The sequence below is a fragment of the Nipponia nippon genome, unplaced genomic scaffold (assembly GCF_047370975.1).
Source record: "Nipponia nippon isolate SJK-2023a ecotype South Korea unplaced genomic scaffold, ASM4737097v1 scaffold_17, whole genome shotgun sequence".
Taxonomy (NCBI): domain Eukaryota; kingdom Metazoa; phylum Chordata; class Aves; order Pelecaniformes; family Threskiornithidae; genus Nipponia; species Nipponia nippon.
The window spans coordinates 12,702,656-12,757,616 of NW_028262333.1; the positions used below are offsets into that span (position 1 = coordinate 12,702,656).

Genomic DNA, 54,961 nt, shown 5'->3' on the forward strand with positions numbered 1-54,961 from the left:
TTGTTCACCTCTTCTGTAACCCCAGACACAAGAGCTTTCACAAGCCATGACAGCTCTGTACCTGCTCTCTCTCAGGATGGGGTGATGGTTCAGCTCACCCATCATGTATGAGCCATGCAGAAGGATGTATCTTTTACTACAAAGAATTTAGAAGTCAAAAAAGCCTCTACTGTACAACCGCATACAGATATTTCAAAAGAGTATAGCTTCACCAAATTTGGTGATTTAAACAAAGCAAAAGGTACCATAGCTCAGCCACAAAGACAACTCTCTACCACAAGTTTCACATCCCTCTGTCAGTGCACGGGGCCAACAGGACCTCAAAACACCTGTAAGCGTTGGTAAGACAGACCAAGTAGCACTCCCCTCATCCTCCCAGGCACAGTCCCCAGCTCCTGCCGTGGATGTGTGCACGAAGAAGGGAGATGACAGGGGTGCTAAGAGTTTTTAAACTGCTCACAGCAAATATTTCTGGCTCCAGGTATAAAGTCAGAAAGGTTATAGGACATTCGCCTTCATTTTGTGGGACACGTGGTTGTGTGTCACAAGCAAGGTTTGGCCCAACTGAAGCCTTACTCCACAGCACAAAAAGGTATTTTTGTTTTAAGGCTAACGAATGAAAATTTAAGCTCAGAGTATGGTAAACTTAACATTGTATTGAAAAAGGGACTAATTTCTGCTCTCATCTGATTGTCTTTACCAGTAGGAGTCCCGAACTCAGGACAACGGCATGCCATGCGACACAGCAGCTCCTGAGACGCATGGAAACTCTCATGGGCAGGCAAAAGATTAACAGGAAGGGCTCTCTTTTGATTGACGAATCTGTGACCTTGAGCAACAAGAGCATTTGCATGAAGTATATCTGCCATGCGAGACAGACAAAATGAAAGAGGCTCATATTACACTCTCAGATCTCATTAAGCACCCAGACCAGGAACACCGATACTGGCACTGGCCATCTGCTCCAGTGTTTGCCTGGTTACAGGTCTGATAACACTTACAGGGAGCAAGAGTTAATCATGCATACAGATGCGCAACAGCACTTCTGCACAGGAAATTCAGTGGAGCATAACAGTTTCTAAAAAAAAACCCCACATATCTGTTTTTACTTCATTCTGTCGTTTCAACCCACACAGGCGAGCTGGCAGTTCAAAGGAAAATTGTTGACATAAAAGGCCATAACAGGCCATAACTTCGGACTCTTCCAATATGGTTGGTTTTTTTTATAAATAACCTGTAAACTTCTCAGAAAGTTAATTAATTTGAAATCTGCCAAATTGCTGGGATCTCCTGTTAGTTTATATAATGAGCAATAACACAGAATTATTTTTTAATTACTTTTAAATTATTTCCTCTAATGCTCTTTTTGTTTATCTCAGTTATTTGAGAATTCCTAGTATTTTCTGCCACTTGCTCTCCACTTTCAGCAATGAAGGCCCTCACCAGTAGACCTTTCCAAGTCTACTGCAATATTACCCCAGCATCCATCCCCAAGGAGTGAAGTTTCCCTGCAAGCATTTTTCAAGAGACTTATGATCAGCTGAATTTTCTTTGCTGAGCAGCAATTCCTGGAAAATCCTGCAACGTATTCAAAGACTTTCCTACTGCTTTTGGAGAATTAGCTCTGGGCAAAATGATATAGTCTACTGAGGCCATATCTGACCTAGAAAGTATTAACTGAAGAATGTGCGGGACAGCTGGTTATCGGAAAGAAAAGAGACGCAGCACAGGAGAATGACATGTAGAGCTACTCAAGTTAGTTCTGAATGACTGTCAGCTCTCCAGAGCCAGCCAAGCCCGGGAAGCCGATACGGCACTTCTGCCAGAGCCTGCCCCGCATCCCGTAACGGAGCTAGCTCAGATATCTCTAGCACAGGACTGCGCCATGCGGCGAGGAGATAGTTTATCATCCGAGAGCATTTCAGATACGTGATACGATAAGGCTGAACAGAAATCTTAAGTATAGCAGGATTATTTGATGCAAAGTGCCAAAGGGCTCAGCCTTTCAATGCAGGACATTCTGCAATCAGGTTTGGTATGCAGTGTGCCAGAGTCATCTTTTTCAAAGCCTTCCTCTTGATGGTCGGTGGTGGTGTTCCTCAGAAGCACAACCAGGTACCGTCCTCCTTTAAATTGTGTTAAAGAGAATGCCTTGTTGCGTAACAGTGTGAGCGCTATTCATTTCCAGCCACGTATCCAGTTATACCTGAACAGATAAGACTTAAATTCTTTTTTAGCTTTCCCATTCAGACATAGGGTTGTGTATCTGGGATAATGTTTTTTTCTTTACTATTCCTGTCGATGAGGTGGTGTGTACCAAGCACACATTTGCTGCTGCATCACCAATGCTTGAACATCTTAACTCTATGAAAATAGAGGAAATCCTTCATTTGGAAGTCATTATTTATGATTTTGGCCGGTACTGCACCACAGATAGCACATCCCCACCATCACTTCACGTAGCATCTCTCATCTTACTGTAAAGTCTTGTTGCACAGGGGCAGTAATAACACCACTTAACAAGAACACCCTTTATTTTTCCAAATACCTTGGTACACATCCATTAATCGGTTCAAGGGAGAAAATGATGTGAGCCATAACCCGAGTTTCACAAAGGTGCTGATGGCAATTCTGGTGGCCGTTTCATGGTAAACACTGTTCATGCAAATGTCACGGCAAAGGATCTGGGGCACTGTTTTGCTATTAAAGCCACAAACATATAAAAGATACCCTCTTTCCTAAAAAGCGTTCAGCACATCATCCACATTTTGTCTGAGCACATCTACTGCAAGTTTGAGTTTCCGATTCGGACGTTTGCAGGAGAATTTAAAAGTTCTTTTTCAAACAAGTGACTGTTGTCATTAGGCTTCTTGGACTCCTACTAGAGGCCGTTTCCCTGCGATATACCATTTACACTGGTTTGTGTTTTACGACAGAGCTGACGCGTTACTTTCACCTACTTCTCTGCCTCCTCCTCCCCTCCTCGCCCGCGCCCCCCCGGTTCCTAACCCAAACCACCCCTCCAAACGCCTTCCCCCACCGCTTATCATCCCCACGCCCGCCCGCCCCTTCCCCAGCTCCGCCGCAGCCCCCCCGCCCCTCCGGCCCCCCACCCGCGGCCACCCCCGGGCTCGCCCCGGCCTCCTGCCCCCCAGCCCCGCGTCGCCCTCTGCGGCCGCCGAGCGTGCGCGAAGTGCGGGCGGCCCGGGCAGGCGGGGCGAGGGAGAGCAGCAGGAGGAGGAGGAGGAGGAGGAGGAGGAGGAGGAGGAGGAGGGCCGGCCCGCCCGCAGCCGCCGCCGCCACCAGCGCCGCCATGATGCTTGTTTGCTTTCAATGAGTGTGAGGAGGAGGCGGGGGGGAGCTGCTCTCCCGTCCGGCCCGCGGCAGGAAACAAAGAGCCAGGCAGGCGGCGGAGCGAGGGCGGCGGGGGGACGGGGATGCTGCAGCCACAGGTAGGGGCGGCCCTCGCCGCGCCGCGCCTCGCCTGGAGGGGGGGCTCTCGCTCGGGGGAGCAGTGCTGCGGGGGGGCCCTGCTGCGGGGGGGGGGGGCGGCGTTATTGCGGGGGGGGCTCCCGCGGAGTTTGGCGGGGGGTCCCCCCGCGCTGCGTCCTTGGGGGCGTCACGGAGGGGGGGGGGCGAGGCCCCCCTGGGCGTGAGGGGATGGGGGGGGGGGGGCGGCGCTGGAGGAAGCGCTGGGCCCCGGGCGGTCGTTGCTTCGGGGACGCCCGGGGGAGGCTCCGTGCCCCGGGAAGCGGTGGGGAACGGCTGGTTATCGAGGCGGGGAGCGGCGGGGAAGGGGGGCTCCGCCGCCGGGAACTTGCCCGGCCACGCACCCCCGGCCGCAGGCCAGTAAACACCCACCCGGCGTGCGGGAGGGAGCCGGGCGGGCGGCGCCTCGCAGGGAGCCCGGGTTTATTTGCATCGGGAAGGCAATTAAGAGAAATTAGTATAATGGCATCTGGAAGCCTGAAGTTTTTTGTTTGTTGGTCTGGCTTTTTCCTCACCGTGCATTTGAGTTTAAAATAATTAAACAAAGGCAGAGGGAAATGACATCAGTCTGGTAATTGCCCGTCCACCCTCAGCGCACGGCTTCCCCGCGCCTCTGCCTCCCCGGAGGCCCATTCGCCCCGCTGGGAGCACACGGGGGACCGGCAGCGCTGCCTGTCAGTGGAGCGACTCTCCCGCCCCGGAAGGAGCTGCCGGCAGCCGCCCGCCCCGCCGGCAGCGGAGCCGAGGCCTCGCTGGCGCCGGGGCCCGGAGCGGCCCTCGCTGGTTCCGGCGGAGAGAAACGGCAAGGCAGGCGCGGAGCGTGATTGCCAGCCCCGGCGGCCAATGGGGGCGCGCGGGAGGCGGGCCGAGCGCTGGCACGTGAGGCCGCGGGACAGACGCATGCAGGGATAAACAGAGGGGAATTGGGGCGGGCGGCCGGGAGGGGCACCCGGGGCGGGGGCTCTGCGCGTCCCGGCCTCTGAACGGCAGTTACTCCTTAATTGAGCTAATTAGGAGGGGATTTTTATTGCGGTTGTTCGGCTCGGACAGGTGTGCAGGGGCTGAAAACCTGAGCTGGGTGCAAGCCTTCTGCATGGCGCGGAGGAGCGGGGTAGCAGCTCCTGGGCTCCGTGGTCTGCCATCGTGATCACAGGGCAGCTTTTCTCATTTACCATTTCACAGAGAATTTTAAGCCTGGGATCAGGCAAGGCTTTAGAAGAGTGTGTATCGATACACCTGCCTCTATCTTGATATACATGTATATTGTGAACAATATTTTATCAGCGATTTTCCCACAAACATTAAAAATTCCTGTGAAACCTACTTTGCTTTGTGTAATACAAGAAATATATTCAGAACAAATACAGTAAAACGGGGTTTGTTGGTGTTTGTTTTTTTTTTTAATACAGATACCTCTATTTCCACAAATGCATAGAAAGTTGTATTACTGAAAAGATAACTTCACAGACGGGTATTTGCTTTGTAACTAGAGTTGCAGGTCTTCTGGCTTTTCATTTGATTTCTGGGTCTTGTTTTCTTAATCTAGATTTTGCCACAACGGGTAACTAATTCAAAATTCAAGGGATTAAGAAATACCTGTGATATTTGTCTGGCTTAAGTACAAAGATGTGCAAGTGTTGACTGGTAATTTTATTGTATCTCGCATTTTTTTTCACTCTAGAGCAGGTCTCGTAATCGGGAATTTATCAGCATTTCCACTGGGGTAATTTTATAGGATTATCTGCCCTCTGTTCTTCCTGCTGGTTCATCTGAACTCTGTGGAGTTTGCTGCTAGCGATGAAGCCTTCTGTGGGGGTTTATTCATGCTATTACTGAAATGGAGCCCTTCGCATTTGGATTAACAGTTTATTCACTTTTCACCCGAATTGCTTGCATCAGTCCATTTATAAAAAGGATACTACCATGCATCTCTTTTCTGTTTGCATTTTGAAGTTGAACTCTGAATAGTCTTGATGTGTTCAGGCTGTTTACTTTGCTTGAATTTTAGAGGAAGAACTGAAATATAAAGATAGATGAGACTGTAATACTGCATGGGCAGGTAAATACTTCTGATGTTTTATGTATGAAGACTTGAAAACGTTTTACAAAGGGTCACAAATTGAATGAGCATGGTACCTTTCAAGGTTAAAAATCATTAAGATCAGGCTGTACTAGACGTTAGGAAGACATTCTTCTAAGCAAGTGCAATGTTCATGATGGAAACCAGTGTCTTCAAAATGGAGTCGAATGCTCCCAAGATTGAGCAAACTATAAATTCTTTCCCAACGGATGAACAAAAACATCTTTTTTTTTTTTTTTTTTTCAAAGCATAGCAGTGTAAACAGAAATGGTCCTGTTAATCTGTCACCAAAAAGCTAAGTGTTTTTGTTTGTAGTGCAGTCTGTCTTATTATTTGGATTACCACTGTGCCTAGGAAGCCAGGTGGTGAATCAGAATTCCTCCTGAAGGTTGTGCAGCACCTGCTCCAACAGGCAGTCCCTGCTGCAGAGGCCCTTGTTCTGTTTGCTAACAGAATATTGAGGTTTAAATGTTCTCTGGTTTTGTCATGTAATTTTGGCTGCACACGTGTGCGCGCAGTTTGTAACACTACACCCCTGGCCCAAGTGGAGGCACGTTAAGTGAAGATTATACAGAGATGGTATCTTTATGAATGAAGATGCCTTTCAGTCTTCAGAATTGAAAGACTATACTAAAATTGTCACTTATTCCCATACGGGTTTTTTTTGCTAGGAGAAATGTATAGTAGTCAAAGGTTACAGTTGTGTATGATGAGCTTGAAAAAACTACCGCTGACCTCAAAACCTCACAAGAGCAATCTCAACAGACCCTACCCTTAGATTTTAGTCCTAGTTGTGCAAGACAGAGGTTGACCCTAGCCCTGTTGCATACAATGTATCTATTTTCTTTAATTTGTATGTTGAGATTTTACACTGGTTTCAGTGTCAAAATACTGACATTACTGAATCCAGTCTAAATTTAGACTTCTTCATGGTGTAATTTTGAAAGCTTTATACATGAATTGATCAAACCGAGTCACTGCAGGGTTTCGTCTGTTTTGTATTCCCCCTTCAGTGTTGGTGCTTCACACTTGGAAGTGTGATTATTGTACAATATCCTGCAAGATTATTAGCATTGTATTAAGTGACATAATTTATGTTTCTACATTGAAATTGGGTTGTAGAAGTCCACTCAACAGGGAAGCTTGACATAAGCTTGGGGACCTGCACTCAGGATTTCTACATTGAGCGATTTCTGCAGTTGAAGTCTTAAAGAGTTTACAAGTGCTTAGGCAGGTCCCATAGAAAAAGCTATTTAAATGCTTAACATGTACTTTTGAGCTACTCATTACACTTCCAAGATAGTGCTTATTTAAAAAAAATAAATAAAATTGGCAACAACTCAATTTTCTCTTTTGTAAGACTCAACATGAATCCTTTTGTTAATGCCTCAGAGGGCTTTTTTTTAATCGAGGGACTAGGAGCAGAAAATATATACACAGTTGTTTAGAACTAAAATACTTGCTGTTAGTATTCTGATTTATGCTATAATGAAGCTCTGCAGGAAGAGATTTTTTTGTTTTGTTTTTTTAGACAGGGAAAGCTGTTACGTGTGTTACGGAGACTGCCATCTAGGTGCTGCAATCACAGCCTGTGTATTTTGATGGCTCTCTTGTGTGTCTTAGTTCGTGTTCCTGATATGCAACCCTTATTTTGCAAGTTAAGCAGTTTCCTACATTAAGCCTCTCCTAAAGATGCTGTACTGTTTTATAATACCAGTATCTCCGAGGCCCCCTTCAGCTCTTTGAACTCTCCCCCTGTCCTTAGCAAGGCAGCAGTTTCAGTCTGAAGACTGGGGGTTTCTAGAATGTGCTGAAGCAATCTGAGTGATAGCTCATGTCATTAGGGTACAGCATCTTGCCTTAGTTAGGAGACCATGAAGTATACCATAATTTAGTATACTGCATATTACAAATAATCTGTGCAGCTTTACTGTTTGAGCTATTTTGGAGTATATTTAATGAGTGAGGTGTGGATCTTGCAAGTTGATCTGACTTAAATGGTACTCCACAAAAGTATCTCTCTGCATAGATCAGTTTGCAGAGTCAGGGATCAGAAAAAAACTTCAAGCACTGGCTGCGCTTCAGAGACAGATCCTTTCATGTGCTTTTTTTGGAACAAAACACGCATTGAACCCACACCTACTAAGACAGGAAGGCTTGAAACTAAACTAAAACACAACTAGGTTTGAGCGTGCACCGTGTGATCTATGTCACCTGTCAGAACAAGGAGACAGCATCGTAATGGCTAAATAAAAAAAAAAGAATTAAGATGTTTTATGCCAAACTCTGACCATTAACACTTCTTAATATTCTTTTAAAGAAGTTTTAGCAGTTGTCCGTGCAACAGAAGAGCTTTGCCTGACAAAGCAAAGGTCCTGTGGACTAAGAGGAGTTTCAGTGCTTCCTTAATCACAATTCATCTGTAAATAGGGTACTTTCAGGAGCAAGAGTTTTTAGGAACAAGTGATCTGTGGGAAGAATAATTAAAACTAGGAAGGAATCCTTGCTTTGCTGAGGAACATCATGAAAGATCTTCCTCTGGAGATTTGAGAACTGATCGTACAGTAATTGTCAGTCATGGCATAGGTGCTTTCTGCGTAGGGAGCAATGGGCTAGATCACCCCATGGTTTCTTCTGGTATAGTATGTCACGACTTTCCTCCAGTGGCAGGACTTGGAAAGCTGCTACTTTGGTTGCTTGTTAACTCCACATAATCTACGTTGGTACAACCGTCATCAGAGTAATGCTGAAAACCAGTGATGTGACTGGAGTGGTGACACTTTTTTGTTTTTTTTTTTTTAAACCACTAACAATAAACCCCACTTTTTTACCTGGGTATCATTGTTGGTTTTCAGCATTGTCTTACAAACAGCTGCAACAATACAATGGAGGGAGGCGATGAAGTGGAACATGGGGACAGGAAAGAAATCTCAAGTTGGCTTTGCTGCGCAAGAGTGTGGTTGTGGAACAACATTCTTGGGCTTGTTGGTTCAATTTGAAGTAAAAACAATCTATGAATAGTCTGGTTGCTTCTATCAGGATGTGGCTAGATGGGTAGAGCATCTGTACAGAACAAGTTCTGTAATATCCTGAACTTCAGTTAATTTAGCACCTCTAATATTAACAAGCATTTAAATATCTAGAAATTGTTTTTTATGAAGGCAAAGATTTTTGGATTTAGATACTGACATCTCTTGTCAAGCTCTCATTCAGATCTGTAGCAGGAATGCTGAAAATGAGCTCATGTCCAAACTTCATTTAAAATAGCTAGGTTATCTCTTACTTCTAAGTTCTGTTGCAAGGCTAAGAAAGAGAATTATGTTTTGTGTGGTGACTTTATGTTTTCACCGATAAAAAATGTGGTAAGTATTCTGCAGATGCATAAAGGAAAATGTGGTAAGGAACGTTGTGGTATACGTGCCAGTATTTAGAATAGCTTACTGAATTGGACCAAGATAAGAAATTGTGCAGTAGTTACTCTAAACGAATTAATGTTCCATATATCATGAAGAATCATAAGTAAATTGTCAAATCTGATTGTCTGGACACAACCAGTGGAGTGAGAGTTGGTATTATATTAACGTTTTGGAGTGTAAGACCATTCTCATTAGCTTTCTGAAGACGTTTGTAGGTGAAACTTCTAAGCCTTGGTCTTGCTGCCTGTCTGCATTTTTAAAACTTGAAGCGAAATGTTTTATGACAGAACTCTTCCTTTTGAAGTTGATCTTTTAGGTTCCAGCTTATTCGTATAGTATAAATTATGTAATGCAAGTAAATTCTTAAAGTAAGTGAACCTGACTGATCTTTTAATGTATTGGCATTTCAGAATACACTAAAATAGAAAATGCAAAAATCTGAATGTTGTATAGTACTCATTCATTAGCTAGCCAAAGTGTTTCTAGGGATACCAGTAAAAGGTCAGCCTTTGCTTTGCAGTTTGGTTTTGCATTCATGTTTGTTTTGTATACAGCAGCCTTTTACTATAGGCATAATTACATACAATTGCTGATAATTAAGAACTGTTCTAATCATCTGGACTATGTCTATGCTACACTGAGAGCATTAGGACATAGTATTTCTAATCATTAGATGTTGTGTAGCATAAGGGGTGGGAATTTGAGTTCTTTATCATGAATCAGATAAAATAGATCTATCTCGTAGGTCTGTCTAGAAGATGGAGCGGTCAAGGACCTCTGCACTGAATTGCGCCTTTTGTATTCTGACCATTTTAGAGTTCTCTTTTGAACCCAAACTGGTCTTTATAGCAACTGAACATGGAAGTGAAAATTGCTTCTATGCACTAGTGAAACTATGGTAAATAAGTTTTTCTCGCCTTCCAAGGTTTAGGGGGTTACACGTAGACCATTGAAATATTGGGCTGCAGGTTGCTCATCTGGTAGGAAATTGTGATTGCAAGTGGAATTGAGGGGTGGCAGGTTGGGCAGGAGGACAAGTAGAGGTTTGGAAAATGGCAGCCTCCCTCCCCCTGCCACACATGTTGTAACCAGCCAGTTTGCATTTCTATAAACAAGTAGTTAAGAAGGACAAAGAAACCTTAATTAAATTTGAAATACCTGCAGGTCAAAACTTTAATAATATGGTCTTCTTAAAAATATGAATTGACTGATTTTTGGACTTAACAAAATGTAAAGCCTGATCTACTTGGTACTATATGGCTCTATAGTCTAATCAAATCTTCCTGATTTGAAAACAGCAAATATATCTTTGACATTTATGGCCCAGTTGATCTGAACCAGGATGCTTTGCTTTTCTTAGGTTTCAGGAGGGTTATGTCTCATTTTAGTCAGCTTCGGCTAGATTAAGGGTTTTGCAGAACTTTTACAGCTTTATAGACTTTTTTTAAAAAATATTAAAGCATTTGTCAACTTTGAGTTTTCTGTAGTAGAACTTGTATATACAAAATCAAATAACTCATCTGATTAGTCGTATTCCAGATATACTCACATGAACTAATGTGTATTGACTTAATCAGTATCTTGTGTTTATTATTACCTAGCTGTAATCCATGTTCACATCCCACTGCATTATTTAAGTCTGAAAAAGAGGAAGGGTAACCTGTGGTTTTGTATTGGCAGTCATGTAAAATTCTAGTTTTAGAAGTCCTCAAAATATGATGAAGCAGCATTACTTCCCTGATGAAGCCATTAAATCTTAATATGCTAACAGCCACTAAAATGTGATCCTACCAGGTGAAAAAGCACTTGGAATGAATCAATTGACTTTATGTTGACTCAACAGCATTTTTATTTTTTTTTAATTTAGATTATTCCAACATTAAGCTAGAAATTGGGTTAAAGGGATCTTGACACTTTCCCACACGTTATAGTTGGGTCTCTTGGGGGCGGGGTGTGTTTCAGGAGTCACTCTTGTGCTGCTCCAGTTCTGCCTGTGCACACAGCTGTTACGTGCCATCCCTCCCCACACTAGGTAAAAGGAAATTTTTAATTCACAGCATGTATTCTGAAAAATTCAGGTGTTACCCTTCAGCTAATTTCCCAATTGGATTTTTCCTAGTCTTATTTTTTTCAATACTATATACTTACTGTAAAAAAAAAAAAATAAAATATTTGAACAGCCTTTTTAAAATGAAATGCCAAGAGTGTTTGCACTAGTCAACAAATAATAGGTGTTTACACAACAGACTTGATATTTACCTAAAAATAGGAAAAAAAAATAATCTGTGTTTTCTTACAACACTGATGTTTTCTTTTGTGTGTATTTCAATAGAGCAATCTTGTTCACTCCTACAAAGTTAAATGTAAGGTTGTATTTCAATAGATAGGCAAGTCCTCAAATATCTGTCTATTCAGCATCAAAATATTTGTAAATTTGGTTCTAATGTGCTTTAGTATGGATTCTTCTAATTTGAGGATGCTTTAATTCTTTCAATTTTTTTTTTTCTTTTAGATGGTGGCTTACACCTGCATTTCTGAACTTTGGTTTATCTACTTGCACACTTGTGTATTGTAGCAAAATATAACCAGAAGCTATATTTCATAGCAGGATGCAAGTATTCTTCCATATTATGGTGTATACCTGCTAGTAGTTGGGAAATCCAAAACTGTAGGTGTATGTTAAGATTTATTTTTAAAAAAAACAAAGTTTCAACTTAGTATGCTCTGAATAAGACATTAATAGAAATAAGACTGACATGAAATTTCGAGGGTTTTGTTGGAACACTATCAGGCACACGGAAAAAACATTTAATTCTCTAGTTCTTTATGTCTTGGTGTGGGATGGTCCCAAATAATTTTAAATAAGAGTTTAGCTGAAGTACATTACATTTACTTCACGTGACACTTGAGGTTTAGCTGCGATGTGCTGGGTACTTGCTTGCTTCCTTTCCTCATCGTGGTATCTTGCCTATGAGTATTTTTTCCATCATTTTTCAGTATTAAGATCACTGTCCAGTTTGTTGCCCATGCATGGTATAGACTGAGGATAAATAACAGTCGTTGACTCAACTCATCAATTCAAGTGTGTAAATTCTGTAGGGACTGACCTTTATCATAAGCCTGTTCAAGCTTCTGTGAGAAGACAGATGTTGCACCTTGTCATCCTAGGCAGGGACAGTGTCTGCTTATGCAATGTTGTTGCTTCATTTGCCTGTACTTTAAGCTGAAATGTAATTAAGTTCCCACAGAAATTTGTAACTTGCTAAGTAAAGTGCCACCAGTGACAGAAAAGTGAAACAGTAAGCTTGATTCATTTTGGAAAAGCGCTTGTTTAAAGAATGGGTGGTGGGTCTTTGAGTGGGAATGAGCAAATCTTAAGTTTTATGGTAAAAACTGGAATACAACACTATGGAATTACCTTAAAGAACACTTTCCAAAGCATAGTAGTTATCTTTTAGATGTGCTTCTGTTCCCTTTGAAGAGGGTCACTGTTTGGAGTTTAAAGCAGTAATTTCTGTTCATTCTAATAAAGCTCAACAGTAGAGATTAACCCTTGAAATACAGGTTAGCATTTCTGATTAGCCCATATATTGCTAGAACTGCTACAACTTTAAGTTATCTTTAAAGCAGTGTACTTTGCCTTCAGTTAGGATTTCGGACTTTGTTCAGCGTTACTATTTAACTGATGCATGGGTGAGGGTAGTTGGAAGGAAGATTTTGCTTCCTGCTGTGTGAGAAGAGATTTCGGGTAGGTGGGGTCAGAGCAGCAATTATGTTGTCCTGATTTCAATCCCATAAACAGCTGTGCTGCAAATCCATACGTACATTACTGCTATACAGGAATAATAATACAGGAATCTAGGCTCCCTCAATTTTTTTTTCCCTCCTTAGCTTTTGGGCAGTTTAATTCTCTTAACCAGCTCCTTTTGTTATCAGACAAAAGTCAGTGCTGATGCAAGAGTTAAGTGGAAAAATATGGTCCTGGCGAGGAAGGAACTGCAGCAGAACCAGCATAGTTCTGCTTCGTGCGTTGTAAAACCACAATGCAAGTGGCTGGTGTGTGGGGGTGAGGAGGATCCTAAATTAACTTTGAATTCAAGACATATCAGTCAATTTAAGCAACACTTACATTTATGGGGAAAGTCATTAGAACCCGTTTTCAAATGAAATGTTGGATTGCATGGAAGAGAGGTTCAAGGTTAAAGGCACAAGGCTACAAATGAATGGTCTGTGATGAGCTTCCAGTATTAGGGTTTGGAGAAAGAAAGAAAACTCTCCCATAAGTGCTATCATTTTCTTATGAAATCTTTGAGTAACTTAATGGCTTATAATTACTAGGAAGTACTGTAGATTGCATTCTATCCTGCTATTTTTCAGCAGTACAAAAGTCATTTATTTAGTGAGTAATACTGTACTTCATCAATAAATGGAAATTATTTATCTTGGTACTTTAACTTAGATCTAGATTTGTATAGTTTATTCACTGTTTTTAATTAAAGTAGCAAGAAGATTGAGCAATTCTGCACTTGACCAAGTGTGGTGCTACTTTGTTTACTTCCCCCTCCTGGCTGTCTTCTGATCTACATCAGCTTATTAATGATAAGGAATATCGGGGGGGGGTGTGTGTCAAAAGAAGTCATCAACATGTGTCAAGAAGTTTCAGAGAGAGTTGTAATGCTTCAGCACAGTGATCCTGAGGGAGGTATTTCTAAAGGTACTCACATATTTGTAAATGGGATTTGTAGATGCTGCTTAGTAAGTATTGAAATAGTTATTTCAGAATAGTTTATTAGATCAGATAAAGTTGTATCTGAACGTTAACCCATGCTGCTCTCACTTACTCCTTGTTTTCTATGAAGTTTTAGAATTCAAGTTTTCTTTGCCTAAATTAAATTTTGATACGGAAGAAGCTGACGTTTCTAGGAGAGTTTTTGTAGCAATCTTGATATCTGCATTTATAGTAAAGCTAATACTATAAAGGATTGATGGTACTTGGCCTACAGGAGTTGTCTAATACACTTAGTTTTGAAATAGAGTTAGTTTATCTGTGGTATTATAGAAAGCATTTCAGGAAATGGAGAACTGCTGTAGCGTTTTCTCTTGGCTTTTTTTTTTTTTTTAAAAACCCTTTCTGCTTACTCTCAAAAAAACTGCTTACCCATCTATGTTGATTAAATCCTTCTCCCCACCGTTTTCCAATTTCATAAAAATGGCAGAAGGGAAAGGCAGGAAAGAAGTCACTCTCTTTCCTGCCCTGTCATTCAAAGCAGATTCCCTGGGCTATTACCTCTCCATTTTAGAGGCATTATTTATTGGTAGTTTATGTAGTCATCTGGAGCATTAACTGCTTCATAGTCCAGCTTCCACCTTACACAAACGCATAACCTAGGAGACTTACCATTTCAAAAGTCTTGCTGGGCAATGGTCTGAACTCTCTTCCTTCTACAGCTAGCAGCGCAGCTAAAACAGCTTGGCCTTCAGGCAGCTCCTTCTTTTCTAGGCCACCAGCTCCTCCTGACACCATACCTTAATGGCACTGGTGTTGCGGCTGTAAGTGCGCCTGAGGAGCGGAGCCGCAGCTGTTCCATAGCACAGCACACCCGCTCACATGGCTGCTAGTAATCACACCACCTCTTGTCCACGACAGCTCTCTAAAGCAACGCCTTGCCTGGCTGTTCATCACCTGACTGCACTCATTGCTTTAATCTGGAGAGACAGGCAGCAAGTGGTACAGGTGTGCCTCAGCCTGTGAACATTTGGCTTTGTCTCCAGTGGTCTGTTCCTGAGTCAAGCCACAGCCAGTGCTCCATCATCTACTTGTTATATTGGCCAACTTTGTCCGCTCTTCTTCTAACAGGTTGCCCTCCCTTGACTTTACAACCTTCATTTTTTTTCTTCTCTTTCTGATCTTCATCATCCTTGCCTTGCACCTTTCCCTGAAGGGTCTTGTCTGCCGCTGCTCTCCCTTGCCCTGTCCTACTGCCTTTCTCTCAGTAGCTCTGTGCAAACAAGGGCTTAAAACTGTGTCTGTACTGAGACTTGAGATCTAATTCCCTGTGTCAGACCCTTTGCATTGTTGACCTCATTGGCCTCGTTTAGCTCAGTTTCTTTAGGGTAAGGGTTGTTAATTCTGTGTTGGGACTAAGTGACCTGGGGTGGAAATGGGCAGCCACGCTCCTCTTGAACTCTCAAGCTCTTCTGTTTTTACAACTATTTAAATAACAATTTTAATAACCTGGTACAAGATAGTAAACTATTTCATTTGCATTCAAACATATTTAAATGTACTCTTCATTAAATTTATATAGTCTGGGGTGTGTTCCAGGCATCCATGTCATATCTGTGTTTGTAAAGATTTTCTCCTTCACAAACTTAACTTGCTATATGTGATAATGGCCTAATGTTCAGTGGTGCTTTCCACCATCTGTGTTGGTACAACTGAAAATTACAGGTGGTGTAAGCTCTTTTGAAAATGATTGTCATGATAGTTTAAAGCTGCAGTTATCAATGGCTCTAAGGTTGTTCAACACCATTTTATGACTCTTACTAAAAATTGCTTTAGACTGACAAAACTGTATCACTTAATCTGATGTTTACCTCAGCTATTACATTTAACTGTAGCAGCTCAGCAGGCTCTAAATGTGGATTTCGGGAGGTGGAGAAAGGAGGAGAGACAGTGATTTGTAAAAGAGACTGATTTTCTTGAACTACTCCATGCTGTGAAGTGTTGAAATGCAATTCAAGGTATTGCGCTTGCGTTTTATGATGGCCTATGAAATGTGACACAAATTTAGCCTTGCTGTCAGGTCCTGAGAAATCTTGAACTCTACGTGATGGATAAAGATGCGCTAACACTTGATGTGACAGTATCCGTGGTATTCTGCTGAGGCCAATGTCAGTGATGGTGTCGGTCACCAGCAGATCCTTCAGCCAGGAGTCTCAAGAGCATTTGCTGCTTTTTGTGATCCTGGTAATCCTAAACAGCAGAAAATTGTCCACTGTGAAATGCAACAGTGAGAAAGGGAAAACCACGAAGAACAAGAACTTTAATGAGAGGGAGAGTAGCACCACGGATGGACCGGGAGCATAGGGTCACCAGGATCCAGTGTTAAAACCTCAAATTCTTAAATCTAATTGTTTTAGCACACATGAACAAAATGCGCTGAAAAAGTATGTCATCCTCTTCTGGTAGTGAGGAGCGATATGCTGCTGGTACCAGCAAGGTTGTTAATTAGTGTGTGTGATTGAACATGCTCTGGGGAATGTTCGTGTTTCTGTACTGAATGAGATTTCTGTCTCTAGTATACCTGCTTCATTTCTTGAAAAATTGGAACATATTTATTAATTCAGGGAGCTGCAGGAAGAGAAAGCAGCAAATGACCGAGGAAGGTAAATGATTCCTGACAAACTGGAGCATTCCTACGTGGTATTGGTCTTTGTGAATTATATATAATTACATATAGCAATTTCAGAAGAGATGCTCTGTACGTTACTTTGCCATTATGTTATTGCACTAGTTGCATAGTTAGGGCAGGGGGAAGTTATGCTTTTACCTTTCTGGTGGTTATAATCCAGTCTTACCTCCTTTCATTAGCTTAGTTTGAAGAAGTGGTGTTACACTTGGTTGTAGTACCCTGGGTACTCAAGTGTCTTCATTCTTTAAGGAGCTCTACCCAGCTGCTATTTATAATCTCATCCTCTTACCCACAATTCACTTTTTAAAGGGGAATTTCTTTTCACTGCATAAATCTGGTTTTGACCACTAGTGGGAGTGGGAAAGGGAAGGAGGAGTGTGAATTAGTAAAAGAAGTGTTGTATTAAAGTAAGCGTGTGGTGCTAAAAGCTTTATTTTAATTAAAGTTCATAATTAGCTGGAAGTTTTGGGGGGGTTCTGTTGTTTACTTAATGTACGGAGTAAACATTTTCCAGTAAATTGAATAAACAGATAATAAGTTTGGTTTATAGTTTAATTTACTAATAGTTATTCCTTGTTTATTCTCTATATAGTTACAATAGTTTTCTGATATATTCATTCTGTCCAGGGATATGAAAAAATTAGAAAGCATTAAAAGACCTGGTAGGTAGGTGTGCTCATGATTTTGACCACCATAGTTGTTTCTTTATTGAGTGTTTTTGGGTCGTATTATAATGCTTGTAATGTATTTTGCTTAATAATTGTGTAATATTGCTTGTAATGTGTTTGTAAATGTGATTTGAGCCAGCATTGTTTCATTTCTCTATTTCATATAAGTGATTTTATAGCTTGTTGCTTGTGCCTTTCTGTATGTATTTGGATGTGGCAGCTTAAGATGGTGAAATCTTTGCCATAAAAGCTCTTAGATATATGTAGGGTAATGCAAAAGCATTACTCTTATTTGTGAGAAATCCGATTTGTATTGGAAGTCCTATGTAACTGGAAAACACAGAGCTGATTTGCAAATTGATATAATATTGATTTATTTATTTAAAATCTATGTAAGCTGGTTTTCCTCTTAAACTGACAAAAACCCAGATGTATTTCTCCTGGGACAGAGGAGAGCTAGTTCATGGTACACGGAGGGTTATGGACAGGGCTTTAGTACGGAGCCAGGAATGCCTTTTTTTCTTTTGTTCTTTTCCTCTTCTCTTTGCAGTGAAACAGTACAAGTATGCTGATGTACAGGAAAGCTGGAAGGAGGGTTTTTTTGGGAGGAAAGAGGGTTTTTTTGAGAGGAATTTTTGCCACTTCTCTCTCATGGTCCGTGATTGAGTGTGGTAAAAAGAGATAAGAAATTTAAAAAATGTTCTTTGTAAAGTTATCAGAAATGATGCAAAAGAGAGTGAGAGAAATGGAGTTAAATTTCAGTGTTAAACACTTGGCTGAAGAAAGTGTTAGAAATGCTTACCTCAGGTACAATATTTTCAGATTGAAAAGAGGAGGATGAGGGATGGATTAAAAGTGATCATTTTGCAGACTTAAAGAATTGGGGATCTTTTTGAAACCTTAATTCTTTTCTTGGGTGCTGAATTGTGTGAAAAGTTGAGAATTGCAGTAAACTTGGAACTGATAGATAGTAAAGGTTATTAGCAAATGTTTTCTTTATAGTTTGTATGAGGGAGAGTCCAGTGGTGGTGATCATCACTTCTTGAAGTTGCATTGTTGAAGAACCAAGAGCCTGCAGTAGGATGGATTGATTTTCAAGGACACAGTGATGTACCCATGAAAGGTGGCAGGACATAATGTTTGTGTTGGTTTACAGATTTTGTTAAATTATTGGGTGGAGGGTTAGGCTGTCGTCTGCCATTCTAGGAGCATCAGGAATCTGTGTTCTATTTTATAGCAGTCTCTCCTACTCAGTGAAGTTTGTAAATGGACACAGGTTGTCTTTATATGAAGTTTTGAAAAGTATTTGGAGCGAACGTCCAATATGAAATTTAACTGAAATGGAAATTACCTTTTAAAGAATTCTCAGTGTATAATATCTTAATTAATTATTTGTCTTTTTGTCTCAACAGGAATGCCCAAGGAAAAGTACGATCCACCTGATCCACGGAGGATGTACACAATTATGTCCTCAGAGGAAGCAGCCAACGGAAAGAAATCACACTGGGCAGAGTTGGAAATAAGTGGTAAGAAACCAAGGAATGGTCCCGAGTTATGAACTCATTGCAAGTTAAGAGTAGCCTACGCAGTATAGGCTCGGACAAGAAGTCTGGAGTGGAGTTACCTACCTTGAAGTGAGCCAGCACACCAACATAGCATCTGCCAGCCTTTGGATCTGTAAAGCGAAGAGGTTGGGTTGGGACAATGTAGGGAGCTGTAGGAGTGGTAAGTTGAGGCAGGTGGGGAATCATAATGTGTAGGAAAGTTGGAAAGATGAGGATAGGGCTGTGAGCTCTTTGTGTTTTAAGAATACAGGGTGGGTGAGAGAGTGGATTTAAGATCTAGTTTGTGAAAGACAAGAGGGTGAAGTTGTGAATGATATATAGACATATGCTGTTACTTTAAGTAATGCAACAACAATGTTGTATTAGTCCACGACAGTATAGTTTCTATTGAAGCAGCAGTTTTCAGTTTAAAAGCAGTTGTAAATCTTTGCCCTGTTCTTGAGATTTAAATAAATAAATAAATAAAAATTTAAAAAGATCTTCCAAGAACTGTGCTAGCTTTGAGATACTGTTTGACTTTTGGATCTTTTATTGAAAATAAGATAATGCTTAGAATTCATAAACATTAATTCCTACTGGTGTAGGACACCAGTGTCTCTTGATTTGTAGAGTAAATTCTGATTTTGCTACATAAAGTGTGTTTACAAGGAAATTCAAGCAAATATTTTCAGGATTTAAAAAGTATTTTGTGATGTTGTAAATTTAGGCTGAAACTTTGCTTAAATATGGAGGTTCTTTAAGAGACTGCAAAAATTGCCATGTGGTATTTCTAAATGACTGTCCAATGGAGAAATTTAGGGAAGGAGGAATCCAGATAGAATTCTTTGAATTGTGAAGAGTCTTTTCATCCAGATCATTGAATCTGTGTCTTGCTTCAAGTGCCACGTGCCTTAACATGTGAACAGCATTCTTTACTTGAAGGTTACAGATGCAGAAACCTAGTTAAATGCTGCTCCAGGAATCAGCATTATATGTCAGCATTAGGCTTGCATATCCACTTGGACATCTGCTGCTCTGCATAAGGAAATTCATTAAGCGATGGCTCTTTCCTTTCATGCCTGGTAATCTCACTATAGACTGAGTCCAGCCAAAAGAGGTGCAGGTAGTGAGGAGGATGGATCAGTGATGTTGATTGGAAATCCTTTCAGCTACAAGGGTTTCTTTGATCACAGTCACCTGTGATGGGGGGGCGGGGAAGAGGTGTTAATTCAATTTTAAAAAGGCAAAGAGCTATTGTATTTAAAACCTTTCAAAAGTTTTCTTAATGAGCATTGCAGTAGCATGAATCCTTTAAGAACTGTATGCATTTGCCTTGCAAAATAAAATGTGACAGTGTTTTTGTTTTATTAATGTTCACACTGTCCTTTCCTTGCAAAATACTTGGTTATCTAATACAGAAAGCCACAAATGTTTTAACTGCTCTTATTTAAATCACTGAGCTTTTTCATTGTACACTTTTTTATGCCACTCTCTTTCTCATAGCTCACTGGAAATGATACCTGTATTAAACCTTTTGTTACCAGGGACTGAGTCCCAGATAGACGTGTTATCAGTGTAGCTTTCCCCAGGCACTAAATATTACTTCTTTTATTTTGAAGAAAATCATTTAAGGAAAGGAATTCTAATGTGTGTATGCTTGTGTAATTTTAACCAGACTGTTCTTAATATTGGTGAGTCATGGTGGGGTTTTTAAAGGCTCTCACAAGTAACTTTTTACTGTGGACATACTGGCATTGGTACTCTTCTTCTAACGCTTTTGGTTCAGTGAGATGACTTCTGTAAATGAAAAACGATCCACTCCTGGGGGGAAAAAAAATTTTGGAGAGAAGAAATGTTTTGAGACCTGATGATGACATCTCACATTCCTTGCATGCGACAATGTAAAAATCTTGATTCTGTCACACAAATCCATGTTTCCACCCTTCAGTTTATATAAAAATCATATCCTTTTTTTTAAATATCTGGCAATAGTTTATGCAGCTTTTAGTTGAATGCCAGATGGAAATCCATGTTCTCAACTAAGCATTTTAGTCACCCTAAATATAGTGCTTCTATCTGTTCTGGGCTGGATTAATGCCATAGAATATAGATTTTTGGTTTGAAAGACATTGCACAGAAATAGAGGCAAACCGAAGAAGCATCTTTCATCCCAAATATAAACTGTAATTGAAAAAAAAATAAATCTGTTTCTTACGCGTATGTTAATTATTGAATTCATGGTCAGTTAGTAAATACATCTTGTTTTGTATGGAACTTGAGAAAGACAGGTGTTTAAACCTTAAGTATGGATTGGAGAAAAACAATCTAAGCATCCCTGGCAACACCTTACATTCTCTTATGCATTGCTGAATTTTTTTGATCTATAGAATCAGCGATTAGTGGAATTTTCATTGAACAAAGCAATAATAATAAAAACCACAACAAAAAACCAAACAAACCTCCCCCTCGAGCCCCCCCGCCCCATACATACTTACAAAAGGTGTAATTATTGCTAAACCTATATATTTTAAATGTTCTATTTTCTTTTGTACCTTCCTTCCACAGGGAAAGTGAGAAGCTTGAGTTCATCATTGTGGACACTGACCCATTTGACAGCTTTGCATCTCAGTGACAATTCCTTATCCCGTATTCCTTCAGACATTGCCAAGCTTCACAATCTGGTATATCTGGACCTGTCCTCTAATAAAATTCGCAGTTTACCAGCAGAGCTCGGAAACATGGTGTCACTCAGGTGTGTAAATTTTAACAGGAGTTAAAATTGTTCTCTTACTATCTTTGTAGCAACAGTCTAAATTTCAGCATAGTTTTTACGTTCTAGTAAACAAAAAGCATAGGTAAATTCCCCTTTCCTCACTTCTTTTAATAGGTCTCCCTGAATACTCGGTATGGTCTGTGCAGCTATAGCAATGTTGGCTTTTCTGTTATCTCCTGTTGTGATGTATGACAGTATGGAATGAGCTTCAGAAGTGCTCAGTTTGATAGTAATCACCCATTTTATATTTTTCCAAGTCAGGTTTCCTCTCTTATACATCTCTTTGCAGACTCTCTTACAAATCTTGATGTGGCATTTTTCTCTAAGAAATACTGATGCACAAACCCAATTGCTTTTAACTCATAGTAGGGTAGGAAAAAGGTCAGATTAAACATTCATAATCATGCTGACTACAATTTTTTCCTCTTTATTCGTCTTCAGTAATTATTTTTAACAATAGTTCTTATTCTGTGTATTTTATGACAACTGCAACTTGCTTAATATCATCTCCTTCCCACCTTTGCTACCATGTAGCTGCATTCCTGTGCAAACTGGGGAGGAGAAAAAAAAGTTCTAAATGCGCCTTTTTTCCCTCAATTTTACAGTGCCAAGATGTGCAAAGTTTGCATGGACTGATACCTCCTTTTGGTAGTGAAACATAAATAGTGATGCCTATTTAGATTATAATTAAGGCTGCAGCATTTCACTTTGTAAAAACACTGTTATTTAAATATATAAATGATTTATATATGAGTAAATATTTACAGGCAACATTCTTTTGCTCTTGACCCAAAGGAGGAGCCTTATTTTAGGTTTATTAGACAGTCACCAGTAATTGCCTTCATTGCTTTTAATTTTGAAGACATTTATGGACAGCTTTCTCAAATCCAGAAAACACTGAGTCTAAAAGTAACGAGAATGTTATTAGAAGTAAAGATGATGACGACAACAGAGAGATGGACTGCCAGCACAGCTTTAATGAAACTGGAAGCAAAGCAAGTTTGCACATAGAAGTATCAGTCATCGCATTTTCTTCTGCTTTAGAAAAGTCCACTCTGTTGGGGAGGATTAAACTAGCTGATTAAACTGGTACTAAAAGCTCAAAATTCCAGAGCAGTTAAAGTCTCAACCTTGGAGGCTGAGCAAAGTGAATTGGCAGCCCTGTTTTGTAGTGTGTTGTATAGTTGTTTTCAGCTGTGAAGCAGTCTGTTCTGAAGCAAGCTTTACATTTACTATTTCAATTAAAAGCAGTTATTATTAACAGGTTTCTTCCCTCCCTTATCCACTCCTTGGGTATTGTGAGCTAGCAACCCTAAATTTACTGGAATATTCTCAAACTCATCTTTGTACTTCATTAGCATCCTTTTATTTTCATCAGTCCTTTTCCTTTTAAAATATTGCTGTAAACATAATGCTCGTGACATGGAGTTAGCTTTGCACTGTATAGTCATCAGTAGTGTCAAAAGATACTATGCCTTCTTCCCAACACTTTTCCCAGTTTATTCTGGCTGATTCTATGAAGCTTCAGCTCTTCCAAATCCTAAGTCTCTTCTGAGTAGAGAAGGCTAAATCTTGTGAATGTGAAATGTGTAGCTAAGGTCTAGGATCACACTAGTTTTCTGTTTGTGACCTAAACATAATACTTGAATCTCTAGACGTGAAAAGCTAGTGCATTAATCCACTGCGCTCTCTGTCCTCCATAGTTGCAGCTGATCCGTGATTTCTTTTCACTGGGGTGAAAGTAAAGAAAAACCCATAAGTGCATCCTACACGATGACACTCTGCAGGTCTCAGCTGTGCTGGAGTTTTATGTTTCAGGCTGGCTCTTACTGCAGACACTTCCCATAGCTTCTGGGAAGTTGTTCAAACGGTAATTCAGCGCTGGGCATTGCTGATATCCTGAGCCACAGAAATCATTTGTGCTCTCGCACTTGAGAATTGATAACAGGTCTTTCCACTCCCACATCTGGAGCTCTGGGTTTGGTCTGTACGGCAAAGCTTGCCTAAGGCTCCTTGCATCTCCCTTTTTACTGCAGGTCCTTGAAGAAAGGTGTCAGGGAGAGCAGTAAGATTTCTGGTCTTTGTGGAAAGAGGAGAAAAAATAAACACTGTAAGATGTTATCTTGGAAAGCTTAGCTGTAAAACAGATTCTCTTGATATGCTTGAAAGAACTAGTTGGATTTGCTGTGATCCCCTTTGCTGTGTAGAGGGAGCAGTTACCAAGGAGGCAAGGATCATTAGAGAAAATCCAAGAGAGAAAGCATAATGGTACCTACTGCTGTGCCATTCTTCCAGCTTGGTGTTTTTCCTCTAGAAGAATTTAGTATAGTTTTTTGTAATTCATACGTAACTTTTTTTAGACTTCAACAGTGTTTTGAAAAACTCTTGGAGGGAAAAGGAGCTTCCTAAAGAATAAACTAGTAGCTTTATAATGTCATACAGAATATCATCCCTAAAAATAATAGCCATTTACACCTCAAATGCCTATGCAAATGCTGAGAACTAGTGGAGATGTTGATTTTTTTAAAAATTTTTTTTTTTAAACCACCCCATGCTCTTTTCTACCTGCCATGTGCCTCATTCATACTTAGAAACCCTAGAATGACACAGTGGGCTTCTGAGTTTCTCTCTAAAATATGTGCTTTTGTCTATGGGATTTTATATTGAAAAAACCCCCAAACCCCCTGTGGTTGGCTAGGTGTGTTATAGTTTGGCAATCAGTTGAGTAATGACTTGACGTTTCTAGATAACCCAGTGAAATAAAAAGAAAGTCCCCTCCTGTATCTTCTTCCACTGTTCCACACCCCAGACTGTCTCTAAAACAAGCCACTTTACTTTTACCAAGGTTTCTAAGTATGCAGTGAAACGGAGAGAATTTCTCAGAGGCCCTTGTTAGGGAAGGACCAGGCAGAGGTTACTCTTGAAATGCAAGGCTAGAAGAAGAGTTGTGTTTCTTTTCTTCAAATGCTGTCTTGCAGAAATCTAAAAGAGCTAAGGTAACTCTTGGCATCCAGGTTTCCTTTTTTTTTTTTTTTCCCTTTCCTTTTTTTACTTTTTCCCTTTTTTGTTGCCCCAAAATATTTTTCAAGTCTCTAGGCACCAAGTTGTAAACGCTTTGAAGTAGCAACTTCATATTGAATATGGTGAGGAAAGTCTTTACTGCTTAGATGGGAATGCATTTAAGACAGTGAAAAGCTCCTAACAAGTCCATTTTCACTGCCCAGTTAGTTGGGATATCAGAGTTCAGGACATGAATTCTGTTCCTGTCTGCATATTGGTTTTGTAAGTTTAAAAGCATGTATTTTGTCTTAACACTGAAATTATGGAGGAAAAAAAAAACCCAGAAAATTACTATTGTAAATGACTATTACATGGTAATGTTATAGCTCTAATTGTACTGCTATGATCCTGGATTTTTTTGCTTATTTGTTTTCTGGGATACAATTTCCCTTTATTTGGCCTTTAATCATAGCCGAACTGTTTCACGGTCTGGTTTGTCAGAGCTGTTACTGCTTCATCACTTGTAGTTATTAAGTATTTAATTATTGCTAATGTTTACAAAAATTCTGACTTTTTAAGATGACCTAGCCAAACAGCTACTTTCCTCTGTACTTCATAATATGTGTTTTGTCTATGTGTGTGTGTTTGAGTACAGAAGGGTTTCCCTAACTATTGCTGTTTAGTCTTGGAGTTTTTCAATATAGTGGTTTGCTAGTGTATTGTTTCTCTTATAGTTAAACTTCTTGTGCTATACTGCTGAAGACGTTTTCAGCCTTATATGATTCTTGCTCTGTCTACAGGGAACTACATTTAAATAACAACCTGTTACGAGTTTTACCTTTTGAGCTGGGAAAACTGTTCCAGTTACAGACTTTGGGTCTGAAAGGTATTACTACTTTTTCTTGGTATCTGTGCTATGTTTAATGATATTGTTTCTGAGATGTAATGGCTGTAGTTCATAAAATGTTACTGAACAGCAATGCCAGATGTAGCTACTTAGTCCACATTTATAAATATTGTTACTTAAGGATTATTTAAAAAAAAAAAAAAAAAAAAAGAGTTTGTCAAAGCATTCCACATAAAGAGGTTTGCTTGTCTTTCTGCAGAGTGAGTGGAAGCTTTCTGTTGCTTGCATAGGGGTTGAATACAGTGCTGCTTTAACTAAGAAGTAGTCTGCAGTTAACTGTAGGTATTGAACTCCAACCAAAAAGGGAACGTGCTTTCTACTGCTGTAGGGTACCGTGCTATTTATGCAAGCAGCAATTTAAATCTGTTTCCAATTGTTTTTTTTTCCTCTGAACCGTATGGATTGTAGCTATAAAATTGCTGAACTCAGGGGAACTTGTATCACAAAATCAGAAGCACTGAGTGATGCAATACCTCTAAACACTGTTAAGCCTCAAAAGTCTGTTTTTTCTCCCCCTTAAACTGGATAATTGCAATGTGCATTGTCCGTGAAAACTTTTACAATCTGCTTATGCATTTGGCAGATGGTAGACTCTCTGCTCAGATATGACTGGCAAATAAACTGATGGTGGATGCGTCGAGCAAAGCGAGCAGAGGTGGCTCCTGTGTTTGGCCTCATCAACTCTGCCTGCATGTTGTACCATGCCAGTTCTTCACTACTCAGATCCAACGACCGCCCTTGGGGTGGTCAGTCAGAAGACGGATGCAGAAGGGCATGTGGTTAGCTTCACTAGAGCTATTCACACATCTAGTGTTTTGTGGGATTGAAGACCTGAGATTTGAAACCTTTAAGTAGTTCATAGCAGATGCAGTATCTTTTCTCAGAGATGACAGCTTTAAACACTGATACATAAGTTCATAATGTTTTTGTCGATATTATTCAATATTTCTGTAAATGTGTTTGCAGGAAATCCACTTACACAGGATATTCTGAACCTTTATCAGGAACCAGATGGGACACGAAGGCTACTGAACTATTTGCTTGATAATTTGGCAGGTACTGCAAAAAGAAGTAAGTGATCATTCTTAAAACATTTATTTCTGCTGTGTAAAATAAATGGGATTGTCATTTGTTGTATCTCTAAAATGTTTCCCTAGTTTCAACAGAACAACCGCCTCCAAGATCTTGGATTATGTTGCAAGAACCAGACCGTACAAGACCAACAGGTAGTGTAACGCTTCTCTCTTTTCTTTTTTTTTTTTTTTTTCTTTTATAAAAGCTGTGGATCTTTACTGTCTGTTTAAAAATTTTTGATGCTTAAATTAACCAGTCATCTGTGCAGTGCTGGCCAGCCAGCTGAAGTAGTTCTATCTCAATTGGAACACCTGTTCCAGATTTACCCATCTTTTACTATAAAGTAATTTCTTTTTAATTAACATCTTTGTCAGAGGAATTGAAACTGTTGTCCACAATTAGTTAAATAGTTGAATTACAACAGGCTTAATTGAACATTTGGTGAAGAATAAAAAAAATGGAAGAACATGAGCATAATTTCCCCAAAATGTAGAATTTTTTAAGTAACCGATGTATCATCTGTGACTCAGCACTTTTCTTGCTGTTGGGATTCAGGTCATGTTTAGTTGTTTGCTAATTTTTTCTGCATGAATTGTCTAAAATACAGCCTTTTCTATTTACCTGTACACCAAAAATCTTAGTGTATTTCTCAGTCATTGCAGTGTCCTCTCTTTCAGGGCTGATGTACATTACTTTCCCCTGTTAATTTTATTAAGGCAGTTGCTTCAAAGATCATGATGTTAATGCAGCCTGTCTTTTGCTGTCACCTATTTATTTTCGAAATGCTAGGCTTTGACACCCCCCCAGTCAGCCCGAGATTACTGCCTCAATTTGCTAAATCTTCAAACTGTGTTGTTTCTTTTTCCCAAGTTGTACTCCACGTTCAAGAGGAGCTCCCAATAAGCTTCCAAGTATGTCATTATTGTACTGCAAATTAGTTAGTGCTTTTTAAAAACAAACAAGAAACCCCAACAAAACAAAACCAAAAATCCATGCTGCTGGATTACCTGTCAAGGTGCCTGAAACTGTCTCATTATCACTCCTGTTCCAAGTGAATACAGAGAGTAGATGTTTCTTGTCTTTACACCTGAATTGTAAGCTTTTTGAGGTGGAAACATTTGGGGGTCTATTTTGCCCATACTTTTTCATTGTGCAAAGGGATCCTTACCGTGCCTATGGATCTGTTACAGTTTGTGGTGGTAATAATTAAGGTAGATTTTAAATAATCTATTTGAAGAGTTTGCAAATCTATTTGTAGCTAGCAAATGCGAGTGTTCAAATACACTTACCTTGTTTTAGGCTTTTCACAGTAGAGCACCACTTAGCATAAAGTACATTTGTGTGCTATTTACTGCATTAACCATATAAAGAGGGGGTTTGGTTTTTGTTTTCTAATTAAATGCTAGAAGACAGCTGCCATAAGTCCAAACTTATAATTTATCTTCTTAGAAGGACTAACATTTTTTTTTTTTAGTATAGATACAAGTGCTGTGTTTTAGTTGAAGCAAATGAAGCATGAATTGATAAATTTGCAGAAGACAAAAGTGAAGAACATAATTGTGTATATATATATATATATATTTATTTTTTTAAGTGTATCAGTGTGTAAGTAAAACTATCGTTCTGCAGCCTTGTTTTCTGTCATGTGTTACAACGTACTCTGTGATAAATATGCTACCCGGCAACTGTATGGCTATTGTCCATCTTGGGCATTGAACTGGGAGTACAGAAAAAAAGCCATTATGCAGGAAATCCTGAGCTGCAATGCTGACATCATAAGTCTTCAGGTAAAAGATGTACTATTATTTCTTTTCCTTTTCTATTCCCATGTGCTGGTTTTTCTATATTAAATGTATTTACAGTAAACAGTCTGTTTTCAAAACCTTCTGAAAACAAAAGAAAAAAGAAGTGGTGTTTAGAACAGTATTTGTTGCTTGACATCAAAAGAATGCTTTTCAGCCCACACAGTTGGAATGTGAACCAGCAGCTGCTGATCAAAGAAATGTACGTGGGGGTGTCTTTGTGCCTGCATTCGTATGTGGGGCTATAATTGACACATTTTCAAATAAAAGGCTTGAGATAATCATAACTCTGGGGATTACAGAAATTCATTTATATTTTCTTAAAATAGGGATATTGCTCTCAAATTTGCATTCTCTGATGTACTTAATTCTTACAATTTTTTTCCCTTAAATCTAATTTAAAAGTGATTTACACTTCTGAAGAGTCTAAATAATATCAGTCTTTTGTATTTTGATAATAGTACATTCATGCTGTGCTGTCTCCTAACTTTGTAGGAGGTTGAAACAGAACAGTACTACAGTTTTTTCCTGGTAGAGTTGAAAGAACGTGGCTACAATGGATTCTTCAGTCCAAAATCTAGAGCTAGGACAATGTCAGAACAGGAAAGAAAACATGTTGATGGTTGTGCAATATTTTTCAAAACAGAAAAGTAAGTGATGTGCTTTGCAAAGCCTTCCGTTGTGTCTTGCTCTCTTTCACATAATTTCTCACGTCGGTCTACAGCTCAAACAGTTTGGCATTAGTTGCCCTCTTTGTAGCTCTTCAGTGTTTCTTACAGAGCATTCCTATCATTAGAAAGAGTGGTCTGTACGAGAGAAATCATTCTGTGTGTAACTAGCAATAGAGAATTTTACCCTGAAGTTTTTGTTTAAGTTGAAATTTCATTCTGTTAGAGCAATGCAGGTTAGTAGTTCACTAAACTATACTTCAATTGTTGAGTGTGTGTGTCCCAACCATTAGTCGTTAATAATGAAAAATGAAGTAAATGTCTTATTTTCTTGCTTTTTTTGAGTAAAAGAATTGATAATCCCCCAAATTGCTGAAATAAGATCTCAGATGCCATTGACTTTTTGATACATCAGCCTTCTGATAAAGCAAAAGACAAGCCCCCCCCCTCCCCCCCCCCCAACTAAGTTAGTGTAAAATATCTAAAAATTGCTAGGAAAACTATCCTTTGAGTTCAGTTTAGGATTTTATGAAATTATGTGACTGGCTGAGATCTTCGCATCATAAATGTGTTTGAGCTTTAATTAAAAGGAAAATTATCTATAACATTTACTTTTCTATCTGGCTGCTGAGAAAACCATATATGATGTTTCTCTTTCAGATTTACTTTGGTTCAGAAACATACTGTTGAGTTCAATCAGCTAGCTATGGCAAACTCAGAAGGTTCGGAAGCTATGCTGAACAGAGTTATGACAAAAGATAACATTGGAGTTGCTGTATTGTTAGAATTGCGAAAGGAATTGATAGAAATGTCATGTAAGTCCTGTTTAATTTTTTAATAGATTGTATTTTGTAAATGAAAAAATTGACTTTTGTTGTAGTAAACCAGAGAAACTAGGTTCTAAAGATGGGTATAACTTTGCACATTGTATGCTCAAATTTATTTCCAAAGAGGATTTGGGGAAAAGTTGTATTGCTTAAATGATGATGATTTTTTCCCGCTTATACATTTTTACTTAAAAGATAAAGATTTGCGTTTGAGTGATTTTTTTTTTTTTTTTTTTTTTTTCTTCCCTTGGAGTTATGTGCAGGTGTCAAAGAGTCGGTGTTATTTGCGTATTTCTGGGTCATGTATCTGCATCGGTTTAGCTTGTTATTTTCTTCACTGTCACGCTTATACAACCTGCTTCTTCTGCCCTGTCATTCTTAATTTAGTAAATGTAAATTGGCTTTATAAGTATCGCAGTGGGTACCTACTCAACCTGTGTTACGTTTATCCAAATGGTATTTTATTAATTCAGATTCTAACAAACAAGCCTCTTAAGCACTTCTAGGAAGAGAGGTAACTTACAATGTGGATAACTTAAAATTCAGAGCTCATTGCCTAGTAAGATATGAGCAGTGCCTGTTTACCTTCACAACCTGAGGAAAACTTCTAATTTTTTAGAACTACACTACTTGTCTGTCATTAGGATTATCTGTTATTTATGGTAATTCACGGTATTCTTAAATATGTAAGCGTTACCTGTAACAGGATAGTCTGTCTGGTAATGGTCTTGAATGTGAAACACAATTATTCCTAATGCTTTATATCAATTAAAACACTTTAGATGTAAGAGGAGTTGTATGACCCTCTTAAACTAAATGGTATTAACCCTTTTTAAGTTATACTGGGTTTGGTTTTTTGGTTTTTTTTTTTTTCCTTCCCCTCAAACATCTTGTTTAAAATTCAATAATAGTTTTTTTTGTTGCTGATCATGTAAGGTAAATAACTGATTTTAAATTTTAGCTGGAAAGCCACATCTTGGCATGGAAAAGCAGCTAGTTCTTGTAGCTAATGCACATATGCATTGGGACCCAGATTATTCTGATGTGAAGCTGGTTCAGACTATGATGTTCCTGTCCGAGGTAAAGAACATTATTGATAAAGCTTCTCGTAGTCTCAAACCTGGTGTTTCGGGAGAACTTGGAACCATTCCACTTGTACTGTGTGCAGATCTCAATTCTCTACCAGACTCTGGTAAGAGTTCTATTTCTTATTTTTTTTAGACTGTTTCAAGTGTGTAACAAATTAAAATTTAAGGTCTCACTTTTTTAAAGGTGTTTTCAACTTAGATAATACGTTGTTTGATATCATAAGCTCTAAATGTACTAAGAAAATAGAAGGAAGAGAGAAAAGAGAGATCTGTTTCTTCTGTGAGTGACCTTATTGCCTATGCAGTAGTATAGCTATGTCTGGCCTTCCAGAAATGTTTTCATTGTTCTCTTACAGTACAGGAATGGAAAGGAAGAAAACACTGTTCAAAAATAACTTGTCAATTTGGCTTTGCAGCCTCTTTAAAGATAACTTTATCTGAAGTAGTGTTACAAAAGTTGGCTTTTTTGAACATTGTAGCCAAAGAATGGTGAAAGCCAAGGCTTGAGCATAGAGAGGAGGAGAGGAGGAAGCTGCCTACCTAGCACCTATAGAATTTTACTTCCACTTTGTTCATCTGCCCCCTCCATCAGTCTGTTCCTAATTAACCTTCTGGCTTTTTTCTAATCAAAGCATGTCTCTGTTTGTCCTAGGTGACATTTGCTCTTGACATACATATACATTGTCTTGAAATATTTTATAAGAACTACTGCTGACTATATTGTATTCAGGTTTTGCTTTTATAATGCATAAGGTTGGATGTATGACTTGAAGTAATCTACACACACTTACTTGTTGAATGCTTCTTATACCTTCTTGTGTCTATGTGTCTCCTAATAGGTGTTGTTGAGTACTTGAGCACTGGTGGAGTGGAAACAAACCACAAAGATTTTAAGGAATTGAGATACAATGAAAGTCTTACTAACTTCAGCTGTAATGGGAAAAATGGAACAACAAATGGAAGAATTACACATGGTTTCAAGTTGAAGAGTGCCTATGAGAATGGTCTAATGCCTTATACAAATTACACGTTTGACTTCAAGGTAAGGACTTAGCTGATATTTTGGAAAAGTTTTCCATTTTGAAGTTTAACTGATGTGATTTGCTGTACGAAATTGTTTAACAAAGAAGTTAATCCGTTTGGGTAGCTAACAGTAAATTCACCAAGTCTATATTTAAAACATAGCAAACTAGAGTGCCCAACACTTCAGTCTCCTAGAAACCAAATTTTCCTTTTTCTTGTTAGTAACTTGTAATAGGTTTGCAAGAGTTGGGGTGCTGTTAACCTTCCCTGTAAATAGGAAGATTTTTGTATTTTAATACTCCAAGCTAAATGAAATAGTACAACAGGGGTGCTTAAGCTGTCAACTGCAAGGAATAATCCATGTTGCTACTGGAAAGCTCTCAGTGCTCCATTGCCCAGGGGAAGCAAAGATGGCTCTTTTCAAAATCAGAGGAATGCGATTTGAAGCTTTGTAGGAGGTTGGAAATGACAACCCACAAAAGCAGAGCAGAAGTGTTTTGTTTTCCTAATCTGTATTGAGCAACCCATGGGATATGACAGAATTCTCCTAAGCCGATGATGTGCTGTCAAGAAGGAATGGTAGTTACTTGTAATACTGAGCTCACCTTTTGTTTGGAACAATACCTTGACTCAAGAATATACACTACTAATAGATTTTATTTCTTTTCTTGTTTTAGGGTATTATTGACTACATCTTCTACTCTAAACCTCAGCTAAACATACTTGGCATTCTTGGACCTTTGGATCATCATTGGTTAATAGAGAACAATATAAGTGGTTGTCCACATCCACTCATCCCTTCTGACCACTTCTCACTTTTTGCACAACTGGAGCTTTTGCTGCCTTTCCTGCCTCCTGTAAATGGAATCCATCTCCCTGGCAGGAGGTAGTCAAGTACATTTTAGAGGGCAACCTCAATCTAACTTGTACAATTGTAAAATCTGAATATAGAGGAGTGAGGTATGGCCAACAGGGATTTTTTTTTTTTCTTAATAATCTTAAATCTAATTATTTGCTAAAGACATAGTAAAAGCCAGGTGCTATCAACAGACACAATTCTGAGCCCAATATACTTTGTATACTGTTTGACAGTGATTGGTGTATTTGCACCTTTCTTTAATGCATTACAATTAACCTTCCTGTTTCTTTTATCCAACATGACATTTTCATGCCTTGAAATAGGGAATTGTTATACAGTATATTCTCTTTGCACAGTTATCTGTAGCACTACTTTTTGAGGCCAGTAGGAACATCCACAGAACATTCTTCCATACTTCACTCCCTCCTTTTTCAGACTTGTTTGTAAAATATAGAATTTGAATTTAGCCTTTATTGATTGTATATGAACAACAGAAAACCTGATTTATGAGATTTTGTACTTTAAAAAAAAGAAAAATCAGATTTGGAAAATGATTGTATTGTAAACTAAGGCTAAATTTTTATCTGTTTTCATGTGTTACAAAGGCCAGCTTGTAAAAGAGGTTGTCACAGGTTTTCTCTGCTAATGATTTGCACTGTTAGGGTTTTGTTAGCCCTTTTGTACTACTTTTTATTTTCAATTGAGAACGTTGCTTTTAAAATCCAAACCTATAAAATCTTAATATCTTACAGAGATAACTAAATACATTCTGTCTATTTCTGATTAAAAAAAAAAAGAAAAGCATAAGCGTTCTCGCAGAACACATAAGCTAAGCAGTGAATATAAGTAGACCTGTATGGATTGAAAGTTATTGCTGATGTGTATACACTCAGATATTTTTCTCATCTCTAACTTTTGAAGTAAAATGTAGGGATACTTGTGTACCGCTTCTTCATTTCTGTTTTAAATACTTGTCCTATCTCCACTGTGCCTGCTTAAATTTGTTCTCAACTAGCACTGCCTGTGCATGCAGAGAGATCCTGTGCATCCTCTTTTATTTTTTTAAATAATGTTAACACTTGTGAAAATTTTATGAAGATACTTTTGTATAAGCTGTGGCATCTTTTTTTCCTTTGTGAAGCATTGAATATCACACTTTTCGAACATGTTCAGGTTATGGGTACACAGTTTCTAGCTTCTAATACCCATGCACTGCTTCTTTCAGTGTCATTGCACAGTGCCGTTTTTCCCACTAAGAATTACTATCATGTGAATTCTCTCTCGTTTAAGTGTGTTCCTCAGTTTCGGAAGGTATAACTCCTTGAAGAAAAAACCCCAACCCTACATTTTCTATTGATGAAGCAGTGTAAAATAAATGCATTTTCAATACAGGTCCCAAAGACAATTCTTCAGATCATTTTTTTTTTTTAAAGTGACCAAGTCTAATTTTAAAGTGTCAAGCAAGACTAAAGTTACGGTGTACCCTCAGTGCCATTTGTGTCATGAAGCCAAGTATATAACAGCTTACAAATTGAACTTGTCTATTTGTATCGTAAAGGGGAGAATTTATCATCTCCTTAAACTAATACAACTTGAATAATCAATGTAAAAAAAAAAAAAAGGAGATAGAGAGCTTGGTCTTAAACAGCTTTTGTTTCAGCTGCGGGCAGGGAAGCAAAAGGACACTGAGCATTAAGAGAAAACTTTCTAAATATTGTGAATTTTTATATATAAGAGAGTGGATTGGTAATAATGATTCAAAATTTTATTGAAAAGTAGTCAGCACATCAGTGTGCTCAAACCGTTCTGTTTTAAGCTGAAAGTAAAAATTACAAACAGTTCGGATATGTAAAATGTACATTTTAAAATTCCAATAGGAGAAATTTTGATCTTGAATCCTTGTCTGGGACCTGATCTCTTGGGGTTATTTTGCTCTGGTTTTAGTTGTGAAAACATCAAACATGTCCAGTTTATAATCAGTACATTGAAATGCTGGTAGTATTGCTGTAGTAGACTTAATGCGTAGGATTATTTTTTTTCTGGTTTTTTTGTTTGTTTGTTGTTTTTGTTTTTGTTTTTTTTTTGTAAAGTGTGAATAAAAGGTGTTTTACTCATGTTTCCTTAATGATGTCTTGGTAATGTACATCATGACAATTTTCAGTGATGATGAGCCAATTTAGCTTGTCAAACTGAGCAAACTATATTTTTCTTTTCTGATTATCTGGATTGTGTAATGAGTCCAGAAAGCTTTACAGAAGGGGAAGGGAAGCACTTACTCATTTTGTATTTCTTAGAGGGGGATAATTTACTTTAATAGATGCTGGAGCTTGAGTGCACTTGTTAGATTCTAAAGGTTTGAGCTTTATCCAATATGTGTTCTCCTGTATTGCTTAGTCTTAAAAAATATTTGAATTTATGACAGCATGTTAAAATATGGCCCCTTGTGCTTTTGGAGACACAACTGTTCTTGCTTAGTCACCTTACAGTCTAAGGGTCCATTTAAATAACCATTTCTGCCAGCTTTTATACTAGTCCCTCAGGTCCCAATCAAAAACCCACTGAATACATTGAAGACACTCCTTTGACTTCACTGGGTTTTAACTGGACTGCAGCTATGACTCGAGGGCTGAAGGAAGGAGAAATATTTTGAATATAGGGAAAGACCAGATGGCACCAAAACAGAGCTGAGATAAACTTTGTCAAACAATCTTTCAAAGAAAATATATTCCTGTGTCAAACAAATCTAACTCAAAAGTCTCAATTTCCAGCTATAACATAGAATAAGGCAATAAACTGTGTCTTCACAAAATCAGAATGTTTGCTTCATAGTTTTTAACATAAAATGGTTATTTGCAGTATTTTTGTTCGAGGTGGTTTTGGGTGTTGCCATAATGTACCTTCACTGTTCTTGTTGTAAAAGCACATATAGCAAAAGTCACAGAACATTCTTGGGGTTGAAAGGATTTATTTAGGTTAGACCAGGCTTTTTTCCACTTAAAGTACAGTCAGCCATATCTTACCTAGTTTTATTTACATTTACCAAGAATTCTGGGTGTCAAAGTGTAAATTGAAATATACCTTTATCTAAAAGAATTGATTAGAGTACAAGACTAATACCACAAGTTACTGCTTTTAACATAACACAAGTAGGGGGGGAAAAGAGCATATAAGTTGGTGTGTGTTGTAATTATTTTGTCCTTTTAGCAGCTTCAAAAAAAAAAAAGCTAAACTTGGCTAGCGTTTGACAGAACTGACTTTAAGTATATATGCATCTTTGATGTAACTTTAGCAAATCTTTAAAGTTTTGGGTTTCTTTTTTTTAGAGCAGACTTAGAAAATAGCCTACGGTTTGCTTTTTCAACCACACAAAACCTGTATGAAAGACAAAATAATTATGACACCATTGGGGGGAAAAAAACTAATTACACTGTAAACTTAAAAAAATTCAGTTAACCGCTTAAGTAGCAAGCCTTTTTCATCCAGACGGACACAGTATTTTTTAGTATGTTAATTGCTATTCTTTTCTTTTGGTTGCATAAATTTGTAATACTTAAGTGTCTTGGTATGTTTAAGTAGTGTCTAAAATAGAATCTCTTAGTCTTTATTCACAGTTCTTCTGTATAATGTGTAATGCACTGGACTAACTCTTGTTTACCATTCATGTAACAAAAACCAGCACATTATCTGCACTAAGCTCAAAGAATGTTGCATTTGTCTATAGGCAGCTCTTCAATAAGATAAATGGGAAACTGAATATGGTCTGATGGTAAACAAGGGCTTTTACTGTTCTCTTCAGTGGAACTTTCTTCTTGGTCAAATTTTAACTAGTTAGTATTATATTTATATACAGGGTCTTCTTTTTCTTTACCAATGTATTTTCCTACTCATAGCTGACCAATAAATCCAATATCTGTTTCAAACCTTCTTGAAGTCTAATTTATATTTTAACTTAATTCCTAAAGCTTTTCCTGAAGAGTTGCACATACAGCCAAAGTGAGCGAAGTGCGTTAAGAGTAAAGTGGAAGCATGTAAGAAACTTGACAATCCCAGAAAGACTTTCCTGTACTTTCTGTAACTGTCTAGATCTGCAGACCAGAAAAGCTACTTGAGTCAGTTGGGTTTGGATTGCAAAGTGAAGACCTGGTTAGTAACGCCTCCGGCATTTGTGGAAAACCTGCCTCCAAACCTACTCAGATCTCAACGCCATGTCTTCATATCTGGCCATCGTCTGACCTTCCCAAGTCAGTCAGTCAGGTCAGTTGTGCAGTGTAGGGTCTAGTGGTTTTGTCTGTGTCCAGTAGACCCCACTCTTTCCGTCTTCTTCCCTCCCCACCCCAGAAAGCCCAAAGTAGACTTGGAGCCTGGCAGCAGGCAGGGATTCAAGGATTCCGTTCATTTACCACAGAAGGGGAACAAAGTGAAGATTTCTTGCATCTTTTTTTTCAGGAATGAGATTCAGCTAACTCTTGTCCTTAGTTCATATTAATAGCACGTTCTTCCTGGGGGGGTTTCTCTGTATGAGAGTGTATGCGTAACAATGCAGACTCTCATGTTTTATATGATGTTCCCATCATGAGCAGCAGAAAACATAAAACATCTGAGCATGCGTTCTGTGCGAACCACTGAAGCACACAAGACATCTCACTGGCACCCTTGTGTCTCTTCAGAACTCACGTTCAGTTTGTTGGCACTGCTTTGCTTTGAAATAAATGATCTAGTTCAGTGTTTCCCTGAATACCACACACCCCAGAGCGTTCAGTTTGTTTGTAGTTTTAAAATTTGCTGTCTTGAAGCAGCTGTCAGTCCCCAGCAGAGTGATGAGTCCATTCCAGACCTCAGCAATGATTTCTTTTTGGTTTTGTCTCAGGTGGGATTTTAGTTCCCACCATCACATTTGCAGTCTTGCCACTAGATGGTGCGTGTTACACAGGCTTCGTGTGCACAGGGTGCTAGAGTGAACGTATTTCAGAGTGCCATCCAGAAAGCGCGGCTTGTAAAATTGTTCTGAAGAGCATTTGCGGGAATTCTAAGCCCAGGAATAAACCTTCTCCAGTGGCAGCAGTTGGCTTGGTAACATCCATGCCAATTAAATATTGGCTTTATAAATTCAGCTATCGTGATGGGAATGAAAATTACCTACTTGGTCCTCAATGGTAAAATCATTCTAAGGCCTTTGCTTGCCGCTTTTTGTCTACTTAATGTTATGTTTTAAGATGAGTACAGTTGTTATGTGGTTCCAAATTGGAGGTTTTGAGCTCTTAAATAATATCTGCTAACCTGGCATGTAAGTATTGGGATATCTATCTGTAGGGAAACTCTGTGCCCAAATTCATGGAGAGCCTGGTGTCTTGTCCTGAGAGAATATATGGAAAACATCATCTCTCACTCAAAGATGTGAGTTGAGCTTGTGTCCTGTGGTCCTAAGCCAGGTAGGATAAAATTTGTCTTTCCTTAACTTGCAGTAAAATAACTATAGCTATTTCAATACGATTGAATACAATCTGACTCCTAGTTACTGTTCCTTCATACCCCACGTCCACTGGGTCTTTGGTGAGAGTACAAAGTTGGGTTTGTGGGTGGGAATGTCCCAAATTGATGCAGGTGGCTGCATGGCATTTCTTTTCTACTGACACAGATAGAGCAGAGGAGCCTTAAAACATCTGGAACTGAGTCCGAAGAGAGAGAGGGAAGGAGGAGACACTGAGAAGAAGGTAAGTGGAAAGGGCAAGAATGTGCAAGGTATATGGGGTGACCTTTTGGGAGAAGCCGGACTTCATTAGAGGTGAGTGTTCTGGTTACTTTCTTGCTTTTCATCTTCCCCTACTGACCCAGAGGCACTAATTGTTCTCTCTCTAAATGTTCACTTACCCCGTTTGCATGGAAAGTAGTAAAGCTAATTAAGCTATGGGGACCTTTGGTGCATTTGAATATTTTGTTATTCCAAAATAAGTACTGTCACAGGTTGTCAATTTTTGAAAGATAGGAAGGTATGCTCTGGTTAAATCTTCCTGGTGTGCGAGTGGGCAGTATTCATTTCTTTTAAAAATGCTGAATGTTTATTGTAAAAAATATACATTACAGAAAACAAAACCTATATACACTCCTACTGGGTTTTAATGACCGCAAAGATTCAAGCTTCAGCTAATTGTTCATAGCACACTTTTTTTTTTCTAGTTAATTAGTTTAGTTTTTCTAGGGTTTTTCTATTTTTTTCTAGTTCAAGGCACAGACTGCTCCCTTTGGGTGCCAACAGTGAATTAATGGCAGTTTCTCCACTGTGGCTAATGGTATTGATAGCTCTTCAGAGGCTGGATTTATTTGATTTTATTTCCCTTCTTCCTTTTCAAATAACAGCATACCAGTTAATAGTCTGGTTTTTGGCCAAGAAGGCTAAGGCCTGTTTTATCTGAAGACCTGAACTACGCTATGTGCTGGTTTTGCTGACCCTGGCAGCAAGATACAAATTAGATGGGGGAAAGCCTAGAGATGCACAAGGGTCTCATTTAACCATCTCCTCCCCTACCACCCCTCCCAGATAAAGCAGTGGGAGAGGAGAGTGTCAGGAATTGCATACCAGTTGTGCACGGGGTGAAGGGGAGCATCCTGCCTGACATTGTGTCTGGCACTGTGGTATCCCCCGGGACAGGGCTGTTGCTTCTTACATATCAGTCACTTGATGAGGCTACACCTTTTTTTCTTGTTTAGTTGTTTTCTGCAGTTTTCTGGGCTCTGTGGGGACATGAGCCAGGCTCCAGTGGCACGTGAGAGTGCTTCACAGTCAGCCTGGTTGTGTGGTGCTGGGATGCTGCAAACCTACTTCTTGTTAGTCAGGCTTGTGGACTCACACAGGTCGTAGGGCATATGCTGCCATCCACGGAAGAGCTGACATCCCAGAAATATGCATTACAGGTTACCATGCAAAGGAAGCGAATGGAGATATTTAATATCTGTTGTGGTTCACACCTCTGAAGATTGAGCTTCCTTTGTCTCAGTATGGTCATGAGTTTTCCAGTGAATAACAGCAACTATATTCAGTAAGAAGCCTAGGTGCACTGCCCAGTGAAAGAGGAGCAAGCCAAACATGCTTATCCTTCAAAGTCCATTTTGATTGTCGGTCTCTCAGTTCATGAGTATTTTCATTCCCTTTGCAGTGTTTTAAGACAGCATGTAAAACAGCTGAAGGTCTATACTTCCTTAGCTGCTCTCTGAGAAGCTGTACCTCTGTATTAGTGTGGGCTATTCCTGCAAACACTTGCATGTATTAAACTAGAAGTATTTCTGGTGTAAGTTTAGGTAATAGACTACAGGAAGGACTGGGATTACTCTGGGTAACATTTTCTCCCTCAGGTGGAATCCTTCATCCAGGGACCAGTGAGGGAGGACGGAGATGAACAAAAGGTAGAAATTTGGGTCTTGGCCCAAGACAGCCAACAGGAAATTTTCCATTAACTCCACTGGGCTTTCACTGGGAAAGCAGATATTCCAGGAGTACAAAAAATGAAGTTACTACATGTGCGTGTAGAATAGCGTGTCTTCCCTGAGATCTGTCTTACCTCACTGAAACATCACAGGCGGGGAGGGCGAGTGTCTGACCTGCAGCACCAAACACAGGAATTCACATTCCACTGAACGGGGTTTACTTCTTTTGCTGGGTCCAGTCCTGAGTCTTCGGTATGGCTGTACAATTTAATTAAGCTTTCACATTTGACAGTGTGAAAACTGCAGTTTCATCTACTTACATCATCTTCAGTAGGTAGCCAGCCTTGTTGTTACATTTGTCGTTGTATTACTCATGTCCTACAGGAACTATTGAAATGAATAAAGAGAAAGAACCCACCCAGCGCTGCAGCACATGCTCGTCTTCTACCACTGCAATTCTTTGCTGGCTATGAAAAATCTGTTTCTGTATAATTATTTCTTCTTATAGGTTTGGCTGATCTTACAAATCCTCCTTCTTCCCCCAAGTAAGAATTATTCCCATTCTACAGAATGCATTCTGCAGAATGCAAAAATAATCAAAAAGCCAGTAACTTGCTGAAGGTCCTGGGTATCTGGTCTGCAGAGCAGATGACACCTGCGGTCCTCAGCTCAGGCTCCTCGGTGGTTTCTGCTCCCTCGTGTGCTGCAGGTGAGCATCACCTCCCATGAGCCGAATCATTCGGAGGGAGCATCACAAGGGGGCCATTGCTCTGCATTCAGGTAGATCAAAAGGTATGAGGGGAGTACAGAGCTGTGACCATGTCCTGCCTGCAGTACCTCTCACAGCAGGCTGAGCAACGTGCCTTCGGTCTGTCAGGGGGGTTGGTTCCCTCCTCTGTCCCCAGTGGGAGAAATGTGTGCAGTGCAGCACTTTGTTTTCATAGTGACTTTAAAAATACTCTAAGATTCTGAAAGCAGTGGCTCCTTAAATATGTCTGCAAAGGCCCTGATCCATAAAGATATCAGACAACAAATCCGCGTTGTCTGTTGAAGTACAACGGAGCTGAAATAACTTGGGAGCTACTGCCGATCAGGATGTAAGTGCTTGTACCAGGAGCAGTAAAATCTTATATGTTTTATTATGATCCAAGCAAGAAACACTTCTCTAGAAAAAAAAAAAAAGATACATGTGACAAACTGCTGTGTAAATGCAGCCCTTGATACTGTTAACGAGAAAAAAAAGAATTCCAATAAATGCTAATTAGAGCGTTCTGTCTGATAGCTGGGTCCTCGCGGCCCTGCCGTGTCTCAGAGTCTGACAAAGTTGTGACAGATCGTATTAAGCGTTGCTATTCCTGGAAGAGCAGGCAGTAAGGAAAACAGAAAACACAGTACAACTTTGCAAAAGAGTTTGAACTTCATTTTGAAATGAAATCACTAGAATTCACCAAATGGCATTGGATGCAACAGAATATGGTGGGGAGGTTTGAGGAGGGTTTGTTTCCTTGGCAATTTTGGCAGCAGTTGTTTTCATCCTTAGTTTCAAATACCAAAATTTCAAAGGCAATGGGCATCCCAAATTTCTGCCAAACCTAATGGGATGGTATTTAAATGTTGACATGTTTTCCTTTCTATCCTGTATCGTTTGCAATGGACTGTAGGAAAAAGGTTTTGTCTCTGGGCACAGAATCCAAAGATTTCCACTGCTGGACTGAGATTACCAGGTAATTTTCTGTTGCCAGCATTAGGCTTAGCGAGACTTTTTTCTCAGAATCCTTTTGTTGATGACAGTGAAGTTTAATCAAGTGAGCTGATGACCTTGGAGGGACTTTTACTACCCTTGCTGTCACACACAGTGCTCCATGCCTTCTGGCATATTGCACGATTTTTATGGTGTCAGAAAAATGTGCAAAGACTATAGATTTTTGTCAGCATCTTTCTAATGAAAAAGGAAATTTTGGAAAAGATTATACTGGGTGCCCCAGCTGCCAGCCACTACCACCATGGTAGCTAACTCCAGGTGCTAGCTCTATGGTGCAGCTAGCGTGTATTTGCCTACCTGAAGAGTGAAGTCCATGTTTCACTGGGGTTTCTGCTTTGGTCTTTTATTGTACAGCTTGTTCTCTCCTTGATAAACAATTTGACCTGAAGCATAGAGGCAGCAGAGAAGTTAAAACTTCCATTTCCTATCTTTAAAATTACAAGGGGAGGGTTTCACCACACACCATGGCATGGACCAGTCATCACTGTGGCTCTCAGGGACCTCCTAGAGCAGGTGGTGCTTTATTATTCTAAGGAAAGAGAAGAGACTGCAATAGATCCTGCTATTTGCTTGTTTCTATAAAAAGATTGGGAAGGGGAGGTGGGGAGGAATGTGTTTTAAATCCAGCTGGTACCAGCTCAGCCCTTCAGGGAAGCACAACGCTTAATTTCTCTTGTATTTCTTTGACCCAGTTAGCATTGCACAACTGTTCTCATCACAGGACTGTCTAATCCTCTCTTGAGTCCTGCTAAATTTTATCTTGTTGATACCCTGCAGCAATTAATTCCAGGAGCTGACCCTGCACAGCAAGAAGGCCTAATGCTTTCTCTCTGACTCGTCTACTTTTCATTTTCCATCCCTGTACCCTTGTTCCAATGAACTGGTTTTGAGCAGAGGCAGTGTTGAGCGTGTATGCAGCACCCAGCGCCCAAGCCCAGAGAGGCAGGTGGTGCTGCTGTCCCTCGAGGGCTGGGGGGGTGCCTTGCACCCAGCCGCACAGGGAGGAAAGCTGGCACCGCTACTGAGCAGCTCGAATGTCACGGCGCCTTGGCCATGCTGCGTGTCACCTCGTAGCACCTCGCGGAGGTGGCACTACAGATGTTTCAGGGAGTGCTGGGGCCGAACTGGGCCTGGGAACAGCAGCAGAGCCCCAGCTGCAGCTTCTCCAGCTCATCTGTACCTGCTCTTCCGGGGCAGGAGTGGAAACTTGTTTTGCCATCGCTACCAAATTGCTGCTAACTGCAGTGTCAGCTGCTCAGACATCCATCTGTCCTTAAATTGGGCCCTGAGTAGGACCTGGATGTTTCTGGATTCAAAACTGGACATGATCAAGCCTGTGCTTATATTTGCTTGCCCTAAAGACCAGGAATATTTTTGACTAACAGCACTGGCTCTGCTGTGAGCAAGGACCATGCACAGGTTCCTTTGCTCTTTGTGCAAATCAGCCTTATTCTGAAGCACCCAGCTAATCTCACTAATGAGGTCTGAATGGCTCATAGGCTCAGCAAGTCGGGGACGGCTGCTCTCCGTGCATTCATACAGCACCCAGCTGAACAGGACCAGGTGGGTAGCTGGCATTACTAACCCATGAAAGCCATCTGTGAGCAAATGTCACAGCTTTTTTCTGTGCAGTTTGATGCTTCTATAGCATGAGCTGAGGGGAAATGTGAAGAGCATATTGAGCAAAGTTGGTATTTCTCATGTAATTGCTTTGGAGTCTGGACACTCAGGATGTGGCATCTCCCTTTTCTGAAGCTGAGCCACGAGCCAGGTTAGCTCCACCTGATGCTCCATCAAGTGAGTTGGAAAGATATAAAACTGGCCGCCCAGCACCACTGGTATAAACCAGAAGCCATTTTCTCTCCTACATACTTGTAACCAAGGGAAAAATAACAAAACATTCAGCTAAACTCAACTGACTTGTACATGTCATATTCCACCACCAGATGAGATGTGGCAGCCTCCCTGCTGGCTAGTTCTGCTTTCACCTTGGGTGACCACCCCACTTTGCAGAACAGAGACTTGCTGATGACAGAGGGGAAAAGTCACTGCAAGTTGTGTGAAGTGCAGGCAGATAAAACGTTGTGGTTAACACACAGTTTTTGCTAAGCTCACAGCAGGCTGATGGGCTTTCAGCTAGATTAATTTAAAAGCAAAAACAAGAAATGGTTGACAAAATGCTAATACACACAAATAAATAAACTAATAATTTGATTTCCCTCATCAGCTGCTATTAGAAATCTGTGCTTTAAATGCAGCAGAACATTATTCCCATTACAAGCCCATTCCAAAGCACTTAGGGGCTCCCTTTGATTTTAAATGGCATTTGGTTAAACATTATGTAGCAACTAGATGGTATTCCAAAAATGCCCACTTTTTCTACAGCTCCTCACAACAGTCCTCGGAAGTGTTGCTTCCAGGAGCATTAATTCCAGGAAGGCTGCGATTGCCAGGAACATTATATCTGTATTTACACAACATGTATTTTGCAGCAGCTCTAGCTTGTGCCAGGCAAATTGAGTTATACTTGAGAACCCCAGAGCATGGGAAAAGGCCATGAGCCCAAGGCGTGGTGCTTCAGGAGTCATCACTGCTGTCAACTGTGGCCCACATAAGTGATGCCAGCCACAAAAGCAGACGTGGGCTCTGGTGAGCAAGGCAGAGAGCTGGGCTTGAATGATCTGACTCTTCAAATACAAGCAGAAAAGCTTTCAGCCATCATTTCGCATCGCTCTTCTGCCTGTGGTTACAGCTGCAAATGCAAAACACTTTGCCATTAATCACATTGCTGATGGGACATATGAGGTTTTCATTCAAAGCTAAGGGATTCCTCCTTAGTCACTAAATGCAGTTTAGCTTCATTGTACACCATTTATCATTACTCTCCACTTAGGAAGGCTCAAAGTTAATTAAAATATGCCCTCACTGAGCAATCCAATTGCAGACACTTCAGGGCATGGGGAAAGCCTGATGCACTATCCACAAGGCCTGTGCTTTAAGTGGAGGGACTCTGCCTTCTGCCTTGGGCTTGGGTCTGATCCCCTTAAATTAGGCCTTTAGGAGCTTTAAGATTTGGATGTTTTTCTTAAAAACAAAAATAGCTGCTTTTATCCTAACTTCAGAGCTCACATTTAAAGACCTTTTTAGAAACTGGTTTTGCTAACCTCACTTATGCACCTCCTACATCTACCGGTTTGTGTGCGGCCCTTAAATCTGCTCCAGCTTGTCTCTGGTCATTACGTTCCCTCGCTGAGAGAGACCCATTCGTGACCTATCCCTGTCTGTAATCATGTTGCACTGGCTCATGTTTTATTTTCTGGTCAACATCTGTCTTCCTGGCTGGCTGTGTCAGCAAGGCAAGGCCCCTCCTGCGGTAGATGAGGGTCTCTGTGTGCTGTGGCTGTTGGAAGAGTTTCTGAGCTGCTTCTGCATTATACAAGGCTAATCATCAGATCTCATTAGTGAGGCTCATGGAGCCATTGCTTCCTCACCTTTGATTTGAGCTAATCTGTATCTTTTTCATTTAAAAGACAAGCATTTGAGGAAAGAGTGAGACAGTTTTGTTTCTACCTCGCCATCTCTGGTTTGTAAATTCTGGTCGTGATTTTCTGTGTTCGAACGCATTTACTATTTGCAGCAGTAAAAGGCTGCATGATCATGCAAGCAAAATTGTACGTTAGCCTGTAGATTGCTTGTGAACCAGTTGCGAAGGCTGAGACTGAAAACTGCCAGTGGGATTTGGATACCAATTCCCCATTCAAATTAATCCAAATCCCTTCGGCAGTTCTGATGATCTCAATAAATGAGGTTTTTCTGCCAGTGACTTCAAATGCAGAGGCTGCCATGAGATTGGCCAAGGAAGCAGCATGGCTTTTATCTCACTCCGTGACCTAAATTCCTATATAAGGTTTTCTTTCTTGTCTGGGAGCACTTCTGAACAGGCTGTGACTTCTGCAGGTTTATCCCGACTGGTGATTCCTCAACCACTCTTTCGTATAGAGGAAAAGAGGGAGAGCATTTCCCAGTGGCCCCAGGTGTACATCTATGGGGCAGTACAGTCACCAAAGAGGGGAACAGGGAGAAAAGTGCTGTATAACTGCATGCCATGTCACCCCATCCAAATGCATCTCATTTATTTTCCTCTGGTAGGACTGCAGGCTCCCTCGGCAGCTCTCAGTCGCTTTCTGGAGAGCCCTCAGTGGCAGGGGAGCAGCAGGGCTGTTGCAGCAGCCGATGCCAGCAGCAATGGGGCAAAGGGGCTGCCACAAACCCCCTTACAGTGCTTGTCCCAGAGGAACCTGCTGGTGCAGGTTGTCTGGTTTTAAGAGAAGCAATTGCCTGGGTCCTAGGCACAGGAGTCCTGACCCTGACAAGGCAGAAAAGCTTTGCAAGGCATTGAATGTGCAGGGAAAGAGCCCGGGAGCTGGCTCCCAGTGACCTGGTGAGAGGGTGTTTGGGTGGCAAGTCACAAGCTCATGTGCTGTGGACCAGCCCTGCACTGAAAATAATCATCCGTGCTTCTGCAGTAATGGAAACAGCAGCTCGATGTAAAGGTTTTATTTGTTTTCTCTGTCAAAAGCAGTGATACATGCAGTTGGCACAAGCCTTGCTAGGCATTAGTGTCATAAATATTCACATGGAGAGAAATTAAAATGTCAGCATGGCAATGGGGACAAGCATCACTTAAATCCCAGCATTAACCTGAGACGGAAGGGAAAGATGTGGAGGAGGCAGAGCGGGCTGGCACCTTCCTTGATCCAACTCTCTCCATCAGCTCTAATAAAAGCTGGAGCCATCTTCACTTCTGTTCTTGCTGTGTGGTTAGTTCGAAAATGAAGATAAGAAGCAGTTCAGCTCCATAGCGCTAATGAGTTTCAACAGCAGAAAAAATATTTGAGGTAAGAGATGTGAGAATGAGAAGCTCAAATATGCTCACCTTTTGATCCTTGAGCGTATTTACACTCATGTTGGTACTGAGCAGAAGTTGCCTTCTGATTTAATCTGCTCAAGGGTGGTTTAGAAATCACTTGTGAGCATTTTTATAATTGCAGCTTTCCAATGGTATTTCCCCTCTTAGCTGCAGCTGAACAAACAGCCTGGTCCCTCTGCTCTCCTCTGTGCCAAAAGATTTATTCGTAGTAGTAGTAATAATAATTATGCTAGTATTGCTTTGCAGTTTTCTCACCTACTTCTCTTGACTGGCTATGGAGAGTGCTGTAGCAGACACAAGTATGCGAGATGGCTCTGACTGCAGGAGAAAGTGCAGATGAGAGACGGTTTCTCTGGACTGAGATGTCTCCACGCAGCAGCAGGGGATGACCTGGCCGTGTGCTCACCACACCACGCCACGCCAGGATCTCACAGCAATGCGGGAATGCTCCTCTTCCTGCAGACATCCCACGTAGCATTAACAGCAACTGAATTGTTTTATGTATGTTATGTACTGGATGATCATAACATGCACACGTGGTTTTTTTTGTGTTTCAGTCTCACAGCACCAGGCGAAACACAGCCTCATTAGCATGGTCAGGTAGGTGAGAACACAGAAGCACAGATATGAAGGGAAACGCAGAAATTATTATTTTGTATTCAGATCCTGTGAACACCAGCCCAGCATCCCCAGGCTGCCCCTCAGCCAAAGCTGCTCTTGTCGTGCCGCTGAGCCTGCAGAGCTGCATGTGAGCTCGTGGGGCTCCTGCACCTGAGCAGCAAACTCTGTGTGTGCCCACGGTGGGCAGCCTCGCTGGTGCGGGTGTGACAGGGCAGAGACCAGCGTGATATCTGGCTTTTTGCAGCTGGCATCGCAGGTTGTTACACCTCCAGGACAGCCGCAGCACTCCACGGCAATGCCCACCCAGGGCTCCAAGCTCTCCTGCCAAGGGTAAATCGAGCAGTAAAGGTAACAGGGTTGTGCCAGGGTAAGCAACAGGAAAATCCCCACCCAGAGGAGTTGTAATATTCTCCATGTTGCCCTCTGGCAAATCCTCATAAAATCCTCATAAAAGACTTTTAAAAAGTATGTCTTTATGGTACTGCACTAACAGGTGACCTATCCAGTGGTATTCTAGTGTTGACGTAGTGATCTATAATGGGTCTCCTAGTAAATGCATATGTCAGAGAGAGCACATTTAGTACTGTCCAAGCACCGGTCAAAATGTTCCTTTCAGAATAACTGTACCCAAGTGTGAGCAACATCTGGCTGTTTGGCGTTTGCTGGAAAACACCAGTAGTGTGATGTTCCCGCAAATCACTTCTCCTCCAGAACAGATGGGGTTTGTACTCTCATCAGCTTTTCTCTGTGCTCAGGGCAGTTCTAGGCAGTAGGTGTGGGGAGATGCTTTATGAACTGCTGTCTTTCCAAAATGAGAATAAGTTGCTGTTTCCTTAGTGGATGAGACTCTGAATTGTCACTTTGCCCACTGAAGAGGGATATGATGGGTCACAAAAGTCTGCCTGACTTGCATGTACATTCAAGCCATGTTTTCTGTGTAAGGATTCCAGGGAGAGCTTCTAGAACATAGGGTGGTTATTGTGAATAAAATTATTCTGAACAGCTAATTCTTCATACTTCAGCAATGGCTGGGAGCAAACAAGCTTTTACCTTTGCTTCTTTCCAGATGCATCTGTGCTCTGAAACCCAGATCATGGGTTTTTTAGCTGCCTGGAAGCACTCAGGGTATCTCTGCTTAGTGGGGACATCACCCATTACATTTTTGTCACAGTGAGAATTTTCTCTCCCTTCTTTTTCATCAGTGCCTGCTGTATTGAACAAACAACTCTGCCTTCTTACAGAGCAGGGCAAGGCTGGGTTTCCCAGCAGCTTCCCTCTGGCTGAGCATGGTGATAGCTCTTCACCGGTAATGAACACAGGGCCATTTTCTTTCTGACTGTGGTTACTCCCTAAAACTGCTCCCTCACCTCTTCTATAATACTTTAGCTCTGAGCAGACTGCTTCTTTCTGCACTGGTCTTGGGGAGGGAAGCCTTGGAAAACTGAACACTTGCAGCAAGTTGGGCTTCCCTGTGGCCTTTTCTATCATGCTTGGGGGATGAAGTTCACTGTTTGGGGAGGAAGAGTTGCACTGTGAGTAACCCGTGCTGGAGATTTTACCGTATGAAGAAGCCCTGGAGGAGCAGAGCTCTCCTGCATGGGTGTAAATCTGTGCCAGGGGGTCCTCTCTGGACCAGAAGTCAGCTTCTGCAGGTGTGACTTTTCCCAGTGGCACCACGTTTGAGATGAAATCGGCCAATTTACATTTTGACGTTTGCTGATGTGTCCCCCTAAGGGATGGAGACCATGACCTGTCTTCAGGGGTCTTCAGGGTCTTTCTGTCCTGAACCTTATGGCTGCTTTCAGGAAGGCCTGGGAAGGTGGGTCTGGCGAGGTGGCAGATGGATTGAATGTAATCATCGCTGGAGTATGAGTCTGGGCTGGCTGCAGTGCTGCCAGTGCATTTCAGGTTGCTGGTTGAATCTTCCATTGCTTCCTCGTGGGTTTCGCATATGGTTGGGAGAGGCTTTGAAAGACTCAGCCTTATGCGGGGTGCCATGGCTGCAAAGAACAGAGCAGACATGATCAGCATGTGAAAGCCAGCGGTGGTAAAGAAATTCTAGGCTTGTTTCTGCAAAGTCCATGCTACCTGAGTCACCTGATGTTTTCTTGTGGCAGACAGTGCTGTTTACAGAAACTGCATTTTAAAAGTTTGCTGGCAGTACTTTTCTATCCATGGCTTCATAAAGAGCCCATATATACAAAAGAAGCCAAGTGATTAAGTGCAGTAGAAAAGAAAAGGTTCATTAAAGAGATCAGCAACGGTGCTGATCTCTTTTTTTTTTTCTGAAGCAGCACAAGGGGTCAGCGGCTGAAGCAGCGTGGTGCAGGTGCACCAGCTTGTCTCACTGTCCGGGTTGTAGCAGCAAGGGAAAAACTACTCTCCTTATTTAATACTCCTCAGGTCTGTTCACTGTAACAGGACTCTGACTTCATGTTGTGTCCAAACAGGCAAAAGCTGATCTCAACAGGAGAGGAGCTGATCTACCCCCGTGGGAGGCATCACGTAAATACAGTGACATTACAGCTGGTCTCTTCTAGAAGCTGTAGGTGATAATGTACAAACTTCTTCATTTTTCGTCTCTGCCAGTAGTTCGTAAGTGTAGTTATGGAGTGGTAGAGCCTTCCCTAAATGCTTACCTAGAGTCAAAGGGATTTAATTCATGTCCTTTATATTCAAATAGTTATCCTCAACTTTTTTTAGGATGGGTTTTCATCAAACTGCTCTGACTAGTCAGGTAAACCTTTTTACAAATATTTCGTGTTGCAGCATTTGCTAACTGTACTGATTTTTTTTTTTTCCCCCCTCAAAATAGTCTCCCCTGTGCTTTGCTTATCTCTGCTTCTGGCAGAAATGACCACATAGCCCAGATCCAGTTTCTTTTTTTTTTTTTACTATCCCCCCCAATGGAATTGTATGTGAATGATCTGTCGACACAATATAGCTTTGTTGTGTGATTAAACACAAAAGTGCTTTGCTAGCTATTTTAATGTCTTGCTTGTCATTGCTGGAAATAAATCTGCCTTTGTTGAACCTCTCTGCAAAGCTGCAGATCACAGATGGACTGCAAGTGAGCAGCTCACGCTGAACCCAGGGTAGAGCTCGCAGGGTGTCGATCCCTCCCCCAGCTGCTGCTGGCTTTTACTGGTTTTTCATCTCAGGTGCTACTGGTAAAGTCAGCCAAGGTGGGATTTGCTGAACCAAAAACAAGCAGGAGATGCTTCTTTTAAACCTTATGACCTTTTTATTTCCCTTTCTCCATTCTGTCTGCTCCTTTTTTCTCATTTCTTTAAGCATTAAGACAGCGGCTTGCTCCTCTGCCTTCCTTCCCGCCCTCTTGCCCGAGCTCAGCAGTGTTAGTATCTGGGCCTGCTCTGTCCCCCGCGTCAAGGGGGGCAGCCAGATGCTTCGGATAATGGTCACGGGCATGTCGTGTTAACTTATGATAGCGCTAATCATTAACTCAGTCCTGTTCACGTGCCCTCTCTCCTTTAATTAAAGGAATTAAATCACCTATTTACAGTAAAACTCTTCCGATGGGTTCCAGCCCAGATACAATCCACTTCACTCTGGGTACCATGCTGGTGTGGCCTTGCTCTGCTGGAGCCTGGCCATGCCAAGGTCACCTTCCCGCCCGCCCATTGGCACCCACCATCCTGCTGGCTTCCAGCAGCCCCCCGAGAGCACAACCCCCCTGCCCTGTGGCTTCCTCTCCTGGCCATGCCTGGAGCATCACCAGCTGCGGCCATCCTGGCTCCTTCCCAGCAATACCCGGGACACCGCCCACGTTTGGACCCCAGCCTTTGTGATGCCCTCCCCTTACCTGTGCTGCTGCCTGGTGCAAAGGGATGGGCAGCTTTCAGCTCCCCCGGCTCCCGCGTCTCTCCCTGGCTCCCTCACTGTTTTAGGTGCAGTGTATGTGCTGTCTAAAACTCAACTGTGCAGCAGGCTCCCTGCCTCCAGTCAGCTGATTCGGCTGCCTGTTTTGTTGTTGTTGCTAAATATAGCCAGCTGGCTGCCTGCCCTGCCGGAGAGCCCGCATTTGACAAATGCTGTGTAGCATCGGGACGGCAAACAGGCACCAGAGAGGCAGGGCCGCCCCATCTCCGACAGGATGGTCCACGACAAATCCCTGCTGCTCCACTGCTTTATTTTATTTCCCCATGTGAAACATGAATGCGGTGCCATGGTCGTGCTGCCAGAGAGGCTCTGAGTTGGGGGGTGTGAAAAGAGGAGCTACAGTACCATCGTATTTCATTGCTGAATGGTGAATCCTTAGGTTTTGAGCTGCTTTTGCTCCTTCTCAGCCTTATTTCACAAGCAAATTCATGCCACTTCACCAGGTTTGCCCAAGAAAGCAGGGGGTGCTTGCAGCATCGTTATCACTGCTCTTCTTCCTCCCTGCTCCCAGTTTTGCGCTGAGCCATACATCCACTGCGGAGGTGCAGCGGCAACCAGCCCTGCTGCAGCTCTGGCAGCCTTGTCCCTTCCCGAGCTCCGTGCCTCTAACCCCCCTCTCCCTGCTGCCCCCAGTAGCACCCCTCTCTGTGTGTCGCTGAGCTGGTGCCCGCTGAGCAAGACCACACAAGTGCATTGAGGCAAATTGCTTTGCCAGGAGGACTGGCAGCATCCAACCTTGCAGGTCTCTGGGCAGCAGAGATTTGTCTTTGTTTCCTGGCTTATTAATGTGCTGCAAACTGACTGCAATTCTCGTATAACTCCAGTATCCCTCTCATAGCCTCTCTTGCAGCATCACGTTGGGTGGGAAGGTGAGTAGTTATTTTGCAGGAGAATATTCCTTATGCTTTTATTTCCCAATACTGTCCTCAGAGGGAGCCTCGGTAGCTGCTATTCATTACCAGGGAATAGCCGTGCTGCACAACATCCCTGTGTCACCAAGGCCAGAGAGCATCACTGCGTTTCTGAACCTTGCTGCTCCTCACACCACCTGTCCTGAGCTGCTGGGAGGGGTGAAGAGAAAAACAGAAATCCTAGATTAAAAATCACTGCTTTAGTTTTAATGCAAATATTCTCAGTGTTACCAGCATTCAGGCTGGAACTGGCCTTGACTGCTGATTTGGTCGCCCAAGCTCACGCTCATTATCCAAGTTCTTTCTTTATCTCCAGTGGAAAGAAATAGGCAGCTCAAAAGACTTGTGCATCCGTTCAGGATGTGCTTCAAAGCAGAGATTATTTGTGTTCTGGAAATAGCCATTACTTAGCATTTAAATATACAAGGTGTGGAAGCTTAAGCTCTTTGTCTGGACTTCTGATACCCAACAGCTGAAGTTAGCTGAAATGACCTTCAACCTTCATGCATTAAATTTGCTAGCAGCAATGATCAGCTGGGATCATGCTGTAGTAACAACTTAGAGCTTAGATTTCTCTTTCTTGCTTGCAGGCACCATAATCACCATCAAATGGAAAAAAAATCCTCAGACCCCCAGCTACTCTAAGCAGCTGCAGTATAAAGCTTGGGAAAGCCATTTCATGAGGAAAATCACTGATCTGGAAAAAAAATTCTACATGTGCAGATGTGCATGGATACGTTCTTTTTATAAAACTCTTCAAGATTGTTCCCCTCCCCTGGAAAGTTCCTCCTCCTGGCTGGAGACGTCTCCTCAAAGGCTGCGTGGTCTGATAGAGCAAGTGGAACCGTGGTGGTGCAAGGCGCCAGGCTGGCCATGGCCACCCTGCCTGTGATGGCGGCAGCTCTGGGAGCAACTGAATTAGGATCAGGGTGTTTCTTTATGAAACTACACTAAAAATATGAGTTTGCAATAAAAATCCCTTCTGTCTATTAAAATTAGTTTTTTTCCAGGCATCTGGTGTTACTGTAGGAAAATCACATTTATTCAAATCACTGTTATTGGAATTACTCAGATAACCCCAGTATAACTGATTTGTTCTCTATCATCTTTTTTACATTCTTGATGATAGGAAGATTAAAATATGAATTTAAAAATACCAGATACAGCTTAAAAAGTAGCTATCATTAACCAAATATAATTTACAGCAATACCTTTTTTTTTTACCTCAACCACAGCTGCTTAGTTTCCTCCTTCATCAAGTGGTTGCTCAAAAAATGTTAATATAAAAAAAGATGCACCTTTGAATTGCTTGTTTGTCTCTTTGCAAAACTGCTGCAGGTTTCCTCCAAGCACTTCTGAGGACGGCTCTGGTTAAACCATCCCGGTCTCCTGTACTTATACTCCCGTGAGAGAGCCCGGTGACTCAGCATTCCTGAGTGCATGAAAACTGTAACCAGATGGGATTAATAGCAAAAGAAAACAGCAACAGCAGTGGTGCCCAAGCTGCCAAGGAAAACACGAGTTATTCATTCTGCAAGGCTTGGTTGAGTGTCTGAGATCTAAATGCTGTAGAGTTATTTTTTTGTTTGGTTTTCTGTTTGTTAGATTTTTTTTTTTTTTAATGCTTCCAGTTTTGGGGAAAGCCTTACATTCAAACAGTTTAGCAGAGTTGCACAAGTGTAACAGGCAGCTCTCCTTTGGGCATTTTGGAAGGTTGTTGATGTTCGGCTAAACAAACCAATTCATCTTCGGAAGCCCTAAATGGATATCAAAGTCAATTCCCATTTTGGGTGTTCTAAGGAAAAATACTCTTAATGCCAAACGGGGTGCTCTGGGACAGCGGCAGTGCTGCTGGCTACAGCCAGCGCCCACCTGATGGGGCACGAGCACTGCCAAGGCTGCTTCATAAATAACTTTTGCTGTGGAGTATTGCAAGGATTGTTATTTTGAGGGGTGAGAGGGGAGCTCCTCCAGCCTGGTTTGGCAAACCAATACCCCCACGGGTGCTGGGGGAGCTGGGCAGCTGTGTTGAGCTCACCGGTTGGATGCAGGTCAGAGCTGGTGGCACTGATGTGACAGCTCAATGATGCCACACTGCTGCTCTGCTCATGCTTGCGGTGACACAGCTGAGCCCTGGGACGCAGGCATCACTGCCCTGGGCTGCAGTAGCAAAATCCCAGTTTGAAAGAAATCCCAGTTTTCAAGCTCCTGCACTGGGAGGCTGTGCTTGCTGCCAAAACCAGGTCAAAAAGACACTAAACTGAAGGTCCATTCCCTTCACTTTCTGATTACGAGGTCTCCAAGGGACATTTAGGGTGCCAGTTTCAAGCTTTCGCAGTAAACAGTAGAACTATAAATTCACTTCTTTTTTTTTTGCCTTTTTTTTTTTCTTTTTATTAAGCACTTTTTACCCTGCTTGGCAGCTCTATGTCTCCACTCATCTCTGCCCTCTCCTCCTCCTGGAGCAGCTGCAGCACCCAAAAGCACCAGCATCGCAAAGGGACGGCCATCGGCCCGCACACGCAGTCTTGCTGCACTCCTGCCTGCAGAAACGAGGCTTTTTGGTTAACTAGCAAATATTGTGACTGATGCATGATCAGAAAATGCTGCCACTCTGCTTCCATGCTGCGAGCTGGTATCTAAAAACATGTCAGAGAGTGTCAGGAAGGGAGCAGTGTTACTGTCGGGCTTTGCTGTAGCGTTAGCTCTTGCCAGGGATGGGGTACGGGGTTAGCATGACCCCAAGCACCTCCAAGCCTTGGTGCAGTGAGCTGCTTCTCTCTTG

General features: G+C 41.2%; 2 protein-coding genes across 5 annotated transcripts; one reads left to right on the forward strand and one right to left on the reverse strand.

The window, feature by feature from the left end:
- Positions 1 to 2,001: 2,001 nt before the first annotated feature.
- Positions 2,002 to 36,557, forward strand: CNOT6 (CCR4-NOT transcription complex subunit 6). Of its 3 annotated transcripts, none has more exons than XM_087753714.1 (12): positions 2,002 to 2,115; positions 18,481 to 18,594; positions 21,178 to 21,364; positions 25,186 to 25,271; positions 26,259 to 26,363; positions 26,450 to 26,518; positions 27,996 to 28,153; positions 28,664 to 28,818; positions 29,497 to 29,651; positions 30,625 to 30,855; positions 31,591 to 31,793; positions 32,452 to 36,557. In XM_087753714.1, the coding sequence occupies exons 2-12, from the start codon at positions 18,483 to 18,485 to the stop codon at positions 32,662 to 32,664; spliced, it is 1,674 nt and encodes a 557-aa protein (XP_087609840.1). In that variant the 5' UTR covers positions 2,002 to 2,115; positions 18,481 to 18,482; the 3' UTR covers positions 32,665 to 36,557. The 3 variants fall into 3 exon arrangements, with proteins under 3 accessions (XP_087609840.1, XP_087609839.1, XP_009469853.1); XM_087753713.1 differs by lacking the exon at positions 2,002 to 2,115 and adding an exon at positions 3,286 to 3,452; XM_009471578.2 differs by lacking the exon at positions 2,002 to 2,115 and having other exon boundaries at positions 26,259 to 26,348.
- Positions 36,558 to 46,356: 9,799 nt separating this feature from the next.
- Positions 46,357 to 53,519, reverse strand: LOC148056181 (uncharacterized). Of its 2 annotated transcripts, none has more exons than XM_087753984.1 (2): positions 53,401 to 53,519; positions 46,357 to 49,365 (listed from the first exon to the last, which is right to left on the reverse strand). In XM_087753984.1, exon 2 carries the CDS (start codon positions 49,361 to 49,363, stop codon positions 48,377 to 48,379), a length of 987 nt encoding a protein of 328 aa, XP_087610110.1. In that variant the 5' UTR covers positions 49,364 to 49,365; positions 53,401 to 53,519; the 3' UTR covers positions 46,357 to 48,376. The 2 variants fall into 2 exon arrangements, with proteins under 2 accessions (XP_087610110.1, XP_087610109.1); XM_087753983.1 differs by lacking the exon at positions 53,401 to 53,519 and adding an exon at positions 51,189 to 51,328.
- Positions 53,520 to 54,961: the final 1,442 nt, after the last annotated feature.

Coding starts and splice junctions, on each gene's coding strand:
- CNOT6 (XM_087753714.1), top strand. CDS start 18,483: ATGCCCAAGGAAAAGTACGATCCACCTGATCCACGGAGGATGTACACA. Junction 26,364..26,449: donor GGCAGGTACTGCAAAAAGAA/GTAAGTGATCAT, acceptor ATGTTTCCCTAG/TTTCAACAGAACAACCGCCT. Junction 28,819..29,496: donor ATATTTTTCAAAACAGAAAA/GTAAGTGATGTG, acceptor TTTCTCTTTCAG/ATTTACTTTGGTTCAGAAAC.
- LOC148056181 (XM_087753984.1), bottom strand. CDS start 49,363: ATGGCACCCCGCATAAGGCTGAGTCTTTCAAAGCCTCTCCCAACCATA.